The 72,089-nt window shown below is 43.3% G+C and overlaps 2 protein-coding genes and 1 pseudogene across 5 annotated transcripts; 1 reads left to right on the top strand and 2 right to left on the bottom strand.

The window, feature by feature from the left end:
- Positions 1-6,961, bottom strand: part of LOC106563348 (structural maintenance of chromosomes protein 5-like) — a 15,367-nt pseudogene extending 8,406 nt beyond the window's left edge.
- A 17,768-nt stretch (positions 6,962-24,729) lies between these two features.
- On the top strand, positions 24,730-38,350 carry LOC106563324 (amyloid-beta A4 precursor protein-binding family A member 1). Of its 2 annotated transcripts, XM_014128833.3 has the most exons (14): positions 24,730-25,185; positions 27,765-27,867; positions 30,033-31,944; positions 32,147-32,362; positions 32,472-32,511; positions 32,727-32,872; positions 33,440-33,472; positions 33,610-33,693; positions 35,750-35,962; positions 36,097-36,276; positions 36,514-36,726; positions 37,052-37,171; positions 37,312-37,452; positions 37,660-38,350. In XM_014128833.3, exons 3-14 carry the CDS (start codon positions 30,106-30,108, stop codon positions 37,729-37,731), a joined length of 3,297 nt encoding a protein of 1,098 aa, XP_013984308.3. In that variant the 5' UTR covers positions 24,730-25,185; positions 27,765-27,867; positions 30,033-30,105; the 3' UTR covers positions 37,732-38,350. The 2 variants fall into 2 exon arrangements, with proteins under 2 accessions (XP_013984308.3, XP_013984310.3); XM_014128835.3 differs by lacking the exon at positions 33,440-33,472.
- On the bottom strand, positions 38,175-68,069 carry LOC106563322 (tight junction protein 2). Of its 3 annotated transcripts, none has more exons than XM_045689963.2 (24): positions 67,870-68,069; positions 60,628-60,766; positions 55,358-55,411; positions 54,349-54,473; positions 54,136-54,238; positions 51,252-51,978; positions 50,968-51,071; positions 50,456-50,609; positions 49,340-49,451; positions 49,004-49,146; positions 48,770-48,854; positions 48,462-48,612; positions 46,291-46,399; positions 45,964-46,183; positions 44,589-44,773; positions 42,658-42,753; positions 42,355-42,434; positions 41,989-42,199; positions 41,642-41,742; positions 40,448-40,675; positions 40,170-40,271; positions 39,752-40,024; positions 39,195-39,274; positions 38,175-39,082 (listed from the first exon to the last, which is right to left on the bottom strand). In XM_045689963.2, the coding sequence occupies exons 3-24, from the start codon at positions 55,400-55,402 to the stop codon at positions 39,058-39,060; spliced, it is 3,459 nt and encodes a 1,152-aa protein (XP_045545919.1). In that variant the 5' UTR covers positions 55,403-55,411; positions 60,628-60,766; positions 67,870-68,069; the 3' UTR covers positions 38,175-39,057. The 3 variants fall into 3 exon arrangements, with proteins under 3 accessions (XP_045545919.1, XP_045545918.1, XP_013984307.1); XM_045689962.2 differs by having other exon boundaries at positions 38,175-39,028; positions 39,752-40,021; XM_014128832.3 differs by having other exon boundaries at positions 38,175-39,028; positions 67,870-68,067.
- Between the last annotated feature and the right edge of the window lie 4,020 nt (positions 68,070-72,089).

Genomic DNA, 72,089 nt, shown 5'->3' with positions numbered 1-72,089 from the left:
TTACTCTGGACCCTGATCTCTCTTTTGAAGAACATATCAAGACTGTTTCAAGGACAGATTTTTTCCATCTACGTAACATTGCAAAAATCAGAAACTTTCTGTCCAAAAATGATGCAGAAAATTAATCCATGCCTTTGTTACTTCTAAATTGGACTACTGCAATGCTCTACTTCCGGCTACCCGGATAAAGCACTAAATAAACTTCAGTTAGTGCTAAATATGGCTGCTAGAATCCTGACTAGAACCAAATTTGATCATATTACTCCAGTGCTAGCCTCCCTACACTGGCTTCCTGTTAAGGCAAGGGCTGATTTCAAGGTTTTACTGCTAACCTACAAAGCATTACATGGGCTTGCTCCTACCTATCTTTCCGATTTGGTCTTGCCGTACATACCTACACGTACGCTATGGTCACAAGACGCGGGCCTCCTAATTGTCCCTAGAATTTCTAAGCAAACAGCTGGAGGCAGGGCTTTCTCCTATAGAGCTCAATTTTTATGGAATAGTCTGCCTACCCATGTGAGAGACGCAGACTCAGTCTCAACCTTTAAGTCTTTACTGAAGACACATCTCTTCAGTAGGTCCTATGATTAAGTGTAGTCTGGTCCAGGAGTGTGAAGGTGAACGGAAAGGCTGGAGCAACGAACCACCCTTGCTGTCTCTGCCTGGCCGGTTTCCCCTCTCTCCACTGGGATTCTCTGCCTCTACCCCTATTACAGGGGCTGAGTCACTGGCTTACTGGTGTTCTTCCATGCCGTCCCTGGGAGGGGTGCGTCACTTGAGTGGCTTGAGTCACTGACGTGGTCTTCTTGTCTGGGTTGGCGCCCCCCCTTGGGTTGTGCCATGGCAGAGATCTTTGTGGGCTATACTCGGCCTTGTCTCGGGATGGTAAGTTGGTGGTTGGAGATATCCCTCCAGTGGTGTGGGGGCTGTGCTTTGGCAAAGTGGGTGGGGTTATATCCTACCTGTTTGGCCCTGTCCGGGGGTTTCATTGGATGGGGCCACAGTGTCTCCTGACCCCTCCTGTCTCAGCCTCCAGTATTTATGCTGCAGTAGTTTATGGGTCAGTCTGTCACATCTGGAGTATTTCTCTTGTCTTTTCCGGTGTCCTGTGTGAATTTAAATATGCTCTCTCTAATTCTCTCGTTCTTTCTTTCTCTCTCTCTCAGAGGACCTGAGCCCTAGGACCATGCCTCAGGACTACCTGTCTTGATGACTCCTTGCTGTCCCCAGTCCATCTGGCCCTGCTGCTGCTCCAGTTCCAACTGTTCTTCTTGCGGGTATGGAACCCTGACCTGTTCACCGGACGTGCTACCTGTCCCAGACCTGCTGTCCCAGACCTGCTGGAACCCTGACCTGTTCACCGGACATGCTACCTGTCCCAGACCTGCTGTTTTCAACTCTCTAGAGACAGCAGGAGCGGTAGAGATACTCTCAAATATCGGCTATGAAAAAGCCAACTGACACTTACTCTTGTGTTACTGACTTGTTGCACCCTCGACAACTACTATGATTATTATTATTTGACCATGCTGGTTATTTATGAACATTTGAACATCTTGGCCATGTGCTGTTATAATCTCCACCCGGCACAGCCAGAAGAGGACTGGCCACCCCTCATAGCCTGGTTCCTCTCTAGGTTTCTTCCTAGGTTTTGGCCTTTCTAGGGAGTTTTTCCTAGCCACCGTGCTTCTACACCTGCATTGCTTGCTGTTTGGGGTTTTAGGCTGGGTTTCTGTACAGCACTTTGAGATATCAGCTGATGTAAGAAGGGCTATATAAATACATTTGATTTGGACAGGTGGGTCACATGGTCAGTAAACTTTTGAAGTAAGCGTAATGTTGTATCGACTCTGGGAGGATGCTCTCTGATCCCATGTACCATCACATGTCGTTGTGCAAGGCATTTAAGCCCCCACAGTGCAGAACACCTGTTAGGTAACTACATAAAACACGTGGTCAACCCTCAGTGAGCTACTGGGTGTCAAGGCTTTTGATCAAGCTCTGCTCAAACACAGAGCCAGTCTATCAAGGTCCGGTTGAGCAGCTCATTTCTAAAATGTGGTTGGTTAGAGGGCGACTGGAACAAAGCCTGCACACCCAGTAGCTCTCCTGGAGGATGGTTGACCACCCTTGATGTAAAATATTACAACAGTACAAACAAATACTTTATGCCTTTTGAAATAGTTAGCTCAATCAATATATCAAAGATCAGATAGCTATCGTAGGTTACAAATATTTTTATTCAGCTGAAGCAAGCCCACAAATTTTCTTCAGGAAATATACCTTTTCGATTTGAGTCATATTTATATATCTTAGATACCTTAGTCGTGTTTACTTTGCAGGCTGACTAGCATCTATTGAGTTGCAATGTCCCATACATTGGCTGCCCAAACGAACTGGAAGTATCCACATAAACCAAAAGGCTACATCAAATATTTTTCCCTAAAATTACTATTCGCCATTCACAAATTATAATTTTTATTCACATAATTAGAGTCACCACAATTGAATCGTATCCCAACTAATATAATGGCAAAGTGAATTGTTTGTTTTGTCAAAAAGAATAGTTTCAATTCATTATACGAATTGTTCAAAAAAGATTGTGATATATATATATATATTTATAACACACACAGTGAGGGGAAAAAGTATTTGATCCCCTGCTGATTTTGTACATTTGCCCACTGACAAAGAAACGATCAGTCTATAATTTTAATGGTAGGTTTATTTGAACAGTGAGAGACAGAATAACAACAAAAAAATCCAGAAAAACGTATGTCAAAAATGTTATAAAATGATTTGCATTTTAATGAGGGAAATAAGTATTTGACCCCCTCTCAATCAGAAAGATTTCTGGCTCCCAGGTGTCTTTTTTATACAGGTAACGAGCTGAGATTAGGAGCACACTCTCCTGGTCACCCAGGTTAGCCACCTCTGCCCGCAGGTCGTCAATCATGCATCGGGTGTTGCTGATTCGCTTCTGCCGGTCCGCCTCCTCAGTCTGCTTCAGGCTGAAGGCCTGCTTGATGTCCTCAATCTAGAGGGATAAGGGAGATCAAGCATTTGTACATGTATTTTTATATCATACTTTCTCATTGGTATCAAGAGAGTATATAAATAAACAAGGCAGAAACAGAAAGAAAACAGCACTAGACCTCTCTGTGCTTACTGTCCAGATGGTCCCGTTTCTGTTGACGCTGGCCGTCTGGAACACAAGGATACGTCACCACCAGTCCCTGGGCTACACAACACACTGGTTCCCAAATGTCTTTGCAGTATCACCCAACCAAGTAAATATAACCCATACTTCTATCCAGGGCCCCGTTTCAAAATGAATCGACCCTGGAACTAAGTGGAATAAATGGACATCCCCATCCAGCCCAGCTACACAGCCCAGGGAGCCTATCTGACCTTGTCTTTCATTTGGTTCTCGATGGGCCTCAGCTGGCTGTCGATGTGCTGGATCTTCTTCAGCATGGGGGCCTGGGACTCCCTCATGGTTTTCAGCTGGTTCTTGGCATCCTCCCTCTCCTTCTTCACCCCCCCCCCCCAGCTCATTACGGGCGGTCTCATATTCCTGGAGAGGACAGAAAGGGTTGACAAAGATTAACATTTTCACATAACATTCATATAAACACACTCACATGCAATTTGTTTTTACAAGGAGGATAATCTACCCATGTCCAGTGTCTTATTGCAAGCTATGAATGACTACAGGGTTGTATTCATTGGTGCACAACATAGCAAAATGTTTTGCAACAGAAACAGTTTACATCACGTTGTAGTGTCTGGAGTAAGCGGTTTACGTTGGTGTGCATAATAAATACGACCCAGGTGTGTCAGATGATCTTACTATTGAAACTCACCACCCAGGGTTTCTTCTTATCCAGCATCTTAATCATGTCCAGGTGTCTTCTCATAGTAGCGCTCCACGTCATGCTTGTTCCGTTCGTTCCTCTGCTTGAACTTCTCCAGGGCGCTGGCCTTCTCCTTGCACACATTCTACCAAAAAACAATACCAGCATACCTTTGAACTTGCTCTCCCCTGAGCGGTCAACACTGCAGCAAAAACCTATTTATAAAAGAAGAAGCAATGAGTCCCCATTCATCCATAGAGCTAGAGTTAAAACTGTGCTCACCTCCAGTTCCCTCTCTTTGGTGCGGAAGGTCTTGAGCTTGCAGTGGAACTCGTACATCTCTGGAGGCCCCACTGACTTCTCTGTGGCCTCAAGCAGCTCAATCTTGGTCATCTTGACAAACTCACCCACCTTCTCCTGCAAAGTCACAGGGCAGGAGGCAAAGGGTGGTCAGATAATTGGAACGAGTAGGACGTTAGCGTTCAAGTAAAAAAAAAAGAAGGGAAAAAAGTGTTACCTCCAAGTTTACACTCACCTGTGGCAGGAACTGGCAGAGGTTGCTTACTTGGATCTATAGAGCCTTCACCTCTTCCTCCACAGCCTTCTGGTTGGAGTGTCTCCCATTCAGCATCCACACTGACTGGTTATTCTCCACGTGGATCTCTCTGTTGATCACCAGGTTCCCCCTGGCCTTGTACCTGAAAACACAGGTGGGGTTCCATCCATGTTATTATACCCACTATTGGAGACATATGGGAATCAGTATGATGGCATTTCTGATTTAATCAATAACCGACTTACTTAATCTCAACCGATCCTTTGTTGCACCCATGCTTCACCTACAGCCCAACCTAGTCAGAATAATACAAGTTTTCAATTAAATTCTGTACAATCAAATACAAAACCCAAAACAATGAGAAATGAAGTACAATATACAGTGCCATACATGTAACAATCCAAAATAATAAAGAAAGTTTGAAGCTCTTGAAGTTAAAAGTTAAATAAAAATTGACAACATATCCCAGTTGTAGCTAGCTAACATCAGTAATGTTACACTTGTTAATAAATAGCCAACTACCTTGTCCCTTCTGCCCAGGATGATAGTCTTTCCTGCCAGACATATGGCAGAGACAATACTGGACTTCCCAGTTCCATTGGCTCCCACAATCATGTTCAGGTTTGGTCCAGGGTGCGCTATGGAGTGGTCGTAGGTTCTGTGTGAAGGAGTGAATTGTGTCAGCTTAACTTAAGTGCAGCAACTTTATCTAATAGTTAGCACATTCAGTTAGTTAACGTTCGTTTTTTTTTTATTGTAGCCGAGGCTACCTATGTCGGACACAAGCACATTCAGCAACTTTGAAGCTTGCTAGCACATTTAGTTAGCTACAAGACTTGGTCATATATAGAATTACCATACTCTTTGACTCGGTTGTTCATGGCAAGTAGGGGTCTCTCTGCAAAACAGCAACATCTCTCACAGCTAGCTAAGTTACCTAATTAGGTAGATCAGCTTACTTCAAACATTTCACAAGGCTAACGTATGCTAGCACACAAGAGAGACCCCATCACATTCCTGTCGTGTATTAGCTGGGGATGACAACCCGCTGGGAAAACCCCATCACATTCCTGTCGTGTATTAATTATCGAGGCTAGCTATCTTCGTCCTCCTAACGTAGTCAACACTGTTAGCTGCTAGCTAGCTAGTCATCACTGCTAGTTAGCCAACTTCTACCGACTAGCAGCACTGCAGAAACTATTACATTACAACGTAACGACTTGATTAGTGTGGTGTTAGTGTTAGTTAGCCAGCTACATAGTTGTCTTTGCTGTCTCTGTATCTAAGATAATTGTGTAGTTTGAGTTTGAGTATTATCGAGGTGAGCTAGCCAGCCGCGACGCGGCGCCTGACTTAGTCAACACACCTAGTCATCATTAACCCACTGCCAGCTAGCCAACCGTTACCGACTAACAGCGCTGTAGATACTAATACTTTACAACGGAACGATTTGACTAGTGCAGTGTTACCTAGCTAGGTACTTAGTTGTATTTGTCATAACTTGATAATTGTTAGCTAGCCAGCCATCGAGGTTAGCTAGCCAGCTATTTCCGTCCCCCGCGACGCCATTCTTCCTAACCCAGCCAACTATTACCGACGAGCAGCATTGTAGAAACTAAATACATTACAAGGAACGTCTTGATTAGTGTTATGTTAGCTAGCTCCAAAGTTGCTTTGTATCATGACAAGGTGTAGTACTGAAACTATCGAGGTTACCTAGCCAGCTACACGTTCAAAGTCAACAACGCAGCCACTGCAAGCTAGCCTACTCCACCAGCCAGCAGTACTGTATCATTTTAGTCAATAAGATTTTTGCAACGTAAGCTTAACTTCCTGAACATTCAGACGTGTAGTCCACTTGTCATTCCAATCTCCTTTGCATTAGCGTAGCCTCTTCTGTAGCTTGTCTACTATGTGTCTGTCTATCCCTGTTCTACACCCAAACAAGGGCACTCCGTTCATCCACCTGTGGCCTGCTCGCCTCCCTACCTCTGAGGAAGCACAGTTCCCGCTCAGCCCAGTCAAAACTGTTCGCTGCTCTGGCACCCCAATGGTGGAACAAGCTCCCCCACGATGCCAGGACAGCGGAGTCAATCACCACCTTACGGAGACACCTGAAACCCCACCTCTTCAAGGAATACCTGGGATAGGATAAAGTAATCCTTCTACCCCCCCCCCTTAAAAGATTTAGATGCACTATTGTAAAGTGGTTGTTCCACTGGATATTTAAGGTGAATGCACCAATTTGTAAGTCGCTCTGGATAAGAGCGTCTGCTAAATGACTTAAATGTAAATGTAACGTTAGGTAAAACGGCATTGTGGTTGGTTGGTTAGCTAGCTTGTTTGTTTGTGAGCATTTCAAAGGGGAGTTGACTCACAGGAAGTTTTGCATTATAATGCAAAGTATGGATCCTTCGACAAAACCAGCCATTTTACCATCTCCAACGGGACGTGGGTCAGTACCAGAGGACGAGCTAACTTCATTATTTGATGTTTGTGTGTTCGTTACGTTACTTACTCGTTTTCTCTTGCCCATAGAAGCCATGTTCTTGAAAATTATAAGATGCCCTAGCAGTCTTTCACTGAGATTCGAGCGCCTAGTGTGGAAGGTTTTCGATTGATGATTGGACAAGATGGATCACGTGTAGTTCATCAACAAAACATGCAACACGTTCTTCTTCGGTGGGTTTTATGGCGGACTACAACCCCACAAGGTGTATTGCCGCGACCAACTGGACAAGTTGAAACCAAAACAAGGTAAAAAGAAAATCCATACGTGATAGGGAAACTAACTTACTTCACACAAATAAAAATAGTACATTTACAAAACAAAACTCCCTTCTTTCAATACTCCATATCTCCCTTCTCAGGCTCTAGGACCTAAGAGGGTGGTACAGCTTGTGATAATATTCCATGTTACTCCTTCACCGAGAAGTCTTTCAGCCCCAGGAACCGCTCCTCCTCTTCCACAATGATTTCTTCCTGGACTTGCTTTCCACCTTGGCAATGCCATTTATCACCATAGCTATAAAGGCCACAAAGTCCACCTTTTTAACCTTTAAAATGTCAGGATCCTGCTGGTGAAAGGCAACCCCTGCAGCCTGCAGTGAAGGCCAATCCACAACCATGGACTCTTCATGTGCACCATTCCCACCATCAACCCCTTCAACACCCTTTAACAGCTGCTGCATATGATATGCTCTGGATAGCCCCGACGTTGGGAACCTCGTTCTCTTTCACCCTTGTGGGGCATTCGAAAGACGTAGCTTCATGGTTCCCACCACAATTGCAACGTCACATTTATCACTTTTATACCACATAATATGATATTTTCCACAACTTGGACATCTTGTCTTCTCCCTTCTGCAAACACTTGAAACATGACCAAAAGCTTTACAATGATCACACTGTATTGGTCTGTATTCTCTAACTCTGTAGTTAATATACCCTAAATGTACTTGAGTAGGGAGAGACTCCATATCGAAAAACAAAAAGAACAGAGACTTCACTTTTTCTTCATTCACCACACAATTAATCCGATGTGCATCAATCACTCCAGGAATAATTTCTTTTTATTTAACCCTTATTTTACCAGGTAAGTTGACTGAGAACACATTCTCATTTACAGCAACAACCTGGGGAATAGTTACATGGGAGAGGAGCGATGAATGAGCCAATTGTAAGCTGGGGATGATTAGGTGACCATGATGATATGATTGAGGGCCAGATTTGAAATTTAGCCAGGACACCAGGGTTAACACCCCTACTCTTACAATAAGTGCCACGGGATCTTTAGTGACCACAGAGAGTCAGGACACCCATTTAAAATCCCATCCAAAAGGCAGCACCCTACACAGGGCAATGTCTCCAATCACTGCCCTGGGGGCATTGGGATATTTTTTTAGACCAGAGGAAAGGGTGCCTCCTACTGGCCCTCCAACACCACTTCCAGCAGCATCTGGTCTTTTCATCCTGGGACTGACCAGGACCAACCCTGTTCAGCATCAGAAGCAAGCCAGCAGTGGGATGCAGGGTGCTTCATCTTTTCAACATCTACTTCCCACAAGATATAACCCCCTTGAGGGGTGTCCTGTTCCTAAAAGAAACACACAACACTTCAAACTTATTAAATCAGGCGAGACGCAATACACGTTTCTTCTGGAAGCGCAAAAAATCAAAACCAGCCTGTCTCTCGTGATCCTCACAGCCTTCACTCTACCCAGCACTCTCTCCACCAGTTTGGATATCTCAAATGGATTCCTCAAGATTAGTAGTTTGATCAGCTGCTCCTCATTTACAAACCGTGCTCCTACAAGATACTTAGTGACATTCTCATCATTGTACTCTACTGTGATCCGTTTTCCTTTCTTTTGGACAATATTCAAATTCTCCTTGATTCTACAGCCAATAGATTAAGAATCCACTTGAGCCATCTTTTCTCTACTGCTCCTGTTACCACATGCAACTCATGTCCACTAAGTGGGGCAGTAACAGTTTGTTACAGTAATTACAGTAATTCATTATGTCGGCCTTCCACATTAGCAGTGGAAGGTGGCCGAGTTACAGCGGTGTTTGTCAGACAATGAGACATCCCAAAACTCGGTATTCTCACAAAAAAGTCTGTTGCGTCCGAAAGGTTCTTGATAGCACAAAGGCATGCTTTGTGATTTCTGATAAAATCAAGACAAGGACACATTTGAAGCATGTTGAAAAAGCTTCCCTCTTTCTTTTTTATTTACCATTAATCCAATTCATATTCATCTGAAGACAAAGTATCCTCTATTGCTGTGTGAATGTTGACTGACTATTACCAGTTTCAATACAAAGAGCAAGTATAGCCAGGTGTGACGTAGTTAAAACGTTTACAGTGATATAGCAATTTGATTGGTTGTAAATGCAGGATCTCTTTTACTCATCATGGCAAAGTTGTATTTTGTGTTTGATATGATTATGTCTTTATATTATCTCTTTATATATTGCATATTGACCTCATTTCGACAGTAGAGGATGCCTGGTTATTCTTTAAAAGTGCTTTCTCACCATCTTAAATAAGCATGCCCCATTCAAATAATTTAGAACCAGGAACAGATATAGCCCTTGGTTCACTCCAGATCTGACTGCCCTTGACCAGCACAAAAACATGCTGTGGCGTATTGCATTAGCATCGAATAGCCCCCGCGATATGCAACTTTTCAGGGAAGTTAGGAACCAATATACACAGGCAGTTAGGAAAGCAAAGGCTAGCTTTTTCAAACAGAAATTTGCATCCGGAAGCTGAAATTCCAAAACGTTCTGGGACACTGTAAAGTCCATGGAGAATAAGAGCACCTCCTCCCAGCTGCCCACTGCACTGAGGCTTGGAAACACTGTCACCACCGATAAATCCATGATAATTGAGAATTTCAATAAGCATTTTACTACGGCTGGCCATGCTTTCCACCTGGCTATCCCTACCCCGGTCAACAGCCCTAAACCCCCCACAGTAACTTGCCCAAACCTCCCCCCTTTCTCTTTCACCCAAATCCAGATAGCTGATGTTCTGAAAGAGCTGCAAAATCTGGACCCCTACAAATCAGCCAGGCTAGACAATCTGGACCCTCTCTTTCTAAAATTATCCGCCGAAATTATTGCAACCCCTATTACTAGCCTGTTCAACCTCTCTTTCGTATCGTCTGAGATCCCCAAATGAGCGCAGGGGGAGACACTCTAGACCCAAACTGCTACAGACCTATATCTATCATACCCTGCCTTTCTAAGGTCTTCGAAAGCCAAGTTAACAAACAGATCACCGACCATTTCAAATCCCACAGTACCTTCTCCGCTATGCAATCTGGTTTCCGAGCTGGTCATGGGTGCACCTCAGCCACGCTTAAGGTCCTAAACAATATCATAACCGCCATCGATAAGAGACAATACTGTGCAGCTGTATTCATCGACCTGGCCAAGGCTTTCGACTCTGTCAATCACCGCATTCTTATCGGCAGAATTAACAGCCTTGGTTTCTCAAATGACTGCCTCGCCTGGTTCACCAACTACTTCTCAGATAGAGTTCAGTGTGTCAAATCGGAGGGCCTGTTGTTCGAACTTCTGGCAGTCTCTATGGGAGTGCCACAGGGTTCAATTCTTGGGCCGACTCTTTCTGTATACATCAATGATGTCACTCTTGCTGCTGGTGATTCTCTGGTCCACCTCTATGCAGACGACACCATTTTGTATACTTCTGGCCCTTCAATGGACACTGTGTTAACTAACCTCCAGACGAGCTTCAATGCCATACAACTCTCCTTCCGTGGCCTCCAACTGCTCTTAAATGCAAGTAAAACTAAATGCATTCTCTTCAACCGATCACTGTCGACACCTGCCCACCCGTCCAACTACTCTGGACGGTTCTGACATAGAATATGTGGACAACTACAAATACCTAGGTGTCTGGTTAGACTGTAAACTCTTCTTCCAGACTCACATTAAGCATCTCCAATCCAAAATTTAATCTAGAATCGGCTTCCTATTTCGCAACAAAGCATCCTTCACTCATGCTGCCAAACATACCCTCGTAAAACTGACTATCCTCGACTTCGGCAATGTCCTTTACAAAATAGCCTCCAACACTCTACTCAGCAAATTAGATACAGTCCATCCGTTTTGTCACTAAAGCCCCATATACTACCCACCACTGCGACCTGTAAGCTCTCGTTGGCTGGCCCTCGCTTCATATTCGTTGCCAAACCCACTGGCTCCAGGTCATCTATAAGTCTTTGCTAGGTAAAGCCCCACCTTATCTCAGCTCACTGGTCACCATAGCAGCACCCACCGGTAGCACGCGCTCCAGCAGGTATATCTCACTGGTCACCCCCAAAGCCAATTCCTACTTTGGCCGCTTTTCCTTCCAGTTCTCTGCTGCCAATGACTGGAACGAACTGCAAAAATCACTGAAGCTCACTAACTTTAAGCACCAGCTGTCAGAGCAGCTCACAGATCACTGCACCTGTACATAGGCCATCTGTAAATAGCCCATCCAACTACCTCTTCCCCCATACTGTTATTTATTTTATTTATTTAGCTCTTTTGCACCCCAGTATCTCTACTTGCACACTCATCTTCTCCACATCTATCACTCCAGTGTTTAATTGCTATATTGTAATTATTTAGGCACTATGGCCTATTTATTGCCTTACCTCCCTTATCCTACCTCATTTGCACACACTGTATATAGACTTTTTTCTATTGTATTATTGACTGCATGTTTGTTTATTCCATGTGTAACTCTGTTGTTGTTTGTGTCGCACTGCTTTGCTTTATCTTGGCCAGGTCGCAGTTTGTAAATAAGAACTTGTTCTCAACTAGCCTACCTGGTTAAATAAAGGTGAAATAAAAATAAAACTTGTGCAAAATGAGTCGGTGCCATCAGTACAACAGAAAATGTTTGTCCGCGTGTGCAATTTTCAACTCAGTTTTGATGCATGCATCATATTCAGCACTATTCCCCTCTGCTGCTCCTTCACTCAATGTCAGTTGCGTTTCCAGGGGAATGGGTCATTTTGACTTCAATATCTGTGGACAAAAAAGAAAACCAACTGGAGTAATGAGTTCCATGAAAGACACAATCTCGTCCCCAGCCGGATCTCGAACTGAGCCTGGGGACAAGGTTATGCAAGACTACATGAAAGCAAAACAATACATTTTTGGAGAGGTTGTATGACCCTTATAGGGCAACAGATACAATACCTGGACACGGTCCACTTTCAAACACAATGTTGTCAATGGCTATATCACTTCTTATTGAGGAACCCTTGATGGCCTCAAATACAATCTAGAACAATAGGAGAAAAAGAACAAGTGATGACTCAGTAAAAAAGTATTTGGCCAGAGCACATGTTGTGAATAAGACTGGGTGCAGTAGTAGTGAGTGTAATTCTTCAAACCCTTGCCTGAATATCTTTTTGTAATTTGGAGGTGGTGTTATTAAAGAAAAGATGGTGAATAAATGAATATATACTGAACAAAAATATAAATGTAACATGCAATAATTTCAAAGATTTTACAGAGTTACAGTTTATATAATGAAAATCAGTCAATTGAAATAAATAAATGATGCCCTAATCTATGGATTTCACATGACCAGGCATGGATGGGCCTGGGAGGGCATAGGCCCACCCACTCCTGGCTGTCCCCAGTCCACACTATTCTGCCTGTGGCTAGGGAACCCTGACCTGGTCACTGGACGTGCTACTTTGTCCCAGACCTGCTGTTCTCTCTCTATTCTCTCTCTCTCTCTACCGCACCTGCTGTCTCGACCACTGAATGCTTGGTTATGAAAAGCCAACTGACATTTACTCCTGAGGTACTGACCTGTTGCACCATCTACAACCACTGTGATTATTATTTGACCCTGCTGGTCATCTATGAACGTTTGGACATCTTGAAGAGCAATCTGGCCTTAAATGTCCATGTACTCTTATAATCTCCACCCAGCACAGCCAGAAGAGGACTGGCCACCCGTCAGAGCCTGGTTCCTCTCTAGGTTTCTTTCTAGGTTCCTGCCTTCCCAGGGAGTTTTTCCTAGCCACCATGCTTCTACATCTGTTCTGCTTGCTGTTTGTGGTTTTCGGCTGGGTTTCTGTATAGCACTTTGTGACATCTGCTGATGTAAAAAGGAATTTATAAATACATTTGACTTGGGAGCCATCAGCTGTCCGGGTGGATGGTCTCAGACAATCCCACAGGCGAAGAAGTCAGATTCTGCGGTTGTGAGGCTGGTTGGACGTACTGCCAAACTCTCTAAAACGACTAAGGAGGTGGCTTATGGTAGAGCAATTAACATGAAATTATCTGGCAACAGCTCTGGTGGACATCCCTGCAGTCAGCTTGCCAATTGCACGCTCCCTGAAAACTTGAGACATCTGTGACATTGTGTTGTGTGACAAAACTGCACATTTTAGAGTGGCCTATTATTGTCCCCAGCACAAGGTGAACCTGTGTAATGATCATGCTGTTTAATCAGCTTCTTGATATGCCACACCTGTCAGGTGGATTGATTATCTTGGCAAAGGAGAAATGCTCCCTAATAGGGATGTAAACTAATGTTGCAATTTTATAACACGTTTCATGCAATTCCACTCATTTTGCCATGGGATAGAGAAAAGAAATGTGTCGTTTTACAGCAAATTTCATGCAATTCTACCTATTTTGCCATGGCTTGGAGAGAAATGTTTGCAGTTTTAAAGCAAGTTTCCAGCAATGCTACACATTATGTAATGACTGATGCCATGTCTATATGATATGAGTGAGAATGAATAACAAAATCAAATGGGGGGCACGTGCCCTGTGTGCCGGTCAGTATTCGGCCATGATTTCTACAAGTTTAGATTAGTCTAACCAGCTAACTGCCAATCTAAAAATTGTTAGCTGACATGGCTAGTTGAGTGACTGGTGATGCACAAGCAAACTTCAGAATTGCACCTGGTGTATTCTACTATTATTACTCTCACTTGTAAGTTGAGACCCCGATTGAGCAGCCGGGGGCCCTAAGCAACCGCTTATGTCGCTTATACCTATAGATTTTACTATGGGGCGTTGAGAAAATGTTGCAGTTTTAAAGTAAGTTTTCAATTGTACACATTTCGCTACGCTCTGAGAACTGAAATTATAGGTTATTTGGGGATTTTTTAATAACTTCCTTTAAACTTACACTGAATGTTTCAAGAAGACAAACGATGCCATCTTATTTTGGGTTAACTTTCTTAAACTCCAAGCACTGATAGGACACATGGAAATTAATTTCCTTAGGCATTAATCATGCAAACACATAATTTGTGCAATTCTAACCTATAATCTTCTGTTCTCTATCCATGAAATTAGTCCACCGCACCACCAGGATGGAGCTAGCATGCCAAGTTTTTTTATGCATGCAAAGCTGTTCATTTTTGTCTATTTAAAGAGACCCCATTAAAAAGGAAACAAGCAGATCAGGTGTGACCAATTAGTGACCAACACATCTGAACGCACTTAACAAGACACAAGAGAGTTTTGTTGATGTTGAGAACGGAATGTATGTGTTTAAATAACATTCTTAGAACATTACTAAAGTTTTCTTGTGGTTTTTATGGAAAGTTTTCTTAACTTTCTCTGAACAATTTGAGAACATGACTTTAAATAGAACCAAGAGGAAACATGTAGGTAACGTTCTGCTTAACAAATTGTTTCTTAACGGTCTCTGAACTATGAGAACATTCCCAATGTCAAACCAGTTGAAGAACGTTCTTAGAACGGAAAAGTTCCGTTAAAGTAATAAAATACCAATTAATAAAAATGTTTTTGTCAAGTTCCTTAAATGTGCTGAGAATGTTCCAAAGCAACTATTCTGCACCGTTCCCAGAAAGTTTTGGGAAGGTTGTATGCAAAATAACAAAAGGACAACCAAGCTCTAAGAAACATATGGTTCTCAGAACATTATGTGCTAGCTGGGAGGTGTGTGTGCATGATATCATACACTTTCAAAGTCTTACAAATCCCATGGGTATATGATATGTGTGCGATTCACTGACCTAAGCAGTATCCAGAGCTGATACGTATCTCAAAGATGGCCACACTGCTGCCTGTGCTCTCACCGGGTCTGCCATCAATGACAATCTGATGAGTAGCAGATGTTCAGTAATGGCCCTCAATCAGTAATGAAGAAGACGGGGAAATGGAGGTATAGTATGTCTGTGCTCCATTATCACTGCTGAAAAAAAACAGCATAGACCAGCACACATTTCAAGCTGGTCTATTCTGGTCCATGCTGGTTTATGCTGGTCCATGCTGGTCAGATGCTGGTCAAGTTGTCCTGACCAACATCATCTAACAGGTTCTGCTGGCCGACCAGCATGGTCTAGCTCAGTGGTCACCAACTGGTCGATCACGATTGAATGGTCGATCTACAAGGCATTCCTAATTGATCACCAAACATTTGTTTGTTTGTTTTGTTTTACGCTGTTGGCGGTAGTAGCACTTGATTCAGCAGCCCTAGCCCCCGGGATGGCAAAGTGTTCCCATTTTGAACCATTTCATGTGTCTGAAGGTAGAACTCCTACTCAGCAGGCCCAGAGAACAAATCAAGTGCACCTATAGACCTACAGGTAGTTTATGAGATAGCTTAGATCAACATGTCTGCACAGTTTCCTCGAGCTATAGACTGTAAAATTATGCCTCGAACGCACAGGAAAGTTGATACAGTGAGATTTCAAAACGTTTAAAACTATGACCACAGAGACTCAACGAATACAGAAAAGAGCTGCTGTTTTTATGACTAAGTCCATGTTTAAGTTGTTATTCAGGACTATTATAAGCCATAAAATGCATGTTCTCCCTACTTCCACTCACACTACAACCAGCACTGCAGCTACAATGAATGAGTAGCCTATTGCAAAGTGTTCCAATAAGCTTGCGTTGTTATTATTAGTGACTTGCATCTTTTTTAATTGCGAGGGATATTTTACTTTCTCTGGTCATAGGAGTAACAACATGAATTAGTGCATGAAGCAAAAAATAATGCAGTGCAACTTGAACTTCGCCATCAGCTGGAAGACTGTGTCCTTTTTTCTCATCAGAGGGAGAGAGGAGGGACGTGAGTCGGGTGAGAGGCAGCCTCACCGCTGCTCCCTCCCCTCAGACTGACCATAGGGGCAGGCTATCAGTCCAGTAAAAAAATATGCTTATGCTCACTCAGCTGTGCCTCACAAGTAATCCAACAAATGATCTATTACCAGTGTGATCATTTACTGTACCTACATTTTTTTCAATATAATTTCTAAATGGTCTGAGAAGAACAACATTGGCAGGGTAGTTCAAGCATAGCCAATATGCAGTGATAATGTACTGGGCCTATATATAGCCTACTGCACAAACCTAATTGCTACAGAACTCTTTTCAAATGGTTAAATGTTGCATAGGCTTATGTTTTAAGTCATGTTTAAAAAAATCTGAATGCTAGTTCTCAGGCATTTTGACCCAAAAAGTGATCTTGACTCAGAAAAAGTTGGTGACCAATGGTCTAGCTGGTTATGCTGACAGACCAGCATGGTCTAGCTAGTTATGCTGACAGACCAGCATGGTCTAGCTGGCTATGCTAACAGACCAGCATGGTCTAGCTGGTTATGCTGACAGACCAGCATGGTCTAGCTGGTTATGCTGACAGACCAGCATGGTCTAGCTGGTTATGCTGACAGACCAGCATGGTCTAGCTGGTTATGCTGACAGACCAGCATGGTCTAGCTAGTTATGCTGACAGACCAGCATGGTCTAGCTAGTTATGCTGACAGACCAGCATGGTCTAGCTAGTTATGCTGACAGACCAGCATGGTCTAGCTAGTTATGCTGACAGACCAGCATGGTCTAGCTGGCTATGCTAACAGACCAGCATGGTCTAGCTGGCTATGCTAACAGACCAGCATGGTCTAGCTGGTTATGCTGACAGACCAGCATGGTCTAGCTGGTTATGCTAACAGACCAGCATGGTCTAGCTGGTTATGCTGACAGACCAGCATGGTCTAGCTGGTTATGCTGACATACAGGCATCCATTCACATTAGTGATGTTTAAATCCGATTGGAATCCAGCCAAAGTGGATTCTCACAATCTGCATTCAGAATGACTGCCAGGGTTAGAAAGAGACTACCTCAATGTTCTAAACTGGAACAACTATTTCAGTAACGGGTGCAATAAGTCCAACTAACAGTTGGATTAGTTTAGAAAAATGTATGTTATTTATCTTTGTGTAGCGTAAGATTGATTAATTAGTCAATTAATTTATCAACAGTGGCATACCACACACCCCCACGTGGTCTTTTCTCTCTGCCTCATTGCAAAATGTGTAGAATAGCATTAGATTAGCTATAAAAAGGCATATGTTTCTCTCTGCCCCATGGCAATGTGTAAAATAGTATGAAATTAGCTATACCTTGCGGGGCCCCGCGAAACTGTGGTATGTCACTGTCAATCAATGTACATGCAAAAAACAGATTCAGTGAGCTCCAAAGAATTGAGACAGTGACACATTTTTGCTTGTTTTGGCTCTGTTAATGTGCAGACTGACATATTTCATTTGAGGGTATTGTCATCCATATCAGGTGAACTGTTTAGAAATTACAGCACTTTTTATACATTTTCCCCTCATTTTAGGAAACCAAAAGTATTGGGACAAATTCAATTGGGTACCCTTCCCCAGATCTGTGCCTTGACACAATCCTGTCTCGGAGCTCTACGGACAATTCCTTAGACCTCATGGCTTTGTTTTTGCTCTGACATGCACTGTCAACTGTGGGACCTTATATAGACAGGTGTGTGCCTTTCTGAATCACGTCCAATCAATTGAATTTACCACAAGTGGACACCAATGAAGTTGTAGAAACATCTGAAGTATGATCAATGGAAACAGGATGCACCGGAGCCAATTTTGAGTCTCATAGCAAAGAGTCTGAATACATATTTTTAAATAAGGTATTCATCTTTTTTGTTTTTAATAACCATGGCAGCAATTCTGAATGCAGATTGTGGGTGAATACAAGTGAAAATGTTTTGATATACCCAGTCAGGCTGGATTCCAATAGGAATTTGACATCACTTTGCAAGCCATCATAATGTGACATGATGCTGGTTTTGCTGGTGAACAGCATATGCTGGTATGCTGGTGACCAGCTTATGTGTCCAAAGGCTGGTCACCAGCGAAAACACAACAAAGGCAGGTCACCAGCGGAAACACAACGAAGGTTGGTCACCAGCGGAAACACAACGAAGGCAGGTCACCAGCGGAAACACAACGAAGGCAGGTCACCAGCGGAAACACAACGAAGGCAGGTCACCAGCGGAAACACAACGAAGGCTGGTCACCAGCGGAAACACAACGAACGCTGGTCACCAGCGGAAACACAACAAAGGCTGGTCACCAGCGAAAACACAACAAAGGCTGGTCACCAGCGAAAACACAACAAAGGCTGGTCACCAGCGAAAACACAACAAAGGCTGGTCACCAGCGAAAACACAACAAAGGCTGGTCACCAGCGAAAACACAATGAAGGCTGGTCTCCAGACCATGCTGGTCTATGCTTTTTTTCAGCAGGGATGTTTGTGTGAATGTTTGACATATGGACTATGTAGCCTTGGGCTAATGGTACAATCCACAGCTCCCAAGTGAGTCATAGCTAAGGCAGGCCCCTCCAGGCAGGTTCAAGGTCAAGTGCATGATTAGTTCCTGTAATATTCATACCTGACTGCCTGTGTGCAGTGCACCACACGTTTCTACCATGCTCCCTTATTTCTATCAATCCAGTCAGGTTGTGCAGCAAAAAGCACCTTTAAGAAGTTACATGCCATACAACAGGGGTCGGCAACATAGGGCACGCCATGGCTTGGCAAGCCACCCAAAAACAAAAAAAGGAAATATTTATTTTATTAGTTTTTTTTGCGTGGTGTGCTAAGCCTTGGCTGGACGTTTATTATCTCACTTATTTTTGCAGTATTTCAAAAAATATATATTAAACTGGAGAAAAGAATTTAAATTGCATGCATTGGTTTTTCGAAAATGCATTGGTATTCACTGCAATGAAGTAGTTCAAGGTATGCCAATCTTGATTAGCCAATGGAATTTCATGATTTTGTAGGAGTTTCATATTATTAGATCAGCGCAAGACGATCCGCCTCTCCCGACAAATTCAAAACCAAGGCAGCACTGAAGATGAGAGATTCGTTTTCACATGGCTAGCAGCTAGCAAGCCTTCTTTTGTTATTTAAAAAAGTTCAGGGTGAAAAATGTCATTAGCAAAGAAAAATAAGGCAGATGTCCGCTCATGTATTGCCTCTTGGACAAAGGAATATGGATTGTTTTACTCAAGGACCGGTCTGTTTGCGCTCTCTGTTGTAAAACTGTTGTTTGTCGGACATCAAGTGTATGGCGTCATTTTGAAACGAGACATGAGAAAAACTTCAAGGATGAGGCGGTTAAGGCTGAAGGAATCAAGAGGGCCGTGTCCTGGTATGAAAAGCAAAGCAATGTGTTTACAAATCTACATGCAGTCAAATATCAAGCTACAGAGGGGAGATATAAAGTTGTACAGTGCATTGCTAAACATGGAAAACCATTTCCTGATGGGGAAATATATCAAGGAGGCTTTCCTCAGTAGTTCACAGGCTTTATTTGATGGATTACCTAACAAAAACACAATCATCTCAAAGATAACAGAGATGCCTGTGTCTGCCAGAACAGTTGAAAGGCACATTACTGAGATGGTTGAAAATGTAAAGGAGCAGCAAACTGTAGCGTTAAAAGATGCCCCTGTGTTTAGTGTGGCTCTTGGTGTGGATGTGAATGACGTTCCACGTCTGGCAGTTGTTGCAAGACACTGTGACTCAGAGCAGGTACATGAAGAGCTGCTTTGTCTCAAACTCTGCATGGTACTACGAAAGGGGAAGATGTAGCAAAAGCCTTCACGCATCATTTTGAGGAGAGAGGTGTCGATATTAAAAACATATTCGCTATTACAACTGACGGTGCCCCCGCTATGGTGGGGAAACATAAATGATTGGCAAAGCTGATTGAAGATAAGATTGGCCACCCCGTGGTTAAATCTCATTGTATCATTCACCAAGGGAATCTGTGTTCCAAGATTAAGCCCGTCGTGCTAATGGACAGCGCCTCTGTTTAGTGAGCTATGGAATTATTCCGTTTGTGGGCAATTAGATATTCACTAGACACAATTAGTTGTAAAGCACATATGAAAATCATAACTGGCATGCAGATCATTAGAAACTGTAGGATAAATTGTAAATGGGCACTCCACACTAAAAAGGTTGCTGACCCCTGCCCTGCATAGTAGCAGTACACAGACGTGAGAGATTGAGTAGCAGATACGAGAAATGCATGTCATTTGATGTTTGGTCTAATCAATGTGAGGGCGCTAACATTTTCCAGGCCCCATTCCTCCACCTAAGTATGGCAGTGTTTAGATTAGCACATATGTTTTAACAGTCTGTATGTGCCTCCCATGTTCCTGAGGGTGTATTATTTACCCTGTACGGCTCTGTGGTGTCCTGGAGGTCGATGCTAGAGATGAGCCAGCTGTCAGAGGCGGTCTGGGTGTTCCACAGTGTCCAGTCGAAGCTCTCTCCCTCCCTACGCAGCTGGACCTGCAGGGAGCCCGAGACGGAGAGTTGGTACATCAGCCTGAGACAGCTCCAGTCCTCTTGCTCCATGGCCGGGCTCAGCAGAACCCCCCTGCCCTCACCCTCGGACCTTTCCTCTCCCTCTGGCCTCTTCTCCTGTCTATTCTGGTACTCCTGGCCTGGATCCATTGAGATACAATACCCTGAGAAGACAGAGGCAGTTTGAATAGAGGTACTATGAAAACACACACAGAGAGAGAGAGAGAGAGTATAACAGAATCTACTTCATCTATTGTCAATTGACCTTATTTCAAAAGATGCCAAGGGCGACAGTGGCAGGGAAGGATGGATAGAAAAAAAGATGAGAGGAATCAGATGATGAAGATGAAGGATGGGAGAAGTAAAAGACAAACACAGGAGGAGACATTCTGTTTGCTCAGCGAACAACAGTTTGTGTCCCTGTCTCAGGGCAAAACAGAATCATTTACAGAGCAATGATGATTACATGGTTGCCATAGAATTTCACCTGCTTTCTTATGTGTCCTTTCATCATTCTGCTTAAGTGATGATGGACTTATCTGGGTTATAAATATGTATCTAGGACTCTTCAGAATAGTACCACCTCATAGAGCTGTGAATGCCTAAATGTGCTATTTCACTGTCTCCAGATGTGCTCTGATGTTGGAAACAATGCATTCCAGATGTATCTCTCTTGCTATTGTCCCTCTCCTTTCCATCAGAACAACTGCAGAAACCACATCAACAAGTACAACAACTAGTACAACAACTACTATAGGCACTAGAACATACAAATATTTGTAATAAGCCCCAATAATCTTTGCTGCATAGAAGAGGTCACTGTCTTCTTGTGTTTTCCACACACAACAGGTTACCATGCATTTCAAGCACTTCAAAGGGTATAAGCTACTGTATTATAGGCACTTGTCAGTGTAATTTAAAGGATATAGGCTTCAACCTTTTTCCAAAGTCTCCTACCATCTTTGTTGAGCGTCCAGCTCGTAAAGTCTGGGTCTGATGTGTATCCGCAGGTGCTGGACTCAAAGCTACAGGAGCCTGGCAAGGGTCTATTCTGGGCTTGGACTATGGCTGGGAGAAGAGAGAAGATGGAAGATAATGAATCATACACATATACTAAAACAAGCATCACTTCACGTACAAAACCATGCACATATTCACTGCAAATTAGTTTTCTATACTCACCAAACAGGGTGAAGAGGTAGAATGGAAGCATTGCAGTCTTACAAAAAAAGTATCCAAGACCAGGAGACAAGCTGAAGTACCGTCAAACTAATGCAGGAGCAAGTGTACGTGCCAACTAAAATCAATGCCACACCGAGGTCCACACCGTCAGTATCTCTCCGTCTGGTCATCTGTCAAAGTCTGTTCCTGTCAGTATCAATCTGTATCAGTGGCTCTGTCAGTGTCTCTCCAGCTCACAGACTAGCAGAACACTGTAGAGTCTCCGATTGGAAGACTGTCTGGAGAGCATGCGGAGGTGGAGAGGATGAGAGAGGGAGGGAGGGAGTACTAATCTGTGCCAGAATCAGACTGCAGAACTTTCTCACACTTCCCTCACCTCAGATTCCTGGAGAGTTTGTCTCTAGTTACACTGTTGTAGGTAGCCTTTAAGTTACACTGCTTTTGTATTTATACATATCGGCTAGTCAGTCCCCGGTAACCTTGACTCCAGCAGTTCTAGAGAGGTTTCTTCAGAATGTCAAGCACTGATTCTCAATTCACGAGAATATGGTGATGACCTGAGATATGGTTTGCAGTCTATAGGAGATCGAAAATAATAATACAAGAGACGTAAAAAATGTCCAGCAAGTAAGACATGCTACCAATAAAAGCTGAACATTTTGCAAGCTGCTATGCCTTTTTCCTGGCTTGTCTGTTATCCCAGCTAGCACATTTGGTTCCTTGGTAGTAGTGGGATCGTAGGTTTTTGGTTTCACATTGGTTGTTGGAACAATTTGAGAACATGACTTTAAATAGAACCATGAGGAAACCTGTAGGAAATGTTATGCTGACGTACTAAATTCCCACAGAAGAATGTTGTTTCTTAACGTTCTCTGAACTATTTGAGAACATTCCCAATGTCAAACCATTTGAAGAACGTTCTTAGAACATTACAAAAATTGAAATTAAATGAGACCATGTTTGAACTTTTAGGAAATGTTCTATTAAAGTAATGAAATACCAATAAATATATATTTTTTCTTCAAGTTCCTTCAATGTGTTGAGAAGGTTGTATCCAAAATAACCATAGGACAGCCATGCTCTCACCAAGCTCTAAGAAACATATGGTTCCTAGAATGCTATGTGCTAGCTGGGATGCGTGTCATATGTTTGTATACATGTCCTTGACAACCAAAAATGAACATTGTGAGCTGGCCCTTAAATCCCTGCTCTTAATTAATAATGTTTACAAAAGGCTGACATTTCAACACACACACACACACACACACACACACACACACACACACCCACACACACCTTTGTGAAGCTTCCTTTGTCAGAGAGGACTGGCAGTATTCTGTGGCATGGAAACTTAACTAAAAAAGTGACCTGATGGGAATTACAGGTTAAAATGATCAGAAGTAAATATCAAGAGGCTGAACAACAGCCATGCTTTGAGTGGCTTTTATAATAAAAAGATGGTTGTCTGTCCCTTCGTGTTCGCCTTTCCCTCTTTCCTGAAGGTGCAGTGAAATGCTACACGGGAAAACAGGTCAGTTCTGGGTGAAATATTACAGTATACACACTTGATTATGTGAAGAAGGACTTCAGCAATCAATGGATCTCCTCGCTAAGAGAGAAGAGTGGGGTCATTTACAGTGTTAGACCAAGTATTGAGAGAACTGAACCAGCAAGATACACAGAAATCAATTAGTGAGGAAACTACCACAATCATCATAAAATGACAATCAACAAAAACGGGAAAATAACACGTCATTTCTCAAGCACCTTGTAAACACTGGGAGAATGGTTTCATAAACACATAAGTGTGCTTGAAGAATATGACATCTGTAGCCATCTGGGTCGACACAGTGCTGTTGTGTGTTAGTTGATACCCTGACGGGTTCTGTGCAGAATGTGGCAAGGGACCAGAGGACTCTATGCGTCAGGTCCTTTTGGGCCCCACCCATCCCTGAGGCCAGCCCAGCCCAGAGGGCCTCATCAGGGGCCTGGGATGTATAAAAGCTAGTCCCTCCTCCCAGAACAATCATCGACTACAGAATCCCCAAATAATGTCTCTCAACTAACTGCTGTTATCAATGTGTGGAGTTTCCAGGCCGTCATTGTAAATAACAATTTGTTCTTAATGACCTGGATTTTTTTTTTTTAAGTCCCTGTTTTTGAATGGGACTACCATATGGTTGGTCAGCTCATATAAAAAGATTAAGAACAGTTCAGCCATTGGACAGCACCACCTGCAGCCCAGCACAATGACAAGTACTGGGAAGATAGGAGAGGAAGAAACAATACTACACCATGCAACCCTTGCTTTCTTCAGTGCAGTCTAAGCCAGTAATACTGGAGGTCTTGCATGTGGGCCATGGGTTTGCGTGACAACACTGCAATGGATCTGATCAAACATTTATGAATGATAATTTCAAAGATGGGTTTTAAACATGCTCTCAAGCCTGTCATGTTACTAAATAACTTAAGACAGAATATATACCTTCCTCAATGAATGAAAAGAAAGGAGCAGAAATTATTGATGCCCAGTTTTAAAATAGAACAGCAAATGTGTGAATGGGAGCATGAAATGCTAGGTGGCACCAATAAGAAGGGGGTATATGATAGGCTACTTTGGGAATCCAACATGGATGAATCCACATTTGCCAAACCAATCACTCCCTTACTGTTTATCAATAATGAGCTGAAATGATGGATGTGCGGGGAAGAGAGAGGGAGATGGGACAATCAGGCCCCTCTAGGTTTAAATGCTGACACAGATTGGATACCATGGTTACTACTCACATTTACTGCAATCCGGAATCCTTGAGACGTCCCTGCCTAACGCTAAATTTAACCCCTACCCTTAATTTAACCATAAACCTTACCCCAACATTAACCGTTTTAAACTTCAACAGGTTGACGTCAGAGTTGGGACGTCCCAATGATCTCGTTTAGACTGTAGAGGAGATAGCAGTAGAGGTGTGAGTGCGCTCTAGGGAATATTTTCCTAATAGATATTGTAGACTAGTCTACATACATAGGCTATTCTGATAAAATGCGGTGAGCGAGGGTCCTGGAATAGTTTGTTTTGTGTGCTTGACACCGGTGTTTCTTAGCCCTAGGGCGTGCATTGTGGGCAAAGGAAGAGTTTGAGGGCTCTAATATCTCACTGCGCGTGGGAAAAAGTGGTGCAGACCAAAGCAGTGTAGCCTACGTGGAACACGATCGTTGCAGCGCCATCATGTTGAAACACAGCAGTGTAAAGTCGCGTTGTGCATCGGTAATCCGCTCAAATGTCACGATGCAGCAGGAGTTGACCGATCGGGCCTAATCCATGCAAATTGTTTGACCGTATCGAGCAGAGGGACCAGTAGGATAAAGATGGTGAAGCGGAATGTTACGCGATCGACCAGTTCCTAGTCATGAACAGGTAAGCGCCTATTTATGATCCAGGAGATAGGGCAAAGAGCCTACATTATGACGACTCGCATAACACCACCGAATCGATAAAGGTACCAGTGGCGCCGATGATTTGACCATGAAAAGCACCTGGCGGATCATTTTATTAGAGACGTGTCACATCGTATAGGCTTTCATCGTCGTCGGACATTGACAGGTGTCTGTTCGTTAAATAGGATGTTAGCCCGTTCGTTGAGCAGTTGTCAATAAGTAAACATGTATTAGAATATTTCATCGCAGAGCGCCTACTCGTTTTGCTTTCCTTTTGGGTTACGTCCCACTCCATACATGGTGACAGAATCGGAAGACCGTTTTCTGCACAAGTTACCTGCTGTCCTACCCTTTTAATTTCCTCACGTTCAGGCAGATATAAATAAACAAACAAAAAAAGTCCTCCCAGCAGCCATTCAACGTGGGACTTGAATGGTCTACAAGCGTTTGCCAGTAGTCACACCACCTTGCTTAGTCTATGCATTAATCCTGTCCTGCTGAAACCACAAATATATCAACAAAATATAACCAATTGGCCTATTGATACTAGGGGAGAGTGGGGTTAGTTGAGCCACCCCTTGTTTCTAAGAAACCATGCACAAAATGAATCATGTGACAAAATATTTAGGAGTCTGTGAAGGAAGAAACCAAATGGAAAAAGTGGTAAGCAAGATAGGTCCCAAAAAATTGATTTTCACAAAGTCAAATGAATTTGTTATACGTTTCATGTTGCTTGTATCTAAACCAATGTTTTATCTAAACCAAATATTGTTTTATACATAAATTGGGGTCTCGATAAACTACAAATGAGCAGGGGCGAAAATCTGATATCAACTTTGGGGGGGACAATTACATGAAATTTTCTCAAGAGCAATTCCTGAGGGGGACACCAAAAGTAGTGCTGTAACACATAGCCTACATTGTAATATGGTAAATGTATATTGAGGAACCAAAGAAATAAGGTGTTTGCCGTACTCCTAACTACCGGTACCCAAAACTACACAACTACTCACAACAGCAATACCATTGCCTTTAACAAATCTTAGTTCAGTCACCAGTTTAAGTTGAGAGTGGGGGTATCCATGGCATTTTCCAATTATGTTCCTATTTTACAAGTAAAAAAAATGGAGAACCTTTCATAATGTTGCCAAACAAAGACTCAACAAACTTACCTGAGACTCCCTGTCTCTGCCAGTCTGTCCCTGCATATCTGTCCCCAACTCTGCTGTCTGTGTGCCATCTGTTGCCTGCTCTGCCTAATGACATCATTGTGAAACATTTCCATTAGAATTTCATTTCTTTCTTATGAACATTTTATCAACTAGTCTTTGAGATATTAGGCTACTAGGGTTTTTACTTTGCGTTTTGGTGTACTGAAAAATACTCTGATGTCCGTCTTTTATTTTTCTGCCATTTTTCTACCTGGCTGGCTGGCTACACACACACACACAGTGTGTAGGTTATTTACAGTAGGAGATGGGCTTCTATCATCTTATCTTTTACCATTCTATTTGGGCTTCGATCTAAAAGGTAGCTAGCAAATGTGAAACGGATTAAAATGACACGAGTTGACAGCTGTATGAGTTCACCATTTACACAACATATGCTGCAACCTTTTGTAATTTTAATAGTTTGTTTCATATTGGCTGGCTTCCAACAATAGCTGAATTTGCAAAGCTAGCGAGCACCAATTCAGTTTCAGTGGTGTTTGCTATAATCTTTGCTACCCGGGTTAAATAAAATAAATAAATAAAAGTTCCCTTGCGACAATTTAGCTTTTGCAACGAGACCATTAAATATATTTAAGACAATGGTAGAAGAGAGTGTAGTTCTGTTCAGTTTGGACTTCAGTTTATCGCTAACCTTACCACAGGGACTTTGAAGCACTAACTTACATCATCTGCATGCTGATCTCGGAATAAATTGACGATAGCAAAGATTCCATCTTTGACGAGGCCACATAAATGGAATAGGTACTAGCTAGCTTAATAGTTAATATTTGCGCGCTAGCTCTGCATATTCAGCTAGTGTGTGTGCGCGATTGACTGGATTAACCTCACGTCAGTTACGTTCATTGAGTGCCTTTCAGACAGTGGCTACAACCCCTCTGTTACCTTGCCAGTGGATCAAACCATTGTGAGGAAAAGGGTGGGGGGGTCGCAATCTTTTGAAACTTAAAAACGCGCTATTAAGTGTCTATAATCAGCACAATTGCTTTCATTGCGTATTATTAATATTATTTAAATTACATAGTTATGTTTCAGTGATATATTGGGGGGGACAAATCATATTTTTCCCAGGATGGGGGGGTCGTGTCCCCCCCGCCCCCCCCGGGATTTCCGCCCCTGCAAATGAGGTCCTTAATCTAGCATGAAAGTGCATCCTTGTAGCTGTGTGGGCTAATATTGTCAAAATGTTTCCCTTGGGGTAAGTGAGGCAATGTCCACCATACTCCATACAAATTATGATTACATTTTGTCAGTTTTATGCATAATATGCATAGTATTTTTGCAATGTGTCACGCATATGAGCTCAAGTGCATTTTTGTTGTTGTTACAGAGCAGACGTCATTGAGGTTCTTGAGAGAGCAGCCAAGGAAGGGAAGAAGTCCATTTGAGCAGCAGCAAGGGATGAAAAACATCTACTGAATGACACTGAAGAGGTATATTGACAAAAAAGAAAAGGAATATGTACCTGTGTGAAAGAGTAGCAGACGCTCATGAGGTCTCATCTGCTGACATGGAGTCTGAGCTTGCTAAACATATTAAGAATCTCGCGTACCAGTTTCATGGGCTTAGTATCCTCAAAAGCAGAGCACTTTCCTACGAGTTGGCACATTCAAACAACATCCTTGTCCCAGACAATTGGTCAAGAAATGGAAGGGTAAGTGAGATCTGTATCTGAATGTAGGCATATATTTAATATATACAATATACCACACCCCCATTCCATGAATTCAACTTTGACCTACCAGCACCATCACCTACTGTCACAGGACACTATCACCCACTTACCCCCAAGGCGGCTCAATTTACCCTGTACATGTGCTAAACTTACCCCCTTACCCCGGGGAAGTTGTGCCAAGAGACCACTTTGTTTTGAAAACTGTTAAGTTTACATTTAATTCTGGTTATTTCCAGGGACACACAATATCAATAACCATTATGATCACCTGCTCTTTCCGTGGCACAGACTGACCAGGTGAATCCATGGGAAAGCTACAGTATGATCCCTTATTGATGTTACCTTGAATCCACTTCAATCGGTGTAGATGAAAGGGAGGAGACAGGTTAAAGAAGGATTTTAAGCCTTGAGACAATTGAGACATGGATTGTGTATGTGTGCCATTCAGAGGGTGAAAGGGCAAGACAAAATATTTAAGTGCCTTTGAACAGGGTGGTAGTAGGTGCCAGGCACACCAGTTTGAGTGTGTCAAGAACTGCAATGCTGCTGGGTTTTTCACGCTCAACAGTTTCCCGCGTGTATCAAGAATTGTCCACCACCCAAAGAACATCCAGCCAACTTAACACAACTGTGGGAAGCATTGGAGTCAACATGGGCCAGCATCCCTGTGGAATGCTTTTGACACCTTGTGGAGTCCATGCCCTGACAAATTTAATCTGTTCCTAATGTTTTGTACACTCAGTGTAGCTATCTTTTAGACATAATACTATATTTCCCTTGATGTAGTGATGCTGAATGTAGAAAATGGCTCAACATACTCTCCCCTACATGTAAACACTGTTTTAACATTGGCCTGTGTGTATTAGGCTAGCGTAAGATCAGTGAGTCAATGACTTGGTACTGTAAATCCCCTCCCTGTGGCTTTCACTGGAGCCCTGACAGATGGAGGATCTGCTCACAGCTCCCTCCGCCTGCCGTCTGGCCGACGTTGCCCACAGCCTGACCATCTGTGACCTGGGCACTGCCCCCCCAGGGGCCCACCCAGTCAGCAGCACCAATCACCGGGGAAAGGGCATATTTCTAGCATATAATCTCCACTCTTTGTCCTCCTTACATGTCTCCTCTTCTTCGGTTCTCGCCTGCACTCAGATGACTTTTCATTCTGAGGTACTGCATTAACCTCTGCCCCTAGTCTCCAGATATCCAGCCTTTATTAAATCTGTACACTCTCTGCTTTCTGTATCCATCACATTTGAATTTCAGCCACTAATTCATACAGTACAATGGGCTATTGCTCTTAAAGCCACAAAATACTGTACCTGCAATACTGTGCACAATTTTGAAAACTGATCCTATATAATACTGTGAAGTCAGTCTACTGATTGATGCTGAGTAGACTGCACAGTCTCTCTAGAGTTCAGACATCAATATTCTGTACACCGAGCGTAAAGTTTGGTATTCAGCCTGACCTCCTCTCTCTCAGGTCAGTGACGTCAGGGCTTTGTCCCTCCTCCTGGTCCTCCTCCTCCTCGCGCCATCTGCCAGCAGCTGTGGTGTGGCGTGGTGCCGCTGCTGGTGCAGGGAGAATATGGCTGAGATTAAACACACCCAGATGAATCCCATGGGATTTAGGTTTTACTTGAGTATAGGGAGCCCCTGCGGCTCTGCTTGTCTATCAGGATCTGGTGCGAGCGTGTTTTGTACTTTGTAGATGTGTGGGGGATTGGCAGATCTCTGAAAAATTGAGGATAGAATTGACGTTAAAATGGATATTGGGAGAGTGATACATAGATCTCCTTCATAACCACAGGGGTGCTCGCTCACAATCACAATCTCCTGTTTGTAGACATGCCTTCCTGATCCTGCTGTTTCACCCATAACCCCTGAACTATCTGTTCACATTAATTTCCTGTCTCCCTGCAGGCAGTGCTGTGAGTGGTGTCTCCTAGGAGACGGAAGGACCATGTTCTAAAGGTAAACAGACCACAGCAGAGGGATGAGCTACAAGCAGCAGGGGGAGGGGCTAGGTGATGCTGTCTTGGAGGAGCATAAGGCTTCACCTGCTTCCAGAAACCGGCAGCCCAATGGCACAGCAAGAGAAGGGGGGGGAGAAGGAGAAGGGGTCCCTGTCCGGAGAAGTTGGAGACCCTGCCAAATGCTCGGTCAGGATGGGCAGGGTCATCACCACCACCATCATCCTCCTATTCCGCACCAAGGCTCGGGCCGCGGCCCTGCACGGCACCGTAGGCGAACTCCCTCAGGGCAGGGCCCATCCAGACAGTGGGAGGGAGCAGACATGGATCCTCCTCGCCACACCCAGCCGCCCCGCCCTGGCGTGGCCCACTACCGCCGCCAGGGAGAGCCCAGGGTCAGAGTTCACAGACAGAGACCGCCGACGAGAGACGGCCAAGACACCCACGCCCCGCCGTTTCAACAGCAACGGTCATCTGGCACTCCCCTGACGGAACAGAGGGACATGACTGGTCCCGCAACAATGAAGCAGCAGCACCCCCCACACTCCTGTCCACCCCACCACACACAGAACAGTGGAGCACCTGACCTTACTGCTGGTACCTCTCCTACCCCCACACACCACATACCATGTCCTACTGCCCCTGATCCCCCTTCCCAAGACCTGCATCCACCCCTTCCCAACATAGAGTCTCCCCAACCTCAGGAGGAAGAGGTGGATGGGTACAGCTCATCCATAACGCAGTCTGTTAGTACTCAAAGTGGATTTGACAACCAGACAGACCTAGAGAACCAGAGGGAGGGGGGCCGTGGAGAGGGGGAGCTAAAAGAGACAGGTCTGGGAGAAGAAGACAGAAACGAGAGGGGTCTGGTAGAGGACGACCAGGAAGATGGAACTAATGAGTACTGTTCTGACACTGAGAGTGCTGCCTCGCTAAGCATGGAGGCTCCGCCCAAGAGTTCACCTCCTCACCAATCACCATTCTTGCCCCCTCCACTTCAGTCTGAGAACTCGGACCAATGTAGTGACGAGTTTAGCCCAAGCCCCACCTATGAAAATGACATAATGCCTGATGAGAGCTGCACTGATTCCCCACTGTCCCACCCCAAATCCTTCACCTTCAGAGACTCGTATCCTAAGACCTATGCAGAATTTTATAATGAGTCCTACCCACAGTCAGAATCTATCACAGAGTCCTACACAGAGCCCTACGCAAAATCCTACCCTCAGTCTTTCCCTGAACCCTTGAAATGGATTAATTATCCAGACGGGAGATCTGAGGCTGACCCTGATGAGCCATATTCAGAACCTCACCCAGGGCCCTACAGCCGTAGACAGAGGGAGCATTTTTATAAGGGAGCTACAGACACTGAGCCCCAACCCCGTGACTCCTGGCCAGGTAGGGATGTGGGGTTACCACAGACCAGCCCCCATTGGCAGGGACGCTCAGTCGGCTTAAGACTACACCACTACGATGACACTACGTCTGACGGGGAGAGCGACAGCCTCAAAGAAAGCCTCAGATCCCAAAGCCTGGGGCCACCTCCCTGGAACGTGCAAGGTGAAGCCCAGTCAGAGCGTCCCAGCTCTGGGCAGCCTGGTTCAGGTGAGTTCCAGGATGAGCAGGCCGGGATGGAGCTCCGACCTCCTGTGGAAGGCCTTTCAGAGGACAGTGTCACAGGCTCAGGGGATGCTATCTCTCTGGCCATCAGGGACATCCGAGAGGCCATAGAGGAGGTGAAGACTAAGACGGTGCGCTCGCCCTACACTCCTGACCAGCCCATAGAGCCTGTGTGGGTGATGAGACCGGAGGTCAGTCCTAATGAGGACGAGTCCTCCCCAGAGCAGCCACCGGGAGGCGACGTGAGTATGAGCCTGCTCTGGATCGCTACAGAAATCACCATTTTGAAATGTTTACATAGTGGAGTAGAATGGATGTTAGTCCATTTATTGCATCAGTGATAACATTATTACCACAGAGATCACTCTTATCTACTCCTGTTTAAATGTGCCACCAGAAATCTACTGAGGTTTTCTCTTATGGATCTCTTAATCTGTCCTACAGCCTGTCTCTCAGTCTCCTTCACACTATAACCCAGTTCCAGCCCCAGTCTGTGTTCCAGTACCAGCTCCAGCCCCATCCCGAGTTCCATCCCGAGTTCTGGTGCCAGTCCCAGAGCATGTCTGTCCTGTGAGGGAAGAGTCCTCCAGAACACACCAGGTTCAGCAGAGGGAGCATAGAGAACAGAGGGAACCGCCTAGGCCACCATCCATTGAGGAGGTAAGTGACTGCTCTGCATTGTGTCACACGCACCACTGTGGAAAGAGAAGTGCTATTCTACTGTTACTGTCACCATTACTGATGTGTAATATTCTGTTTTTAATTTCAGATCCAGAGGCATATGCCGTCCTTCCCTACATACGTGGAAGGTGAGTGTCTCTGTGGTTGGGGGGGGTCATTAGTGAGATAAGAGGAATGTTTTTGTCGATAAAGCTTTGCTGTGGTATAAAATGCATTTCAATTACTTGATGGAAAAAGTTAGGCATCAGTGGCATGTTGTCACTCACTTTTGATTTTGTTTTCACTCAAATCAAAAGTGATGACTATTGATTGTCGCCAACCTCAATGACCGTCTTGTCCACAGTCCCAGGGCCATGTGACCCAGAGGACCTGATCGATGGCATCATTTTTGCGGCCAGCTACCTGGGCTCCACCCACCTGCTGTCAGAGAGGACTCCCACTAAGAGTGCCCGCATGCAGCAGGCCCAGGAGGCTATGAGTCGTGTCAGGGTGAGCCACACGGGGGTCACATCAGTAATCATTCTCATGTCCTTAGTTCCATATAATTATGTGTATTATATTGTGCGTTACATTTCTTTACTAAATAGCTATTGATACATCTGCCAAATAACATTATTTCATGTCCATAAAGAAGTATTGAAGAATGCCCATGGCATCTGTCAGTCTATGTTGTTATGACATGCAGTCTGTTTGGTTCTTGAGGGGTGCTAATGTCAAATTGATGAAGGGGCAACTTTTGAAGATGTTTGCTTCATAACCTCTGGGCCAGTAACTTTTTTTCAGATGTGATAGACAGCTGAAATCACCACCTGCCCACACAAGGCACACACACACACACACACACACACACACACACACACACACACACACACACACACACACACACACACACACACACACACACACCACAGCCCTAATACTCCATATGGGATGGCCAATCTTCTGTGAGCCAATCCAGTGTCGTCCATACCCTAGCCCCATCTTACTATTCTTGACGGAGCACTGTCTTGAACGCTTTCTCTCTCTCTCTCTTGCTTTTGCTATTCTATACGGCAGACCACACAAAAGCAATCTAATAACAGAAAGAAGGTACAGTGACAGTATTACGGCTGTAACATATTTTTCTGTCTGTTCTGTGTCTTTTTTTAAATGATTCTAAGTAAGTCATATTTGCTGTTTGTCTGTAATGGTTGTTTGAATGTCTTCTGCTCTCCCTAAATGTGCAGACTGGGGGTGAGATTCCTTCTTCCACTGAAGTGGATCTCTTCATGTCTACTCAGAGGATCAAAGTGCTGAATGCAGACACTCAGGTAAATACGGTATAATATTGACCTTTACATGGACTCCACTCAAGGATTGCTATAGTGTTAGCAATTGCTATAGTGTTAGTAAATCTGGTCGTTAATCTGGTCGTTCCATGAAATGAGTGTCTTTTGATATATTAAGTAGAAATTGTGCACCAATATTGGATGTTAAAAGCCTGTTATATTAAATGAAGTGAGCTTTAATATAGACCACATGGAGAATTCAATAAATGCTAGTGACAAAATTTGGCATATTGACATTTCTCTCCGTGCACCCTCTGTGACTTCTAGAACGATTTTAATTAAAAACTTCGTAGGGCTAGGCCCCTTTTTTCTCAATTTCCGCCTGAATGACATGCCAAAGTAAACTGCCTGTTGCTCAGGCCCTGAAGCCAGGATATGCATATAATTGGTACCATTGGAAAGAAAACACTTTGATGTTTGTAGAAATGTTAAAATAATGTAGGAGAATATAACACAATAGATATGGTAGGAGGAAATCCAAAGAGAAACCAACCAGAATTTTATTTTTTTGAGAGACCATTCTCTTAGAATGGCAAGCATAAGGTCATACTGAAAATGAGCTCCCTGGATGCAGTTCATATGGCTTCCACAGGGTGTCAGCAGTCTATGTTCAAGGTTTAAGGCTTTTAACTTCCAAAACGAATAAGAAATATCAGTTTTAGTACAGGGACACTGTCTTGGAAATTTGCGTTTGCACGCGCCATGAAGACAGGACGCACCTGATAAAATCGGTTTCCTATTGAACATACTTCTTTCCGTAAGAAATATTATAGTTTGATTACATTTTAGGGTATCTGAGGAGTAAATATAAATGTATTTTGACTTGTTGAAACAAAGTTTAGGGGTAGATTTTCTGATTCCTTTCTCTGCATGTTGGGGTGGCAGGTAGCCTAGTGGTTAGAGCGTTGGACTAGATCGAATCCCCGAGCTGGCAAGGTAAAAAATCTGTCGTTCTGCCCCTGAACAAGGCAGTTAACCCACTGTTCCTAGGCCGTCATTGAAAATAAGAATTTGTTCTTAACTGTCTTGCCTAGTTAAAGAAAATGTTGAACGAGTGGATTACTCAAATCGATGGCGCCAACTAAACTGACTTTTTGGGATATAAAGAAGGATTTTATCTAACCAAACGACACTACATGTTATAACTGGGACCCTTTGGATGACAAATCAGAGGAAGATTTTCAAAAAGTAAGTGAATATTTAATCGCTATTTGTGAATTTATGAAACCTGTGCCGGTGGAAAAATATTTTGATGTGGGGCGCCGTCCTCAAACAATCTCATGGCATGTTTTCGCTGTAATAGTTACTGTAAATCAGACAGTGCAGTTTTTAACCCACTTAAACCCAAAATGTCTCCAAGTATTCACCATCATTGTAAAGCCCTAGTTATTTTATAGCTTTGACAAAGTCCTTTATGAAGATTATTATTTATTTTATGTGGTTAGTGATTCATTTACTTCTGTCCCTCATTTTAAGGCCAACCCTGTTACGTGAACTGAACTCTCGTTTTTAATATGTCAAATTATAGTGATAAAGCAGGTGAGCTGGTTCTACCCTTTGTCCATTTTGTTGTGGAAAACTGATTGGGTCAAGCATAACTATTACCCATAGATAGGCAGGCTAGAAATGTTTTAATTTCTTCTTCTTTTTCATTCACTTGTCCCTCCCTGTTGTACACAACAAGCTTCCATTCCCCCTGTCACAAGGGGAGTTATGGCTGGTTTAAGATGAACTCGTCAACCCTGTTACTTTATTTGACACTTAATGGGCACTTACTATAGTCATTTTTTTTTTATTTAGCCTCTTGAGATGGGGAAAAAATGTTTTTTTTTAATGAAGTTAAACATGTGCTCTTAATGACAATGTTACAATTAGGTGAACATTTTAATTTTAATTTGCCACCTAATTGGTGGAACGGCACAGTTATCAAACTTACCTCTCCACACACACACTTAAACTACATCCACATACAATACTGCCAAACACCTCTTTCCCTCTACAGCCACATAACCATGTCCTTATCCTGTGTTCCTATCAGGCGTCCATGATGGACCTGCCACTGAGGACCATCTCCTACATTGCTGACATAGGCAACATGGTGGTGCTGATGGCCAGGGGGAAGATGGTACGCTCCAGGAGCGCTCAGGAACATCTGAACCATACAACTGACCACTCTGACCACACCAACAGCCCAGCCCGCGACGACCTCCCCCAGTACAGGATGGTCTGCCACGTGTTTGAGTCGGAGGATGTAAGTGTGTTTACAAATGATTTGTTTGACTCGGACACAAGTGTGTGTATGAAGGAACTTTATGACATACAACGTAATATGTGTGTTTCTGTGTTCATCCAGTGTATTTGATGCCACTCTTACCCTCTGTCCAGGCCCAGCTCATAGCCCAGTCTATTGGCCAGGCCTTCAGTGTGGCATACCAGGAGTTCCTGCGGGCCAGTGGCATCGACCCAGAGGACCTGAGTCAGAGGGAGTACAGCGACCTGCTCAACACTCAGGACATGTACAACGATGACCTCATCCACTTTTCCAAGTCAGAGAACTGCAGAGATGTGAGTCAACCACCAGGGGGCAGGCCAGTGTTGCATGCTTTAGTATTTTGATATGGGATTTTAGACTTTAGTGGCTATGCCTATTAGTTCTAAAACAGTGCGAGAGGTAGACCTGTAATATACAGCCCTTCATGTTAATGCAATGCTAACTGAAAGCATGAAGACATTCAAGTGAACAGTTGCCTTGACCTTATTGGTGTAAGTAGTGGCATTTGTTCTGTGTGTATCCTATTGCAGGTTTACATAGAGAAGCAGAAGGGAGAGATGCTGGGCGTGGTCATAGTGGAGTCAGGCTGGGGCTCTATTCTGCCCACCGTCATCATCGCTAGCATGATGCATTCTGGGCCTGCGGAGAAGTCTGGTCGACTCAACATTGGTGACCAGATCATGACCATCAATGGAACCAGTCTGGTTGGACTGCCCCTCTCCACCTGCCAGAGTATCATCAAGGTTTGCCTTTCTTTTGTCTCTGTTTGTGTTCTTTCACCTTTCTTTCAGCCTCTTTCCCTCGTCTCCCTGCCTTCACCTTTTCTCTCTTTCTGTGTCACTGCAGCCCAACTGTGCATTTCTGCTGAAAATGCAAATGCACTTGTCTTGTGGTCAGGCAGACAAAGTCCATTGTTTTAAATCTAAATAGTCTACCCCTCTGCAAGCTGGCACACACTGAAAACAATTGACTTTGACTGCTTGACCAGGCAGTGCTGTAAGCACATTTTTTCCCTCTTCTCTTGGCTGTCTCCTCCTGTTATAATCCACCCCTAATCTGTCCCCCCAGGGTCTGAAGGCCCAGTCCAAGATTAAGTTGAACATCGTCAGGTGTCCCCCCGTCACTATGGTGCTGATCCGCAGACCAGACCTCCGATACCAGCTGGGCTTCAGCGTACAGAATGGCATTGTGGGTATCATGACAATGGGGGGAGGAGAGATGACCCTTAGCTTTGAGTGCTCTGTTTCCTGTAGTATTGCACATTTTTAAAGTAGATTCGATTTCTTGTAGTTTTCATTATCAGCTGTTTGTGTCCCTCTCCTCTAAAGATCTGCAGCCTGATGAGGGGGGGCATTGCTGAGAGAGGGGGGGTCCGCGTCGGTCATCGCATCATTGATATCAACAGCCAGAGTGTGGTGGCTACGCCTCATGAGAAGATTGTTCACGTCCTGTCTAATGCAGTGGGAGAGGTACAAGAACGCACGCGACAGTAACATGTAATACAGTCCAGTGTTCGAGGTCAAGAACTTAAGTAAATAATCCTAATTGAATCTGTAAATGGCATTACAATTACTTTAAGGAGTGGAGATAGAATTGACAGTCAATTCAAAACGGCAGGAAAACTCTGATCAAACCACAGCCGAGCATGCAACCTGTGTTACTTCTTTGTGCTGCAGATCCACATGAAGACGATGCCTGCAGCCATGTATCGTCTACTAACTGCCCAGGAACAGCCTGTCTACATCTGAGACTTGCTCTCGCTCCCTCCCTGGACATAACTCCATTCCAGTTCACATCACTGTTTGCTTAAAGTCAAAGTATTTTCATGCATCTCTGCACTGACTTGCCTTAATCTGAACCTGTTAAACATGAATGACAGGTGCATCTCTGAAGTAAAACGGCACAGAGTAATTTACCAGGCAGATTGATGTTTGATCAGTAACCAAAGATAACTGAATTTAAATATGCGTATTGAGGAAAAACATAGGATCCTGAAAGACCAAAGGTATTCCTTGCTCTATGAATGTACTATAAACTGTCTCCATGGGGGCGTGGTAACCCACATGTGAGCTTTTCATTGGACCAAAACCTGGTTGAATGAACTCCCAGAAACCATCCTGCCTGAGGCTGCATTAGAAACACAACAACATAGTCACCACTATTTATAGAATGAACTAAGACATGACACAAATGAAAGTTTAAAATAGATTTATTTGAGAAAGTTAACTAGACGATATCAGCCGCATGAGGACCATGAATCAAATAGTAAATGCATAGACGGGTGACACCCTGGTAAAACAAGAATGTCCCCTCTTCAGCGCATCTATACTGTATATGCCATATAAATGTGTTTTTTCCATCACCTCAGAGCCTAGTGCAGACTGCTTCTTTCAGTGATCTGACACTGCTACACTATATAAGGCACTTGGTATGCACTGATCTCTAGTATTAAAATACACAAAAGGACAGAGTACAAGTAAATCAAAGGGTATGCAATGCATGATTTAAAGGAGAGATTACCCACCACTCACTAACAGGCCAGCTGGAGACAGAATGACCCATTGTCTGTCCAGATAAGCATTATTTGTTACATTGAAATAAACATAACATGTAAAAAGATCATATATACACACACGGTTATAAAGTGTACTCGAACCCTATTGGTTTGGATAAATATGACTGAGGGGGTGAACATCGCGGGGTTGGGAGGTTAAAAGGCAAAAACGCCATCCACACAGTGAGGCAAACGGTCAATGTAAGGACACCTGAATGGGATATATGGTCCTGCCACTAGGTGGGGCCACAGGACAGGCACAGGGATAGGGTGTTTGAGTAACCACAGTGAGAACAGTAAGGTGTAACAGGTGGATCTGTCTGTCCTACATCTCAGTGTCTTTGTATTTCTGGGGGTTGCTGTAGTAGCCTCGTCTGGTCTGGTTGGCCAGCTGTCTGCGGTACTCTTCCTCATCGTCGTCGTAGTGACCCCTGCTGTCAGAGTACGGTGGCCTGGAGGACTGGGTCTGGGGCTCTGGGTTGGAGCTGGAGCTGGACACACAGGAGAGAGACATTTTCGTTCATTCAGATTGTTGGGCATTGAGTCTGTAAAAAAAAAAAAAAAAAAAAGTCTTGAACCCAACCTGACAGGCCGTGGAAAGTTACGTAAAAATGCTAATTTGTGTGGTGACCGACGTGGTTAAATAGATGAACTTACCCTATTGGCTGTGGGCGGTTGGGCTTTGGTAGTTTCACTGGGACTGCATAGATGTCTGGGTGCTTCTGGGCTATTTCCAGCTACAGTCAAGAGAGCAGGAGGAGTTTGACAGTTATGTCAACACACATATTGTACATTGCGAACATAAAGCAACATACACCTTAGCCAAATACATTAAAACTCAGTTCTTCACAATCCCTGACATTTAATACCAGTAAAAATTCCCTGTCTTAGGTCAGTTAGGATCACCACTTTATTTTAAGAATGTGAAATGTCTGAATTATAGTAGAGAGAATGAGTTATTTCTTTCATCACATTCCCAGTGGGTCAGAAGTTTACATACACTTTAAATTGTTTTAATGACTCCAACCTAAGTGTATGTAAACCTCCGACTTCAACTGTATGCACTTGAATATACCTTTTGGTACTTGCAATAAAACATTTAATCAGAATATATTAAATGATCCCTTTCCCCTGTAGATCCATTTGGTTCTGTTTCTGAGGCGTTACATCTTACTGCTGGGGGCGCTACTGTCTTTTCTACCAGTAGTACTGACCCGTGCTTGCTCGGCCTCCTGGAGCTCCAGCATCCTCTGGGCTCTGGCCAGGTGGTCCATCTTTTCGAAGGCCTTCACCTTGCCAATGAATGAGCGGTTAGCCGGGTCCTCTCCCCCCTGGACACTGTAGTCCTCAGATGACTGGCCGAGGGCCCTTAGGGTGGGTTTGAGGGCCACAGGGGGCGGGGCGGGCTTGGACCCCCCGGCCGCATCACTGCTAATGGTGCTGCTGGAGTGGGAGTCATAACCCCCTCGAGACTGCACCCTCACCTGCTGCAATAGAAGAGGGTATTATGGTCATTTAGCAAGCACTTATAAAGCCTTAGTATTCTAAGTCTTATAAGCAAGCACAAGATGTGGTACAGGGTTTGGGGTTGAGGGGATTGAGAGCTGAGGGTGGGGTTCAAGGGGGTCTCACCTTGGGGGGCTCAGGGACGAAGGTGGGGGGCGGGCTGGGGTCTCTCAGCACCTCTCTGCTCCCTGATCTCCTCATACGAGGTATGGGGGCAGGATGCGGTCTCTACAAGTGGGAATGAAGGGATGTACATATGTCAACAAACATAGACTAGGTCAACACAACAAGTCAAGATTGTTGACTGGCAATGAGAGATGAGACAGATGCCAGTCTCCATCTCTGACACTGAATGAGTGATTGACAATGAGGGATAGTGATTGACAGTAGTAAAGCCCACCCACCTCCTCTGGCAGTACGGGCTCTGAGGAGCGGCTGATGGCCGACACCGGCTGATGGGGCTCGTCCATTGGCTCATCCAGCTCGTTGTCGGTGTAAGCCCCACCCTCGTCGGCCGTGTCGTCGAAGTCGCTGGTCAGTCGGCTGTCCATGCTCAGGTAATCGGCGCTCATCGCTGACAGGTACGACATGTGGTCATCATGGATATCCAGTTCCTCTTCCGAGCCGTCCAACTGAAAGAAAGAAAGAGAGGAGAGTGAGAGAGACGCAAGTTGGTATGAAAGACACACAAAGACACTACACAGTACATAAATTCACTGTATGTATATAAATTTCTTTGAAATTGCTGCGGTTGATATTTTTGTGTACACACACACACACCAAAAATATAAAACGCAACAATTTCAAAGCTTTTACTGAGTTACAGTTCATATAAGGAAATCAGTCAATTGAAATAAATTCATTAGGCTGTAATGTATGGATTTCATATGACTGGTCACAAAAAAAAGTAGCGGCATGGATCAGAAAACCAGTCAGTATCTGGTGTGACCACCATTAGCCTCAAGCAGCGCGACATCTCCTTCGCATAGAGTTGATCAGGCTGTTGATTGTGGCCTGTGGAATGTTGCCTCACTCCTCTAATGGCTTTGTGAAGTTGCTGGATATTGGCGGGAACTGGAACATGCTGTCCTACACGTTGATCCAGAGCATCCCAAACATGCTCAATGGGTGACGTACTACCAAATTCTCTAAAATGACATTGAAGGTGCTGCTAGAGAAATAAACATTCAATTCTCTGGCAACAGCTTTTGTGCACAGTCCTGCAATCAGCATGCCAATTGCACGCTCCCTTAAACTTTAGACATCTGTGGCATTGTGTTGTGTGACAAAACTCCACATTTTAGAGTGGCCTTTTATTGTCCCCAGCACAAGGTGCACCTGTGTAATGATCATGTTTAATCAGCTTCTTGATATGCCACACCTATCAGGCGGATGGATTGTTTTGGCAAATCAGAAATGCTCACTAACAGGGATCTAAACAAATTGGTGCACAACATTTGAGAGAAATAAGCTTAATGTGCGTGTGAAAAACTTCTGAAATCTTTTTTTTTCAGCTCATGAAACATGGAACCAACACTTAAAATGTTGCATTTATATTTCTGTTCAGTGTATATCTATTAAATAAAAACAGAGCTTACCTTGCCCTCACAGATCCACACAGCCCGCTCCTGCTGTGCCCGGATAGAGTCTTTCACACTCCCATACCACCCGTCATTGGCCGAGTTCAGGTCAACAGTCGCTGTGCAGAGAAACAATCCAGAATGATTGGCACAACAGAAACAGGAGTAATACAGCTTAATCATAGTTTATTACTGAAACAATGTGGCCTCAATAGACCAACCATAGTGTTCGGGCTTCATAATACTAGGGATTTACCTGGGGACTAGCATCAGTGACATGTACAGTGGCATATACAGAGGAGCCATTTAAAAAAAAAAAAAGACAGATAGTCAAGGTGTGTGTAGTCAAGGTGTTTGTGACTGACCAGTGAAGAGGTGGGAACAGGTCTTCCTCATTTTGACCGCCTGCTCGTAGAGTTTGCGGGCGCTGCGACTGGAGCCGGGCACAAGGCGGTTCCTCATGGTCTTGATGCCCCCCTTGCTGTCCGGGTTGAGGAACACCACAATGGGGTACCACTGGGTGTAGTTCAGGGTGTCCACTGCCTTGGGAGTCACGTCCAGCAGGGCATGGCGGTCCTGGGGAGACAGGGTCAATGTAAGAGGGAAGCTGGAGAAGATGATAATGAAGAGGAAGAGGATGATGACTATGGTGATGAAGGTAAGGGGTGTATGATGATGGTAATGATGATTAAAATGGGGAGGATGAAGACGCTGGTGTTGGTGGCGTTTACCTGTTCGATGATCTGACGAATGGTATTGAGTCTCACCACACCGGAGGACTTGTCAGCGCCTGCATCCTTGGGCTCGGTCTCTGTGTGGTCAAACAAAAACACGTCAGCTTCTCACCAATACTACATAAACACACATGATCATAGAAGCCATAAGGCAACGCTCAATTTAGTATGCCTGGTCAGTGCAGGGTGAACAAATTTGAAACTATTCCATTGAAATTAAAAATCCTAAATTGAGCGCACATAACGTAAATACATGAAGCACCTTCGTTCAAAAGCAGAAGTTAGGAGCACCATACTCACTAGCTATGACAAACTCCTCAGGCAGGTCGTTGGCCAGTTTCTCATTGACTGCGTCTGCAATGGGACCGAACACAACCACAGGTCTCCTGAAGCCAGCTGAGGATCAAAACAGACACACCGTTAGTATCTCACATCTGTAATATACAGTTGAAGTCGGAAGTTTACATACACCTTAGCCAAATACATTAAAACTCAGTTTTTCACAATTCCTGACATTTAATCCTAGTAAAAATTCCCTGTCTTTGGTCAGTTAGGATCACCACTTTATTTTAAGAATGTGAAATGTCAGCATAATAGTAGAGAATTATTTATTTCAGCTTTTATTTCTTTCATCACATTCCCAGTGGGTCAAAAGTTTACATACACAATTAGTATTTGGTAGCATTGCCTTTACATTTTTTAACTTGGGTCAAACGTTTCGGGTAGCCTTCCACAAGCTTCCCACAATAAGTTCCTCCCATTCCTCCTGTCAGAGCTGGTGTAACTGAGTCAGGTTTGTAGGCCTCCTTGCTCACTCAAGTTTTCAGTTCTGCCCACAAATTTTCTATAGGATTGAGGTCAGGGCTTTGTGATGGCCACTCCAATACCTTGACTTTGTCCTTAAGCCATGCTGCCACAACTTTGGAAGTATGCTTGGGGTCATTGTCCATTTGGAAGACCCATTTGCGACCAAGCTTTAACTACCTGTCTGATATATTGAGATGTTGCTTCAATATATCCACATAATTTTCCTGCCTCATGATGCCATCTATTTTGTGAAGTGCACCTGTCCCTCCTGCCGCAAAGCACCCCCACAACATGATGCTGCCACCCCCGTGCTTCACAGTTGGGATGGTGTTCTTCGGCTTGCAAGCCTCCCCCTTTTTCCTCCAAACATAACCATGGTCATTATGGCCAAACAGTTCTATTTTTGTTTCATCAGACCAGAGGATATTTCTCCAAAATGTATGATTTTTGTCCCCATGTGCAGTTGCAAACCGTAGTCTGGCTTTTTTATGGCGGTTTTGGAGCAGTGGCTTCTTCCTTGCTGAGCGGCCTTTCAGGTTATGTCGATATAGGACTCGTTTTACTGTGGATATAGATACTTTTGTACCCGTTTAATCCAGCATCTTCACAAGGTCTTTTGCTGTTGTTCTGGGATTGATTTGCACTTTTCGCACCAAAGTACATTCATCTCTAGGAGACAGAACACGTCTCCTTCCTGAGCAGTATGACAGATGCGTGTCCCATGGTGTTTACACTTGCGTACTATTGTTTGTACAGATGAATGTGGTACCTTCAGGTGTTTGGAAATTGCTCCCAAGGATGAACCAGACTTGTGGAGGTCTACAATTTTTTTCCTGAGGTCTTGGCTGATTTCTTTTGATTTTCCCATGATGTCAAGCAAAGAGGCACTGAATTTGAAGGTAGGCCATGAAATACATCCACAGGTACACCTCCAATGTCAATTAGCCTATCAGTAACTTCTAAAGCCATGACATCATTTTCTGGAATTTTCCAAGCTGTTTAAAGGCACAATCAACTTAGTGTATGTAAACTTCTGACCCGTTGGAATTGTGATACAGTGAATTATAAGTGAAATAATCTGTCTGTAAACAATTGTAGGAAAAATTACTTGTGTCATGCACAAAGTAGATGTCCTAACCGACTTGCCAAAACTATAGTTTGTTAACAAGAAATTTGTGGAGTGGTTGAAAAACGAGTTTTAATGACTCCAACCTAAGTGTATGTAAACTTCCCACTTCAACTGTAGCTCTGGTTAGACATGCTATATAGTTTGTCTGTGCATTCCATTATGAGAAAGTTCCTAATAATTCAGTTGATAGTTAAGTTCAATCAAAAGTTTAGAACTTATTCTGTTCTATCCAGTCAAGTGGCTCTTAGACCAAACCCCAACAGGAGATAGGAGTCTTTTGCGTTGGGAGACGTACCTTCTCGTAAGACCACCCTCTCGTAGGCAGAGAAGCGAGTGGTGACAGGGGTGGCAGTCAGATCCTCTCTGCTCTTACGGAGGTCCTTCTTCTTCGCCGCCCTTTGACCCCTCAACCTCCAGAAGTCTCCTCTGTCATTGGCTGTTCCTCTCTGGGCATTCTGCACATTTGACATTTGTTCCGCCCTGAGAAGCAGAGAACACCAGGAATCATAAATTAGCACTTAGTCTCAATCATCACAAATTCACACAAATTGCCATTTTCAAACACTTGGGTGAAAACTTGGTAATTCCATCAGACATGGTTAAAACTACTGTCAAGGTAGAGAACATCGCTTCTAAAATTGAGATCATATGAATTACTACATACGGTGCCAACTGAATACAAAGCCAAATTAAACAAATATCTTCCAACATTGTTATAGGCTACATACAGTATGATAATAGATAGGATTATTTCACCTACATATTAACAGACATACATTTTTAACATGATCAAAATAGTCTGCTATAAGCACAGCACTAAATCATTAATAACATGATTTCCTATTTCACCATTACGAGTTCTTAAATAACCTAAGTTAATTATTTATTCAGGCAGCCATAGGCTGCAGATGGAATAGGAGTCTTATGATTGTGTAATTATGTATAAGTAGCCTCAATCATTTTTATAATTGTAATTATGAGTCAAAGTGCCTTAAAATCATGTAACACGTAGCCTACAGATTGCAAGGTGCAGCCTGTGTACAAATATTGAAGTCTGGTCCACTCATTCAATGCGACACGTTTCAACGTCTACCTTAAAATGTGTTATACAGTGTTGGGATGGCGACTTGGGAGATATATGTGCGAGATGGAATATTCCATCTCCTGTCCAGCTTGTTAATCATCTCTTGAAGCCGTCTTTGCGAACTGTACAAATAGGGACCGTGTCTTTGGCTATGTGATGGGTGATAACCTCTGATTTCTGTTCTGCAGGATGTTTCTTCGTAGGCCTTACACTTGAAAAACGCATCGGCAATCAATGCCTTTTTAACCGCACGCTCTAAGCGGGGATGATTGTGATTGGCCAGCATGTGCAAGCCATGCAGCGAGTGAGAGACCCCGCTTGTGATTGGTCAGCATCCTCTGTGCATGTAGAGAGTGAACAGTCTAGTGCATCTCATTGGAGGAGGTACCGTAGTCTAGTTTTTGTAGTATTAATAGTGTCAAAAAAAGGGAAAATCATGGCCTCTTGCGATATGGATATTGCACATGTCAATAGCTCAATTTCAATCTGAATTTGATTCCACGTGCAGCCCTACCTCAAATACACACAAGTTCTCCTGCTACAGAGTGATCAAATTAAAATCTTACATATGTATGCGCACACACACCTGCTCTTGTTGGGGATGATGCCCTTCTCCAGCAGCTGGTTGTCTTTGTCAGTGCGGATGGCCAGCCAGTTGCCCAGCTTGCCATCATAGAGTGTGTCAGTCACATTGAAGATCTCTCCTCGGGAGAAGGGCAGGCTCTGGGGAACCTCTTTCTCATACTCAAAGTGGGTCCTGATGAAGAACGAGTCCCCCCTGCCCGATGCCAGGATGTCCTTATAGACTGGACCAGAGGACAGGCACCACAAGCATCAAACCACTTCACCTGCAACATGAACTGAAATAAAATGACAGATTTGTCTTTATCTACAGAGTGAAGCCGTGACTCACCATCAGGTTTGCTCTGAGCCAGGATGGTGACATCATCTCCCTTTGGAATCTCCAGCAGGTACAGGACAGCATCCTCACGCACCATGCCCCTGAAGTCCATGTTATTCACCTGACAGACACAAAGACATCAGAAGACATAACAGAGATCATATGTAAAGCACTCATGAACAGACATGAGGAATTTCACAAACATTCATATTTATTTAAGGATCCACCCGTTTTTCTTTTATTCCCCGCCTAAAATGACATACCCAAATCTAACTGCCTGTAGCTCAGGCCCTGAAGCAAGGGTACTGTATGCATATTCTTAATACCATTTGAAAGGAAACACTTTGAAATTTGAAAGAAATGTGAAAGGAATGTAGGAGAATATAAAACAATAGATCTGGTAAAAGATAATATACTGCTCAAAAAAATAAAGGGAACACTTAAACAACACATCCTAGATCTGAATGAAAGAAATAATCTTATGAAATTCTTTTTTCTTTACATAGTTGAATGTGCTGACAACAAAATCACACAAAAATAATCAATGGAAATCCAATTTATCAACCCATGGAGGTCTGGATTTGGAGTCACAATCAAAATTAAAGTGGAAAACCACACTACAGGCTGATCCAACTTTGATGTAATGTCCTTAAAACAAGTCAAAATGAGGCTCAGTAGTGTGTGTGGCCTCCACGTGCCTGTATGACCTCCCTACAACGCCTGGGCATGCTCCTGATGAGGTGGCGGATGGTCTCCTGAGGGATCTCCTCCCAGACCTGGACTAAAGCATCCGCCAACTCCTGGACAGTCTGTGGTGCAACGTGGCGTTGGTGGATGGAGCGAGACATGATGTCCCAGATGTGCTCAATTGGATTCAGGTCTGGGGAACGGGCGGGCCAGTCCATAGCATCAATGCCTTCCTCTTGCAGGAACTGCTGACACACTCCAGCCACATGAGGTCTAGCATTGTCTTGCATTAGGAGGAACCCAGGGCCAACCGCACCAGCATATGGTCTCACAAGGGGTCTGAGGATCTCATCTCAGTACCTAATGGCAGTCAGGCTACCTCTGGCGAGCACATGGAGGAAATGCCACCCCACACCATGACTGACCCACCGCCAAACCGGTCATGCTGGAGGATGTTGCAGGCAGCAGAACGTTCTCCAACAACGTTCTCCAGACTCTGTCACGTCTGTCACTTGCTCAGTGTGAACCTGCTTTCATCTGTGAAGAGCACAGGGCGCCAGTGGCGAATTTGCCAATCTTGGTGTTCTCTGGCAAATGCCAAACGCCCTGCACGGTGTTGGGCTGTAAGCACAACCCCCACCTGTGGACGTCAGGCCCTCATACCACCCTCATGGAGTCTCTTTCTGACCGTTTGAGCAGACACATGCACATTTGTGGCCTGCTGGAGGTCATTTTGCAGGGCTCTGGCAGTGCTTCTCCTGCTCCTCCTTGCACAAAGGCGGAGGTAGCGGTCCTGCTGCTGGGTTGTTGCCCTCCTACGGCCTCCTCCACGTCCCCTGATGTACTGGCCTGTCCCCTGGTAGCGCCTCCATGCTCTGGACACTACGCTGACAGACACAGCAAACCTTCTTGCCACAGCTCGCATTGATGTGCCATCCTGGATGAGCTGCACTACCTGAGCCACTTGTGTGGGTTGTAGACTCCGTCTCATGCTACCACTAGAGTGAAAGCACCGCCAGCATTCAAAAGTGACCAAAACATCAGCCAGGAAGCATAGGAACTGAGAAGTGGTCTGTGGTCACCACCTGCAGAACCACTCCTTTATTGGGGGTGTCTTGCTAATTGCCTATAATTCCACCTGTTGTCTATTCCATTTGCACAACAGCATGTGAAATTTATTGTAAATCAGTGTTGCTTCCTAAGTGGACAGTTTGATTTCACAGAAGTGTGATTGACTTGGAGTTACATTGTGTTGTTTAAGTGTTCCCTTTATTTTTTTGAGCAGTGTACAAAGAAGAAGAAAAAAAACATTCTAGCTACTGTAAATTGGACAGCGCAGTTAGATTAAGAAGAATTTAAGCTTTCTGCCAATATCAGATATGTCTATGTCCTGGGAAATGTTATTGTTACTTACAACCTCATGCTAATCGCATTAGCCCACGGAAGGGACACCGATCCCAAAGAAGACAAAGACTAAGAGTTAACCCTTCCCCTACCTTCATGATCTGGTCCCCTGTGTGAAGACCCTCCTGTTCTGCAGGACTGTCCTCCTGAATGCCTGCGATGAAGATTCCCACATCATTTCCTCCCGCCAGCCTCAGCCCCACGCTCTCCCCCTTCTGGAAACGCACCATCACCGTGTTGGGTCTGGACAACACACAACCCATTTAAGACAACAGGCAAGTTATAAAATTTTGTACATTTCTATTCATAATCTAGATTAGAGTACACAACTCTTGAGTTAATAGTGAGTCTGTACCCTAGACCCATTCTCTGTAGATTTGCTTGTGGAACCAACACTTACCCGTATATCTCCTGATCCTCTATGCTTGGCGTCAGTGGCACCTTTGGGGCAGCGTGGACTTTTGGGGCAACAGTTACTGCCGGTGCTGAAAAACAAAATGGAAATCCTCATTGGTGAGCATTGCTACGATGGATGTGTAAGTTAACTGATGCACTGCTTATATAACAGATAAATGTGATAACGGGAAATAAAAAAAATGTACCATATTCAGTTATTCAAAGTCATTGTGCTTACCTGGGGGTGTTTCTGGGCGGGGCTCCACCCTCTCTGCTGGCAGAAGGGGCGTGTCCTCCACAACTCTAGCCGGTTTTCGCGCCGGCATGGCGAACGGTGTCGGCATAGCGCCCATTTTAGCCAGCCTGCTGGGAGGTTCCTCCCTGATCATAAAAACACACATAATCCCATGATTCTCAAACAGTACAGCTACAGTAGGCTTTCATCTTCTCCGAAATGCCATAGTGATGGAGTACAGATACTCAACGTAAATATCATCTCAATTTGACAATATTATATGGTACAGTACATAAGAGTGATCCATACTGCAGGTGGGAGCAGAGGGTGACTGTTTACCTGGGTTTGTCTCTGAGCCTCTCATTGGAGGAGTGGGAGGACAGGTCTGAGTGGGGGGCCCGTCGGTCATCCTGTGGCGAGTAGGAGCGATAAGACTCGATCTCGGAGATATCTGGAACACAAAATATTACCAACATCTAGTTCCTCTTCAGACAGATCACCCAAGTCAGGCTTTATACACGTAACACAAACTCAACTTTTCCCATAAGAAATGTTACATTTGGTATTAGTGGAGTGGAGAGAAACAGACAAACACAGCAAACCTCAGACAGTTCCGTTTCTTGCAGATACCTGACACAGACAAGCACCCCAGTTCTCAATACAGAAGCTGCAGTTCCAATCTTAGATCGCACATTTATTTGCTACATTTCAGACCATAACATAATGAAATTCTGTCATATTCAATAAGTGGATTATCGGGGGGGGGGGGGATTATATTCCCCTGCCAAGCGCTCACACACCACGTCCCTGAATGGACCGAAGTGGGTCAGAAGTCCCTGGGTGTGTGACAACGCCCCCCCCCCCCCCCTCAAACGCTTTGGGTTAGCGCATCACCCCACCCTCCCATTTAATTACACAACCCAATCATAACCTGCACTTTGATCACGTGACAAATATACCGAAATAGAGCCAGTAGCCATAGAGACAGCCAGGTGACACTGAAGAGAACACGTTCTCTTTATCATGCATTATTTCTATAGAAATGTGAAATGTTATTGATGGAATAGACTAAAATGTCATCAACAAGGTGTCTGCTTGGCTGACATGCATGGGTATACCATTTCATATTCTCTCTATACCAATGACAGGTCGGGTGGAAGGTGAGTAAAGTTGAAACAAAACTTTATTATCCCTAAGGGGAAACTTTTTGTTGTTGTTGCCAGAATCAAACAAAAAGAAAACAGACAATTCAATAAAACCAGACATGGACAGGACAATAACACAACCGAAAACATACATTTTCATATCAGTAGACAATACAGAAGGTTAAAACACTCAATGAAAGACTTATACAAAGCACTGGGACCGTTCTGAATCTGTCCACATAAAGAGGTATTTTTCCTTAAAAAGGAAAGGAGCTGCTGCCACAGAGACTGAGAGTGGAGGGTCTCTCACCATCGAGCTCAGAGTCGCTGTCTGCCAGGGGAGGAATCCTGACGAGGACCTGTCTCCTGTCTCTCTGCACCACCAGCTGCAGCTTTCCTCGAGACTTCTCGATCAGCTTCCCCGCATCGCTCAGAGACAGGTTCTCGGTCACCGTACCATTGATCTGACACAGAGAGAGAGAGAGAGTCACATCACATTCACAGTGTATCGTAGCAAACGGTCACCATACCATTGATCTGACACAGAGAGAGAGAGTCACATCACATTCACAGTGTATCGTAGCAAACGGTCACCATACCATTGATCTGACACAGAGAGAGAGAGTCACATCACATTCACAGTGTATCGTAGCAAACGCGCATAATATCTGAAGCCCACTGTGCGAGACGGATCATTCTTAAGTAATATGGCGAGGAGATAAATCCCATTATAGTTTTTGGCCAACATAACATGTAACTTTTAAAGAGGCAGCAGTGAAACAAGGAGATTTAACAGTGGTCTGTATGTGAAGCCCTTCCTACCTTCAGTATGATGTCTCCCTCCTGGAGGTTGCCATCCCTGCAGGCCAGACCTGTACTGGTCATCTCCTTAATGAACAGCTGACTGCCCAGACGCAGACCATACTCTACAACACACACAAAACACGTGGTGTAAATAGAAAAACATGGCTTAACTGATAGTAAACATTTAGCACAGGCAGTCTTAGAGGAATGAGCATAGTGGAGATATCACTGTAAATATGGAGTGTTAGTACAGTATGTATGTATGTATGTATGTATGTATGTATGTATGCATGCATGTAGACCTTCATTGGGCCTGTTCTTCAGCAGCAGCACGTTGAGGGGTTCCTCCAGGGGCTCCTGCTCCCGAGGGGGGCGGGCTTTGGGGACTGGCATGGCGGTGGGCGAGGGTGAGCGGTCCAGACGCTCCCTGCTCCCGCTCCTCTTCATCTGCTCTTTCCTGTGGTCGTGGTCACTGGGAACACGTTCACGGTTACGTTCAAAGCTGTGGTCGCGACCATGGCTGCGGGCGGGACTGTGACCGGCTCTGTACCGTCGGTCGGGGCTGTTAGTGCGGTCCAGAGTGCGTTCACTACGGAAACGCCTGTCGGGGCTGGGGTCGCGGTCAAGGGCCCGTTCGCTGCGGTAACGCCGATCGGGGCTGTGGTCGCGGTCAAGAGTGAGGTCGCTTTTGTAACGGCGGTCAGGGCTACGTTCACGGTCCAGAGTGCGACCCATGCTCCCGTCTCGTCTGTACTGCCTGTCTGGATGGAGGTCCCTCTCCATACTTCTGCCCCGGTCATCTCGACCGTAATCACGGTCAAAGCCCCGTCCCTGATAGCCAGCGTCTGTGTAACCACCCCTCTCCTGGCTGTGGTCGCGGTCTTGATGACTGCTGCGTCCGCTGTACACACTGCGGCGGTCCTGCTCGTAGTCATAGTCATCGTTGTAGTCGTTACTGAAGACGCGGTCATCAGGGGAAGGGGCGCGTTTCAGCAGGTTCACCGGAACCTTCCTGGGCCTCTTGACCGTCTGTCAAAAACAAAGACCACATCAGGAATCACTGACAACTGTTATTTATTCAAGTTGTATTTATTTGTATTTTCAAATGGTGCCCTGAGGACAACAAATTCAACATGATTCATGAACATCAGGCAGCCCATATACGTTTTGATTTAAAAGGTTTGTATCATTCTTAACTTAAAGGTGCCAAATAACTCTAAAGCTAGCATATAGGACCTGTTTCAAATGATCACTTTTATGCTCAACATAGCCACTTCATATTGGCACTTCCATGCCGGAATGGGAAAATACCCTTTATTTTTATTCAGCTAAAAATTATATATAAAATAATGGCATGGGACTTATAAGAATATATTGTCTGCTAATTGAACTAGCCTACGGCATGGCATAGTCTGACAACAGAGTAGGCCGACTCAAATTCTGTTCTTTTAAAATTGACTTCATTTTATTCATGTTTCTTTAGACCTGCCCAAAATAAATCATGGATTTATTGTGAGTGTATATTAAAATAGATTTATTGACTTTTTAAAATGAAAATGTTCCCAATACCGAACCCCAGCGGTACACCTTTTGTAATATCCAGGAAACAAGACTTAACACCATCAGAAATCAGACATTGTGTCCTGTCTGACAGTTCATTCTCAAACCACTTGCAAGAAGCCTGATCCAGGCCTATTTCAGTCAACCTTTGAATGAGAATGTGACGGCCAACAGTGTCGAAGGCCTTGGAAAGGTCTATAAACAAGGCAGCACAATGATGATTTTTAGGACCTAAGCAATTTAGCACATCTAAAACAAGTGTAGCAGCTGAAACGGTGCCATGTCCAGGTCTACCCTCAGATCCCAAACACATCTAATTGTGAATCTTGCCACCATAATCAACAACAACAAAAAATATATATACACAATGCATTCGGAAAGTATTCAGACCCCTTCCGTTTTTACACATTTTGTTACGTTACAGCCAGTAATCTAAAATGGATGAAATTACGTTTTTGTTTCTCCATCAAATCGACACACAATACCCCATAATGACAAACCAAGCCATGAGGTCGACAGAATTGTCCGTAGAGCTCTGAGACAGTACTGTGTCAAGGCACAGATCTGGGGAAGGGTACCAAAACATTTCTGCAGCATTGGAGGTCTCAGGAACACAGTGGGCTCCCATCATTCTTAAATGGAAGAAGTTTAGAACCACCAAGACTCTTCCAAGAGCTGGATGCCAGGCCAAACTGAGCAATAGGGGGAGAAGGGCCTTGGTCAGGGAGGTGACCAAGAACCCAATGGTCACTCTGACAGAGCTACAGAGTCCCTCTGTGGAGATGGGAGAAACTTCCAGAAGGATAACCATCTCAGTGGCCAGACGGATGCCACTCCTCAGTAAAAGGCACATGACAGCCCGCCTGCAGTTTACCAAAAGGCACCGAAAGGACTCTCGGACCATGAGAGACAAGATTCGCTGGTCTGATGAAACAAAGTTTGAACTCTTAGGCCTGAATGCCAAGTGTCACATCTGGAAGAAAGCTGGCACCATCCCTACAGTGAAGCATGGTGGTGGCAGCATCAGGCTGTAGGGATGTTTTTCAGCGGCAGGGACTGGGAGACTAGTCAGGATCAAGGCAAAGATGAACGGAGCAAAGTACAGAGAGATCTTTGATGAAGTCCTGAGTGCTCTGGAGCAGGTTCTCAGACTGGGGTGAAGGTTCACCTTCCAACATGACAACAACCCTAAGCACACAGCCAAGACAATGCAGGAGTGGCTTCGAGACACGTCTCTGAATGTTCTTGAGTGGCCCAGCCAGAGCCCGGACATGAACCTGATCAAAAATCTCTGGAGAGACCTGAAAATAGCTGTGCAGCGATACTCCCCATTCAACCTGAAGAATGGAATAAACTCCAAATACAGGTGTGCCAAGCTTGTAGTGTCATACCTAAGACTCGAGGCTGTGATCGCTGTCAAAGGTGCTTCAACAAAGTACTGAGTAAAGGGTCTGAATATTTAAGTAAAAGTAAAGTTTTTAATTTGTAAAAAAAAAAAATGGACATTTCTAAAAAGCTGTTTTGGGTTTGTCATTATGGGAGTAGTGTTTAGATTGATGTAACAAAATGTGGAAAAGTCAAAAGGGTGTGAATACTTTCCGAAGGTACTGTATGTCAAATACTCACAACTTTGGCTACTTTTCCACACTTTCTGAGGGTCTGTACAGCGAAGGAGTGTGGCACGTTGTCCATGGGAATGGCGTTCACCTGCACCACCCGGTCATTCTCACTACAAAACACAATTAACATACGAGGATATACAAACTGTACACACATTAGCTCCTGAAAATGACAGAACACTTGATTTCTTATAATAACTGATTGACAAGAAGTACGTACAATAGCAGGCCATCGGCGGGCCCTCCCTGAAGTACGTCAGATACCACTATGGACATCTCCCCGCTTTCCTCGTTGGGGTTGTCCCGCCCCCCAGACACTGCAATACCAAAACCCATCTTGGGGTCCTGCAGTGGAGAGGACATGTATTAGAGATGTGTTTGTATGGGTGTGCGAGTACCTGTGTGACCTCGTCTGTTCAGGTTAGTGTGTGAGTAAATGTATCTGTCTGTCTAGGTTTGTGATGAAGTCTTTATGTAAGATAAGCCATACATCCTACCTAGTGTTTACGTGTGTGTCTCTCCTTGTTGTCTGTGTGATGTACCTGCCCCTGTGCTGACCAGATGTGATTAGAGCAGAGATTTAAAGACCCCCATCTCCTCTCCCATCTGTACTAAAAACATTCCCTGCTCCGCTCGCGAGAGTTTGGCCGACAGCGTCGGCATGTGAAGGTCGGTCGATAATTCTCTATGCTATGCCAAACAGTACCTATTCTGTAACAGCGAAAGGAGCATCACATTAGCCCGTCACACTCACTCTCTCTCTCTCTCTCTCCTCCCCGCTAGCAGATTGTATGACAGCTGGATGTGGAAGGGTCAGTGATGTGGTGGTAAAAACACAAAGCAGCTTTATAGCCAGAGCAGAGTGAGTGGAGGAGACAATGAGCATGAGCGCCACACGATTAACTGTCCTGGGCAGATGTGATTGCATGCATGGCATTATTCCAGTCTGTGTGCTGTAGACGGGTGAACATGTACTAGAGTGCGTCAGATGTTCTGAAACACATCTTAAAAAAAAGGACCCACGGTGTATTGCATTGTAATCTGGTGGTGTAGCTGCGCATGACAATTACAATTCAATTCTGTTTTGGTTATAAAAGTACACATTGAAATGTGATCCAGTTGCAGTGAAGAGTGTTGTAGTGTGTTCTGGTTGCAGTACTTAAAACGGGTTGTATTGTGTCGTAATCCAGTGTGGTGCTGTATGTGTGTTGTTGTAAAGCTGGACTCACCCTCTGCAGCGTTACTGTGTACTGCTCCCACACGGTTTCCTCCATGACTGGGCTCTATGGGAGAAGGACACATTCCACAGTAAACAGGAGATAACCATGTGTCTCTCTCATTTCAACAGGACATACTGAGGTGCACACTATTAGCCCATGAGGGACCATGCCAAACATCATGCTCAAAATCTCATATACCCATCAGAAAGGTCACATAAGATAGCACTCTGCTTTTCCCGGCACAAACAAATTCCATGTTCCCAATCTGAGCACATGGTACAGTACACACCAAATAATCAGCAGAGTCACACATGGACTACTGCCACCCTCAGCCTTACACAAACCATCCAATACAGTACACATACCAGCTGAAAACAGAAAACTTGACCAAAGTACCCACCCACATTTTAACCAACTACTGCACCCACCATGAAACACCTGCTTATCGGTCTACCTTTCCACCCAGAGACCACCTGTCTAACTAGAGCCAAGCTGGAGTCACTCACGAGCCCCTGGAGGATACGGATGGCCTTGTAGGTGTGGATCCATTTCCTGTGCAGGTGGAGGACAGTCTTCATGGTTCCTTCTCTGCTCTATCTACCTCCACTGATTCTTGGCTCTGGCTGCCTGAGCTGCTACGCCACTACCTCATCCATTTCCACAGCAGCAGTGGCAGCAGCCACACCCTGCATTTATCTGCCTGCCTAGCTTTGACGTAAGCTGTATTCTGCTGGCCTACATTCAGCCCAAATCCCACCGTCCACAGAGTGTAAACACACAACTGCAAACGCGGCGATGATTAAATACACATGCACACAAAATAACGTGCATAGAGTCACCAAGATAATCGCACACCGACATATACAAATGAGTATATGCAGATGTACGTGTAAACGCATTTAACTCAAATAGGGCAAATCCATTTTAATTCAATCACTTTTTGACAGCATCCCTTCTGATTTAAACGGAACCTAATTTTCCCATTGTAGAAGTGGTCAGAAAGTGACTTTTTTGACCCAAATGCCAAAATATTCAAGAGAAAGGTGCACAAAGTTGACCCATTTTTCATACACCATCATACCATGTTGTCATCACTAAAAAAGATAAACGGTTGAAATTGATGTAATTTAAAAGCTTACAAAACAGGGTTGTCTAACCATTTTAGAGTGCATGTAAAAATATGACAAACATAACATTTTTTATAATTAAAATGTAATTTCACAATAATCTCAAGCACCACCCCAATATCAACATGTGAAAATGGCATGTTTCTATGTATTAAAAAAATATCCTTTCTTTAAGTGTTTCCAATGACATAATCAACCAATTCGTAGACAATTTGTAGGCAATGCCTACTCACAATTGGTCAAAAATCACACGATGAAAACCGACGAGGTCATTGGAAGCACTTATCTTCCTCGTGATTTTTTTTAACTACAAAACATAGAAACACACCATTTTCAAATATGTTGAGGTGGTGCTGGAGTTGATGAATATGAAGTTGAAAATGGTTTAGTTCCCCTTTAACGTCAAGTATCTAAAAACACAAACTCTGATTGTTTACATAGTCGCATACATTGTAGCGTAGACCCTATTTTACATTAGCTAACGCGTTCGTTTTCTGCCTGCCATTGGATGAGACAACATGCTCTTGAATACAGGGTGGGCGTCATGTTTTGGCTGATAAATGCACTAAAATTTGAATAAAATTTACATTTAAACTTTCAAAATGATACCAAAAAGGATGGTTGGATGTCCACTCATCAGAGCATGTTGACTTGAATGGGAATATATGCTGTTTTAAATTATACTGTCAATCCTTCATAGGAAATCTATTGAAATCATAGAAATATAGTTAATAGAATAGACATCAAGACCTATCATTTAAAAAGATTATCTGGTACTTTTGTATACTTTAGAGTCAGTAGCTCTGAAAGTAGCACTCACCAGCCAAAAGTGGTCCCCAGAAATTGCATACTACATCACATACAGTACAAGTCAAAAGTCTGGACACAGCTACTCATTCAAGGGCTTTTCTTTATTTTATTTTTTACTATTTTCTACATTGTAGAGTAATTGTGAAGACATCAAAACTATGAAATAGCACATCATGTAGTAATCAAAGTGTTCAACAAATCCAAATATTTTTTAGGTTGTTCAAAGTAGCCACCCTTTGCCTTGATGACAGCTTTGCACACTCTTGGCATTCTCTCAACAAGCTTCACCTGGAATGCTTTTCCAGCAGTCCTGAAAGAGTTCCCACATATGCTGAGCACTTGTTGGCTGCTTTTCCTTCACTCTGCGGTCCAACTCATCCCAAACCATCTCAATTGAGATGAGGTTCGGGTGATTGGAGGACAGGTCATCTGATACAGCACTTGGTCTTTTACCAAATATGGTAATCTTCTGTATACCACCCCTACGTTGTCACAATACAACTGATTGGCTCAAACGCATTACGGAAAGAAATTCCACAAGGCACACCTGTTAATTGAAATGCATTCTAGGGGACTACCACATGAAGTTGGTTGAAAGAATGCCAAGAGTGTGCGAAGCTGTCATCAAGGCATAGGGTGGCTACTTTGAAGAATCTCAAATATAAAATCTATTTCTATTTGCTTAACACTTTTTTGGTTACTACATGATTCCATGTGTGTTATTTCATAGTTTTGATGTCTTCACTATTATTCTACAATGTAGATATTAGTAAAAATAAAGAAAAACCCTTGAATGAGTAGGTGTCCAAACGTATGCTTGGTACTGTATGTGCACCATGTCATTGCTCTCTCCCTCTGTTGTGTTGACAGAGACGTTGGGCCTGCCCTGCAACCTTATTGGATATCACTGGGCAGGCCTCTTGCTAGCCGTCACTCAAATGCGAGGGGCTGAAGCTCATTGGCTAGAACTCAAATTGCTAGGGGGCTGGCCCACGTGGGGAAAGATTTAGGGAAAATTGCACAGCATAGCTTCAAGAGAACAGTCGCTTTCAAATTAAGGATTTCTTGGCTAATTGAGGTAAGACCGTAATTATGCTCATAGATTATGCATATATGAACTACACATTGACACATCCAGCAAAAAGCGGGAGGTTTTAAAAAAATGCTTTCTTAGTCACCAAAGTACCGGAGCATGTTTTTAAGTTAACATTCGCTTGGTGGGTGGACCAGCAGTCATCTTTGTTTTTTGGTAGTAATTCAAAGTTACAATTTCTATTAAATTAAAATGTCAAATGGTCTACCAGCTAACTTGCAGTGGTTTGAAGGGATAGGTCCAGTCTATGAATTATATTTCTGTTTGAAATGACACCCACCCTCTATTTAAGAGAATGTTGTGTCTCAACTGATGGCGGACACAACACAAAAACCTCAGATGATGTGAAATGAGGTCTAAGCTACAACATATGCTACCATGTATGCGAATATTTAAAAAAACAAAATGGAGTTTCTGCGTTTAGATAACTGACACATGAAAAGGATTGTTTTGGATTGTTTTGACAACAATTGTTTGTAATCATTTCAATTATTTGTGTTGGCATTCAGTTCCAAAAAGTCACTTCTTCCATGGGCAAACATGTATGGAAGGTTTAAAATCAAAAGAGATGTCAAAAAATGATTGAATTTAAATGGATATACCCAATATGCACACACAAAAGCAAACGTTTTCACCACATGCTTTAAAATCACATCCTTTATTCTTGTTCAGACAAAACAGAACAACAAATGTCATGCACACACACACACACACACTAGAATAAGACAACACAAACAACCATACATATCTGCTACAAAGCCTTACACAATACACATGCCAGGTATGCCTATAACTCCAGCACTGCAATTCTATACAGTTCCCATCATGGTGTGGTTTTATCTACAGGGCAGCCATCCTAGCCATCAGACGAGTCCACTCTGGAATGTCTTCTTGTAGCAGTACGCCCTCTACTTGCAGTACAGCTAGCTACACTACACAGAGTGCCCAAATGCACTCTATCAAAGACACTAACAGATTTCAAGGGGTAACTTTTACCTACAGTACTGGATTAAAACCACTAGTAGGCTAGGACCTTAGAGTTATTTCTAACTTGTCAGAAATGTCCAGATCAACTAACCCATGTCAGCTAACACTTTATTGTAATGTTACTCAAATATTACAAAACACATGGCAAAATGTGTAGAATTGCAAATGTTCTCTGTCAACAACACGGGGGGGGGGGGGACAGTTTGTGTCATGAACAGTGCTTGTGCCCATAGAAATAGACGTGGGGGAAGATGTTACCCAATGCTGGAAGAAGAGTCTGAGTTAAAACGTTTTTTAAAGACTCTGTAAAACAAGTCAGAGTGCCAAAAGAGACGACAGTATTAGGATGTACCAATTCAAGATGGGGGTAAGTGTCTCGATATTTTTATCTCAACAAATACGTAGACCTATAAACGCAGTCCATTACCACAACCAAATCATTTATATAAAAACACCCCCAACTAATGTTCAAACCAATAAAATACAACACGCATTCATTATCGTTTGGAATTCTGTCAATTTTATTTTGACAAAATGGATCCTTCCAGATTATTTTAATAGATGTTTTGCCCCTGGGTGTCCCAAGACTAACAGAGGCAAGTCAGTCAGTTCCTAAATGGACAGTATGATTGTTAGTTGTAGAGATTTAGTGTTGTAAAAAGGACAGGTATTTCAATCTAACAATGCAAGCTGAATAAAAATATTAATACGCGGGTGTGTCGGTCCAATATCAGATTCAGAGCTGTCAAATGATGTAGCCATCAAGCGTAGCTCCATATCATTGCATCAAAGTAAAGTAGATAACAGTGCTACTAGTAGCCTTGAGCAAACAGCATTTCCGGTTGCACATGCATTTAGCACAATAATCTGTTGTGATGGGTGGCCTGAATCTTTTCCTCTGAGTTCTCTTTTAACTGCTTCTATGGAAGAGTCCTAATATTCCTGGTTAAATATGCATTGGGTGGGGTGCGTGGGCCAGCAACTTCCAAATAGGGCTAAGGGACATAGGCCTTGGATACATTGTGAATGGGAACATGAATAACTGAAGGACGATCCAAGGTAATAGATATCCAGCAGAGATTTTCAAACTGACTTTTAAACCATATCCTACTGCCAAAACCACTCTCGATTTCCTGTTTACCGAGTAGATCACAAAATGGCACTGTGTAAATCATATGTCCAACCACACGCACTCACGGTCTTAGGGCAGAATAGGATGAGTAAAGAATACATGTACAAAGTTCGCAGAAATGATGACGTACCGTCAGAATAGCAGAGTAGCTGGGTGAAGAGAGTCGACGGAGACACAGGTACTGGGCTTCTTTGGTCCAGTAGAACCTATCCCAGGAGCAGCTAGATCGGTACAGGTCAGTGTTGGACTGGTCAGTACTGGATGGGTCCCTGTGGGGAGAGACAAAAGAGCGTTCGATAGTCATTATTCAACATTAAGATCAGAGTTCAACTTTGTATAAGGGGTTTAAATTGTCAACCTATGTAAAATGTAGCACGGAAGAAAAGAGTAGAAACTAATTAAGACAAATATTTGTTATTGTAATGGTGGAATCAATTAGCATAACGTACTGTTACTTTGTATGTCTGTGCATGTGTAAGAGTTGCTTCCGTCCCTCTCCTTGCCCCAACCTGGGCTCGACCAAGGGACCCTCTGAAAACAACAACTGCCTCCCACGAAGCATCGGTACCGATCGCTGCACAAAAGCCTTGGCCCTTGCAGAGCAACGGCAACAACTACTTCAAGGTCTCAAGAGCGTGTGACGTCACAAAATGAAACGCTACTAGCACGCAACGCTAACTAGCTATCCATTTCACACCGGTTACACATGTACTATAAATACCTTATTTTATTGATTAACATCTGTATTATTGAATGTCATGTGATACGGACGTGTGGCAATAAAGCATTTGTCTAATGCTATTTATTCTGCCCGTTGAATGAAAAAAAAAATACACAATTTTTTTTTTTTTATTGATTGCATTGGTAAGAGGGCAGAGGGGACAACAAGGAGAGCCAGTGTAGCTGTAATCTGTTTGCATTTGAGCCAAACATATGCTCTGCTATTTGGACTTGTGTCAGAACAGGAATAAATACACTGAACAAAAATATAAAAATGCAACATGTAGATCCCATGTTTCATGAGCTGAATAAAAAAAATCCCACAAAACCCATATGCACAAAAATAAGAATTTCTGCACAAACTGTCAGAAACCGTCTCAAGGAAGCTCATCTGCATGCTCGTCGTCCTCACCAGGGTCTTGACTGACTGACTGACTGCAGTTCGACGTTGTAACCAGCTTCAGTGGGCAAATGCTCACCGTCGATGGGCACTGGCACGCTGGAGAAGTGTACTCTTCACGGATTAATCCCGGTTTCAACAGTACTGGGCAGATGGCCGACAGCGTGTATGGCATAGTGTTGGCGAGTGGTTTGCTGATGTCAACGTTGTAAACAAAGTGGCAGTGCGGTTATGCGAACACAATTGCATTTTATATGATGACAATTTGAATACAGTGACAAGATCCTGGAGGTCCATTGTCGTGCCATTCATCCGCCGCCATCACCTCATGTTTCAGTATGATAATGCACGGCCCCATGTCGCAAGGATCTGTACACAATTCCTGAAAGCTGAAAAAGTCCAAGTTCTTCCATGGCCTGTCACTCATTGAGCATGTTTGGGATGCTCTGGATCAACGTATACGACAGTGTGTTCCAGTTCCCGACAATATCCAGTAACTTCACACAGCCATTGAAGAGTGGACAACATTCCACAATCAACAGCCTGATCAACTCTCTATGCGAAGGAAATGTGTCACGCTGCATGAGGCAAATGGTGGTCACACCAGATACTGACAGGGGTTCTGATCCATGCCCCTATCTTTTAAAAAAGGCATCTGTGACCAACAGATGCATATTTGTATTCCCAGTTATGTGAAATACATAGATTACTGCCTAATGAATTACAATGTACTGATATTAACTGTAACTCAGTAAAATCTTTGAAATTGTTGCATTCATATTTTTGGTTTGAGCAAATGCTCTGCTCGTGTTGTTTGCCTTTTCCTTTCCAACTATCTCCCCAATACCCTGACCCAAGCAGTGTTTAGATGTGCAGGGAAACTACAGGCAAGATTCTATCAGCATATATTTATTTTTATTTAAATTTTACTTGACTAGGCAAGTCTGTTAAGAACACATTTTTATTTATAATGATGGCCTACCCCGGCCAAACCCTAACCCGGATGACGCTGGGCCAAATGTGCGCCGCCCTATGTGACTCCCAATCACGTCCGGTTGTGATTCAGCCTGGAATGAGACTACACGATTAGGAAATCTCCAAACTAAGAATACTGCAACCTATGCATCTTGGGAGAATGACTAAGACCCATGTTGTGCATAGTGAATTACTGATCTACAACAACCTCAAAAGTGGGTGAGGGATCACACACACAAATCCTCAGTGGGTGAGGGGTCATATAGCACTTTGTGACGTGCTGATGTAAAAAGGGCTTTATAAATACATTTGATTGATAAATAAATATATACACACACAGCACACACACACACAAACTAAAGAACGGTTCCATAATGGATCCAGTGATTGACTGGGTCAGCTATGGAGAGCCATGAGACTCACAGGATCTCTGCTACATTCATCTGCTGTGCATTTACAGTCACACTCAAAGCTCTATGACCTGAGCTGGAACTAATGACAACACATATGCTCATGATGTAGCATGTAGGCTAGTACCATCTGGCTGAAACATCTATACATTACAAATCATGGTTGTCAATCGCCCAGAGACATTCTGGCGCGCACACGCACACACACACACACACACTTGATTATTTGTAGTGCAAATGATTCAACTACATTAGACGTGCAGTAAATGCTTGTACTTGAATCCACCAGTTAAGCTACATACACTAAACAGTAGACCCACATTCATTTCACGCAAACACGCTCATATGCCACACCTCTGCTTCACTCACCCTGGGGGTTTCCATAGTTTCCTCCCAGGTGGTAGGAGCTCTCTTTTGTTGAGGGGGACGATCCCCATGGCCGCCTGCATGATAGTAATGAATTTCTTAAACTTCATCTTTGAGCCCTCAGTCATTTCTTCACTTACACCCCATGCTACTCACAACGGTTCCACGAACGTCACACTTCCCTCCGTAATATTCTAAACCCCTGACTACCAACCCTCTCTCCCACCACTGTGCTCACTGCCATCACACATACACACTACACTGAACCCTGCCCACTAGCTACTATATGTGCGGTAACGAGCCCTGTGTCCCCTACCATCAGCTCTGACAGATGTATTTTCCCCCTCAGAGAAACAAAATGGACAATTACAGCCACATTACAGGCGGTGGGCAGGCCCAGAGGGGATGACAACAAGTCACTCTTATACAATTCTGGAGATCTCTTAACATTACACTAATGAAAACGCTGCTGCCGGGATAATTCTGGTACTAAGCCTTGATAGATCATGTATGCACCCCGCCCCATTTTCTCATAATCCCCACGGAGGCTTAGTCCTCTGGCCATTAACACCCAGAGCCCCTCATCATCATTACACACACACACACACACCTTTCCATCATCACACCATACCCTCTTCAGCCCCAACAGATCATTCATCTAGCATGTGACAAATACAACAGGTACGTACGTACCTTACAGTGAAATGCTTACTTACAAGCCCTTAACCAACAATGCAGATGGATATCGGTATTCCCAGTGATGTGAAATCCATAGATTAGGGCCTACTGAATTTATTACAATTGACTGATTTCCTTATTTATTTATTTTTGTAACTTTATTTAACTAGGCAGGTCAGTTAAGAACAAATTCTTATTTTCAATGACGGCCTAGGAACAGTGGGTTAACTGCCTTGTTCAGGGGCAGAACGACAGATTTGTACCTTGTCAGCTCGGGGATTCGATCTTGCAATCTTTCGGTTACTAGTCCAACGCTCTAACCACTAGGCTACCTGCCACCCCATGAACTGTTACTCAGTTAAAAACGCTGAAATTGTTGCATGTTGCATTTATATTTTTGTTCAGGATAAATGGAATGACTCGGATTAACGTACAGAATAATACGAAATGCTTTGAGACCAGTTTATGTAATGATGTCCCTGACCCTGAGGAATCACTGAGACAGTCAACATCCCACAGTTGAGAACTAATCTAAGTAAAGCGTGCAGTGATTTTAGGAAATCATTTAGTAAATGAATGCACACAGATAGTAAAGCTGAAGGTATCACGATGAATGGTGATGAATCTCATTCTAAAACAAATGCCTAAACCTGCAGCATTCAGAACTGGCCATGACTCCGATCAAAGAAGGCCTCACATTAAAACATACATTCAGTTCTTACAAACATAGTCTGGGCATGTAGACTGAAATAAAGAAATGGAATAAAAGGAGATGATATATCTCAATAAATCTCTTCTCCACATGGTGTGTAGTGAACCTTATCTCAAAGTGATGTTTTGACTGGGATTTGCTATTCTGAATGTCTCGGTGCTTTGGGTTAGACATACCCATAGCCCAATAAATGGACTAAAGGAGTCAAACATTACTCCTTATAGTCAGTCCAAGGACCCTATATGTTCACGGTAAAGTCTACACTTGTTGTATTCGGCGCATGTGACGAATACAGTTTGATTTGATGTTCTGTTAAAAAGGGTAATTGGCTCTGGATGTCAAAACAGCCAAATACTCTCGGGCTGGGCGGTATACCGTATTTTACGATATACCAGTATTGATTCACGAACAGGTTTGGGTTTTTACTTTACCTTCTATAACACTATTTGAATGTTTTGTTTGTTAAAATGTAATACACTGTGCGTAACGTTTATTTTTATAATTTACTTCACTACTTAATTTAGTCGTCTCTCTCCATGCCGCTTTTCCCACACAGACCGAGTACCGCCCCGACACTCAAGGAGAGGAGCTTTGTTGTTCCACGACTGAGACACTTGCGTTCAATCTAGCACATGCAACAATGTTGATGACAACGACGCATTTTTAACTTTGCTTCTTAATATAAATTAACTAGTGTTCTATAAATTACACTATTCGTTTGTATTTCTTACATCTGCAAACAGCTAGTTTGTCTTTTCTTAGGAAGTTGGGCCTAAATCGTGTTAGCCACCAATGCTAATCGCTAGTTAGCTGGCTAGCAAATAAAATGTGCTGAGTCAGAGCAAATGTAATTAGCTAAACAGCCTGATAATACCAGTGATGGTGTAGACCTAAATCAGCATGTTGTTTGTGCAACAGTATCTTCTAAATCAAAGCCGAATATGCAAAGAAAGAATGTTAGCTACTTCATGTAGCTAAGTGAAATCATTCAATGTGGCCAAAGATTATTGGGAAACTCTTATCAACACTGTTCCTACCCTATCACAATAACTCCTCACTGGCATTTTCAATCATTGTCATGTCAAACACTATTCAAAGTGCCCACTATTATATTGTAACTATATAATTAGAATAATCATTCTAGTTCCATGATTCCAACAGTTCACCCATGTGTTAAAAAATAAGGCAAAGAGTTCAAATTACTCTGCAAGACACCAGTACCCAAAGTGATAGCCTAAATTGCAATGCCTACAAGTTGAAGTCCTATTTTATTTGGATAGGCCTAAATTAAACATTGAATTATTAAAATGATAGTCTGAAGACCTTTGCAGAATTTCTATGATTTTGAATACACACATATGGATTTCAATAAACAAATGGATAAGACTGTTCTATTCTCGTTGATTTAGTTCCTATTGCAACTCAGGTAAGTTACAGAATGAATGACATACTGAACTAAATGGAGGATGAATTTAATGTTAAAATATGTTTGAATATGAGTTGCATGCATCATGCATGCTCTGCACTTTTTCTTGCTAGTAGGCATTCATTAGGGTATAATGACTGACTAGAAGGGCATATTCTGAGGCTGAGGGGTGCTTTTCCAAAGGTGCATGGTGCTGCTGCAAGCAGATCACACGCTCTTCAACTGGGCAGCAGTGTCGCGAGGGGAATAGCCTATACGGAGACTACCTAAAACCACTGCAACAGAGTTATTGTAAAGTGTGGTAATAAGTTTATGCCAGACATAGCCTCTGCTTAGCCTCTCCCTAGTTCATTTCAAAGTCTATATGTTCATGGCCCGATTCATACAAATCATGTAAAATTATTTTAAATTCATATTAACCCACCCTAAAGAATATGCTTTGGCAAGATTGAGTGATGAAATAAATGTCCAAATATTCAATAAAAAATATATTTTGAGTGTCAAAAGCCTCCAGTGGTCATACATAATTAATAGATTCGCCAAATATATATTATAGTCTGTTTCATTATTCCTGGTATATTTAAACTACTGATTATGATTGCAGACAGAGCCCAGAGAATGGGATGGTGCAATATTGAATTTGTCATATTCTGATAAGATGCATGCATGGGGATGTCCACATCTGTAGAGATACACCTAGCGGACTGAAACTTCACTGTTGTTGGCATAATACAGCTAGTGTTATAAAACAGACTTGGCAAACAAATCCATTACATTAGCTACCTAAATGTGAAGTAAACTCAACTGAGGAGTAATAGAGACTCCTAACTTTGAAACATGCAGGGTACCTCTTTCCGGTCTCCCTGACCATTTTTTTAAATACTGTGTTATACTTGTTAGCGTAGCACTCCTCACAGGCCATTTGGTGTACATTTTTTGTTGTTGGTGAGATGAAACTGCCAAAACTCTGAAAGGTATTATTGTACGTCAGAATTGCAACGCAAGATTTGTTGAAGAATAAAATGTAAGTCCGTAATCGTAACATGGTGTTTGTATGTTCACTGATTCAATTTCACATTGACGATTCATGCATGGCTTTTCTTACTATCCTAACGATAGCTGCCAAAAGGTTGAACGTAACGCAAGCAATGCGTGTTCATGTGCATCGGCAAAAAATAAAATAAAATACATACAGAAGAAGCTTTCATCCAATGACTTGTGTGTGTAACATAACGACACAGTCATGATCAAGGGCTAGAAACACCCATAGCCACACTCAGACACCAGTTAATATTTACAGAATTATAAATCTGTATAAAATAGGTTTAAGTTGCCCCAAAAAGCAAGAGTGGATGAATAGTTGAATAGGTCAACTACTAGACATGAATAAATGGAAACGGTTCAGTAGTAACATTTAGTTGAGGTCTCCTCAATGTAGGCCAAATGGTAACGTTTCTGTAACAGAATAGCCCTCGTGAATGGGCTACAAAGGACAAACAATGAGGCAGGCCCAAGCCTGATCAGTTATAATTGTACTATATTTTCAGAAGTTTGATGTTTTTCTTTAGTAATAAAGCGCATGATATGGCTACTGTGAACAATGGTCAATACCCAAATAAGGCAAGAGAAGCAAACTGAGCGATTATACACTACGTTACGAAAGGCAGTTTCGAAGTTTGACTTACCTAATGGAAATTCTAGATATTTGGTCGTTTGCTGGAAAACCACGATTAAAAACCGAATATGATAGTACACCAGCAGAAGGTGAGTTTTGACGTAACAAAAAAGCAGTTCGTTTTGCGGCAATGCTTTGCGTTTCCTGGTTTTTGCAGGTATGGGCGTGTTGTTGAAACTGCAGGTGAGTCACGCACGGCGCTGTAGACTACCACGTGACCATACGTAGGTGAGTTCAGTTCCGTCGAAGGGCATGAGTCACCCCTCAATTGTAAACTTATATAGCCCACTTCCGGTTAGGATGTCCACACTCCACTGTGAATTGTACAGAAACTGAATGTCAGCTCATTAATATGTAAGGTGAGACAAAGCCTACTCACTCCTGCCAATCACACACTCCTTAGAATTCAAAGTAGGGCCTAATCAGCACTGAAACTGTATGAATCATACCTGGGAAGTGAAACATAAAAGGAAACTCATCATCAACTCAACCATTTTTTTCTCAACCATGACCACCCCTACCTACATGTTATCAATAGGCTACAATTTTGATTCAGTGCTTCTACTTCTGGTTTGATTGCAGTTTGTGGTTTAAAAACATTTTTTTGCCCCCTCATCAATCTACACACAATACCCCATAATGACAAAACGAAAACAGGTTTTTAGAAATGTTTGCAAATGTATTAAAACAAAAAAAACATAAATATCTTATTTACGTAAGTATTCAGTCCCTTTGCTATGAGACTCGAAATTGAGCTTAGATGCATCCTGTCTCCATTGATCGTCCTTGAGATGTTTCTACAACTTGATTGGAGTCCACCTGTGGTTAAATTCAATTGATTTGGTGGTTCAATTGAAGGTGCTTCAACACATGACTGAGTAAAGGGTCTGAATACTTATGTAAATGTGATCAGATTTTCATTTTTAATACAAATGCAAAAATATAAAAAAAACAAAAAACTTTTGCTCTGTCATTGTGTGATATTGTGTGTAGACTGATGAGGTGTAAACAACTATTTAATCAATTTTAGAATAAGGCTGTAATGTAACAAAATGTGGGAAAAGTTGAGAGGTCTGAATACTTTCTGAATGCACTGTATGTTGATAGCCTGTTGTATGTTTCCTTGATGTCAGCTGTTGCTTTTCTGCATTTGAAAATCATGGATGGGTTCATTGTTTTCAAACAGGGTATATTGATAGCATTGGCCTGCAATGTCCATAGAAGAGTGTTATCGCGGGATTCCCTGATGTGTATAAATGTAGTGGTCTCCAAACTGTGATCCACCAGAAGCCTTTTGAATTTGCCTGTGCGTCTCCAGATAATGAAACAATGTTTGAAGCCACAACAGCCCATTCTTAAACCGTGACCCAGGAGGACTCGGCTGTGAATCACCAGGGCCCAGTTTTTCTAAGATTATCTATCTGAATTTCGGTGATCGGATAGGATAAAAAATACACAGGTATGTTGATAGCCATGATACAATTAATAGAACGGGAGTCCCCATTCAAGCCCATGTTTTTAAACTCACTTACATTAACAGATAAAATGTATATATTTTCTATGTCTAGTTTTCACGGAAAAAGCTTCAATATGGAATATTGATAGCGTTTGCATCTATCATAACGTAATCCTCGACGAGGAAAGAAACATAGATCAGTAATTCTATACACATTTTGCCCCCTATTGATCATTTATGGGCATGGCAATGATAATGCGATCCTATAAGGGATGGAACATTTTGAGATGGAAACATACAATGCTACTGCATAAAATCAGATTTTATTTGACAGACAATTAGTCTTCTATAAATATAATTTATTTTAAAATACAATATACATATGCCAACTGTACATTACATTTATTTTTACATTTGATCTTGAAATACATTAATAGGCCTACACCTACATTAAATGCATTATAAAATATGTGATGAAAGGAAGACACTTCGTGATATGGCATAATCACGTCTTTAGCTACACAACGTAAGCCTGAAATGGTATTCTTTCACCATGGCATTGTTTTACAATCTTGACTAATTAAATGAATGGAACACTGATTGGCAACTAAGGGCTCAGACACACCGATAGCGTTTGCTGGCCAAGAGTAGGACTAGTTAGCACGTCTGAACGTAATTTGCGAAGAGTGCGAATCAATTTTACATGTAGAATCGCCAGAAAAATTTTGGCAGTCAGACGTGTACAGCGGGTGGTCCCTAAAACACAGCGTGCTGAACGATTGGCAGACGAACGCTAGAACCACATTCGGTGCGATGTGTGCGAGCCTTAAGTCCCCACTACATTGTGTGTTCCCTGGTGTCCAAGGTCTACTGCACTGATTGTGATATGACTTAATGGGTTGACATCTGGGGTCTCAAAAGTATGTCATGTAAATAAAGCATTTGCTCAATACAGTATTTTCTTGTACTATTCTAGATTTATTTTCATAAAATGCTGTATCTTTATGCATGTGTATACATTTTTTTAATGCTTCCTATTTAATCAAATAACATTTACAGATGTCATTTTTCAGGAATCCAGCCTCAGAGATTTGAACATTGTTATTAGTGATATTTCAACATTAAAATCCATAATCAATCAGATGGATGTACATACAAATAGAGCTTTGCTAGAGAAGCATTGAATAGAAGTGATTTGGCATGTTCCACAAGGTGACTGTTGCTAGTAATCTCCATTCAAAAACCTTAGGATTGTCCCTGATTTTAAAGTAGCAGCAAAGTGTACAGTAGCAGGAGAAAGCTGCTTTACAGTGCAGGTCATGACATCAAAATCAAATCAAATCAAATTTATTTTTATATAGCCCTTCGTACATCAGCTGATATTCTCAAAGTGCTGTACAGAAACCCAGCCTAAAACCCCAAACAGCAAGCAAAGCATGTGAAAGAAGCACGGTGGCTAGGAAAAACTCCCTAGGAAAAACTCCCTAGAAAGGCCAAAAACCTAGGAAGAAACCTAGAGAGGAACCAGGCTATGAGGGGTGGCCAGTCCTCTTCTGGCTGTGCAGGGTGGATATTATAACAGAACATGGTCAATATGTTAAAATGTTCATAAATGACCAGCATGGTCAAATAATAATAATCATAGTAGTTGTCGAGGGTGCAACAAGCACGTCCGGTGAACAGGTCAGGGTTCCATAGCCGCAGGCAGAACAGTTGAAACTGGAGCAGCAGCACGGCCAGGTGGACTGGGGACAGCAAGGAGTCATCATACCAGGTAGTCCTGAGGCATGGTCCTAGGGCTCAGGTCCTCCGAGAGAAAGACAGATAGAGAGAAAGAGAGAATTAGAGAGAGCATATTTAAATACACACAGGACACCGGATAAGACAAGAGAAATACTCCAGATGTAACAGACTGACCCTAGCCCCCCGACACATAAACTACTGCAGCATAAATACTGGAGGCTGAGACAGGAGGGATCAGAAGACACTGTGGCCCCATCCGATGATACCACCGGACAGGGCCAAACAGGCAGGATATAACCCCACCCACTTTGCCAAAGCACAGCCCCCACACCACTAGAGGGATGTCTCCAACCACCAACTTACCGTCCTAAGACAAGGCCGAGTATAGCCCACAACGATCTCCGCCATGGCACAACCCAAGGGGGGGGGCGCCAACCCAGACAGGAAGACCACGTCAGTGACTCAACCCACTCAAGTGACACACCCCTCCCATGGACGGCATGGAAGAACACCTGTAGGCCAGTGACTCAGCCCCTGTAAAAGGGTTAGAGGCAGAGAATCCCAGTGGAAAGAGGGGAACCGGCAAGGCAGAGACAGCAAGGGCGGTTCGTTGCTCCAGCCTTTCCGTTCACCTTCACACTCCTGGGCCAGACTATACTTAATCATAGGACCTACTGAAGAGATAAGTCTTCAGTAAAGACTTAAAGGTTGAGACTGAGTCTGCGTCTCTCACATTGGTAGGCAGACCATTCCATAAAAATGGAGCAGGACAGTCTGTATTGGAGCACTGTCATAGTGTTTTTATGTGCAGTTGACGCTTAAAGAGATCATTATCTATTTAGTGATGCTGTGGGAAGGGACTTTTCATCTTCTTCCACCTGTCTTCACTAGAACATAAGAGGTTGAGAATCAGAGATGTAACAGAGAGGAGATGTTGGAGATGTCATAGATTACCAAACAAACAGGGATTTCACAGAGAGGATTGGTAATAGAGAAGAACAAAAAAAAAACGATGCTGATGATGTCAGAGA

This window comes from Salmo salar, chromosome 11, assembly GCF_965601325.2.
Source record: "Salmo salar chromosome 11, fSalSal1, whole genome shotgun sequence".
Lineage (NCBI taxonomy): Eukaryota > Metazoa > Chordata > Actinopteri > Salmoniformes > Salmonidae > Salmo > Salmo salar.
This window is presented reverse-complemented; position numbering and strand designations above follow the sequence as displayed.

Bases quoted from the DNA above. Each gene is read 5' to 3' on its own strand.
- LOC106563324 (XM_014128833.3), top strand. From the start codon at position 30,106: ATGAGCTACAAGCAGCAGGGGGAGGGGCTAGGTGATGCTGTCTTGGAG. The intron at 37,172-37,311 runs GTGGGTATCATG...TCTCCTCTAAAG, and splicing joins TCAGCGTACAGAATGGCATT to ATCTGCAGCCTGATGAGGGG. The intron at 37,453-37,659 runs GTACAAGAACGC...TTTGTGCTGCAG, and splicing joins TGTCTAATGCAGTGGGAGAG to ATCCACATGAAGACGATGCC.
- LOC106563322 (XM_014128832.3), bottom strand. From the start codon at position 55,402: ATGGAGGAAACCGTGTGGGAGCAGTACACAGTAACGCTGCAGAGG. The intron at 48,855-49,003 runs GTAAGCACAATG...TTTGTTTTTCAG, and splicing joins CCGCCCAGAAACACCCCCAG to CACCGGCAGTAACTGTTGCC. The intron at 46,400-48,461 runs GTAGGGGAAGGG...TGTGTCTGTCAG, and splicing joins CAGGGGACCAGATCATGAAG to GTGAATAACATGGACTTCAG.